Raw genomic sequence first — 72089 nt, forward strand, 5'->3', positions numbered from 1 at the left:
ACAAGGTGTTTCCTGAACCAAACAAAGAACAGCCTTTATTTCCATGTGAAAAGTGCCTGGTGGTTCAGTGGTTCACATTGTTGCCTTGCAACGCTGCTGTCCAACGTTTGAATTGAGATTTCGTGCTCTTCCCATATTCATGTTTTCCTCACACCTCATGACTTTACCCTTTAAACAATGCCAGTGATGATGGGAGATAACATTTTTAGAATACATAAGGATACACAGTAATTTTGTTAGATGACAAAATGATCGTAATAATTTCTGACATTTTTTTTAACTTTTCTTACCCTAGGTGGAGCTTAGATGTCAAATGTCAGTTGACAGGTGCAGAGAGTCAGCTGTGCAGGTAATGGGTTAATTGGTAATTAGTAGAGATGAGCAAGCGTACTCGTCCAAGCTTGATACTCGTTCGAGTATTAGGGTGTTCGAGATGCTCGTTACTCGAGACGAGTACCATGCGGTGTTCGAGTCCCTTTCATTTTCTTCCCTGAGAAATTTGCGCGCTTTTCTGGCCAATAGAAAGACAGGGAAGGCATTACAACTTCCTCCTGTGATGTTCCAGCCCTATACCACCCCCCTGCAGTGAGTGGCTGGCGAGATCAGGTGTCACCCGAGTATTAAAATCTGCCCGCCCACGGCTCGCCACAGATGCATTCTGACAGAGATCAGGGACAGTGCTGCTGATGCCGGAGCTGCTATAGGGAGAGCGTTAGGAGTTATTTTAGGCTTCAAGAACCCCAACGGTCCTTCTTAGGCCATAGTCAGAAATTGCAGATCGCACCTATCTGCGATCTGCGATTCTTGTTCTCTTATCTATATGCGCTCAATGGGGCCGGCGGCAGCAGCGCCGACCCCATAGAGAATATATAGAAGACAAATCATTCTTCTCTGCCACAGCTGTAACAGCTGTGGCAGAGAAGAACGATGTTTGCCCATTTAATTCAATGGAGCCGGCAATACAGCAGGTTCCACTGAAAGCAATTGGCTGCCGGCGTGCGCGGGAAGAATTGTCGGGAAGGGCTTAAATATAGAAGCCCTTCCCTGCAATTCATCCAGAAATGTGTTAAAATAAAAAATATATATATACTTACCTTGTCCCGGCAGACGGAGTTCAGCGCGGCCTGCAGTGGGTGTGAAGGGGGTGTGAGTCAGACCTGCCCCCTGATTGGCTCAGCCTGAGGCAAGGTAAGTATATATATTTTTTTTATTTTTGCACATTTCTGGATGAATTGCAGGGAAGGGCTTCTATATTTAAGCCCTTCCCGACAATTCATCCCGCGCACGCCGGCAGCCCATTGCTTTCAGTGGAACCGGCTATAAGCATGTAACCTAGGAGAAGTGGCAGCGGAGTGTCATGCAGGCAGTGATTGTGCTTTGTTGGAGGTAGTGTGGTGCTTAGCTAAGGTATGCATTGCTAATGAGGGTTTTTCAGAAGTAAAAATTGTTGGGAGGGGGGGCCCACTCTTGCCGCTATTGTGGCTTAATAGTGGGACCTGGGAACTTGAGATGCAGCCCAACATGTAGCCCCTCGCCTGCCCTATCCGTTGCTGTGTCGTTCCCATCACTTTCTTGAATTGCCCAGATTTTCACAAATGAAAACCTTAGCGAGCATCGGCGATATACAAAAATGCTCGGGTTGCCCATTGACTTCAATGGGGTTCGTTACTCGAAACGAACCCTCGAGCATCTTGATAATTTCGTCCCGAGTAACGAGCACCCGAGCATTTTGGTGCTCGCTCATCTCTAGTAATTAGCATATGGCTGACACATTTTTAGTATGGAGGAAAAGTGTTAAAAGGGTATTCTGAGCATTTACAATTGATGACATCCTCAGGATTGGTCCTCAGTAGTTGATCGGTTGGATCTGTTGCTCAGAAGAGCTGCAGATCAGCTGATCCTAAGGTACACTGCCAGTGAGGCTGGACATTGGCATTCGTGGCCTGAATTAGAAGTGTAATAGATGGCTTCACTATCATTGAAATCTGTGGGAGCGATGCCTTCTATTACACTTATGGTTCTTCATTGCAATCAGAGTTATAAGTCTAATAGAAAGCATGGGATAGAAGCCTTCTATTACATTTCCAGATCTCACCACTGATGTGGCTGTCTCAGTCTGTTTCATTCACAGCAGCTGGAAGGTCAGATAATACGTGGGGATCCCGAGTGGTGGACCACTGCCAATCAACTATTGCTGACCTATCCTAAGAAAAGGTCATTGATAGTAAATACCCAGAAAACCCCTTTGAGTCTATAACAGTCAGGAGATGGTGTAATGCAGAACTCACATAGAACTATAATATGGTTTATATTAGTGATCAGTGAACAAAACCAGTGGAATCTTTTTTCAGGTCAAACTTTGTTAAAAGTTCAGTTTAGCACAAACCCAAACCTCAAGTGTTTCATTTCAGCTGAAAAGAAGATAGTGGTTTTGGTGGCCCAATGTGGCTCAGTGGTCATCTGAATGGAATTTTTATGTTCTCTGGCTGGTTTTTTTTTCAGGAAATGTATGTGCTATATAAGATGTTTATTATTATAAAGAAACCCACACAAACACATTGGAGGACCAACATCACATCATCAACACACACTAGTTTTGGGGGGTTGGCAAAGCTCAGGTTCAATTTGAACTTATTTGTCCCGAACTGAACTTTTAGCCGAAATTTGGTGAACCAGACGAACTGAATTTTTCAAAGGTTCGCTCAACACTAGTTCAGATACTTAATCTCATTATGTACACTTTGTTAACAAACGTATTGGGACACCCACCAATCCTGAGCTATCAGGCAAAGGGCATATGCAAAGCAAAAGTGTGAGCATAGGTATAGAAGATAGTATCACACAGGCATATCCCAGTACATAAACCATCAGCATGCCATGGGGTGTAGAGCTGATAAACTTCCAATGGGGTATGGTGATGGGATGTCACCTGAGCAACCAATCAGTATGGGACATTGCATCGCTTTTGCACCTTCCAAAGTCCACTGTTGGCAATGTTATTCAGAAATGCAAAACACTTGGTGTGTGCAATGCAGCCATGTTCAGGAAGACCTTGTATACTGACAGAATGTGGGCAATAAAGCCTTGCACAAACTGTGAAGGCATCATGCACATTGTCTGCTGTAACACTTGCTCAGGACATCTTACAGGCAATTGGAACATCTGTTAGCATCAGAACCATTAGTAGGGAACTGCATGCAAAGGGTTAACGTGAACAAGCATCTGCACACAAGTCCAACAGTGAATGCACAGAGGTACCTGGGATGGTGCTTGAAGCGCCGTTCTTGGACTATAAATAAATGGATGCAAGTATTGTGGACAGCTGAATCACAGCACACCATTTTACACTTGGAAGTAGCGATTGCCTAGAAAGTGGTTTATATGTGACTGCATCATCCCAACAGTAAAATTTCAAGGATCTTCTGTTATGGTGTGGGGGTATTTCTGCTAGGAAGGACTAGGGCTTTTGGTTTTAGCAAAGTCCACCCTCAATGGGTACAGAGACATTCTGGACAGTGTAACATTACATACCCTGTAGCAATACTTTGGTACATCTCCGTGTCACTATCAACATGACCAAACATCATATCATACAGCAGAATAGAGAAAAGAAAAAATCTTGTGCTCATGGTAACCTCAGGAGAAAACACCTAGGCACGAGACCATAGAGAAAATGTAATGAAGTTCAGTGTCTCCTCAATACAAAGCAGACAACAAAACAATAGTAACGTGAAAAGTAGTGTTTTATTAAACCAGGAAGGTAGTGCAATGCGTTTCGGAGCTCCTGTGGCTCCTTTCTCAATCACAAAAAAAAACAACGAATGCTGCTCCTGTGTTATAGTGTTGAAGCTTGGTTGAGGAGCAAAACATCTGCAAACTTCATTGACCAGCCAAAAGTCTAGATCCCAATCCCATTAAGCATCTTTGAGATGAACTAGGATGCAGTATCCGTACACACCCAACATCCCCTGCATCACTATCTGAAGCTCTCCTCAAGGAATAGAGGCAAATCCCTCCTCATATCTAAGGAAATTTGGAGGAAAACATACCTAGGGGGGCAACTGCAGTCATTGAGGTCAAAGGCGGCCCAACACCGTATTGAAAAATCGGGAAAAAGTCAAATTTCAACACCTTCTATGTGTGTCCCAATACTGTGGTCAACATAGTGTATAATATACACATGCAGAAAATCAAATTAGTTTTTGACTCTATATAACGCCTTCTAGAGATGAGCAAATCTTTAATACCCCACCTAATTTGTGTTTTGCTAATAGTCAAATTTTATATATTTACCATATATAGATGAAACGTGGCCACAATCCTGGAATATGGGCCTGCCTCCATTGCCATATACATGTAAATAGGGATTTGAAATAGAAAATTTTGATAAGGTAAATATTCCAGGATTCACTCATTTCTAGATTGAACTTGTAATTAAATAACCAAAAAAAGAAAGCAAGAGAAAGGGTAAATTAATAAAGCAGAACTCTGGCAAAGTGCTAATGCATTTTGTAGTAACTAAAGTTGCAGGAGTGATGGCTAATAAAAGACAACTGTTTGGGGAAATAACATCAATTTACAGAAAGCAAATAATGATGAGAATGACATCAGGCAGTAGAGTGGCTTTTCAAACAAATTTTATCCCACGAGGCCATAAGGTGTTTGATGGTCTGACATCTAAGACTTGAATTTACTCCCCCGCTTCTTGTTACTCAGCTGTCCCTTCAAAACAAACATTTTGCTTTAATGAGATGTAGAATAAAGTAAAATTACATTCCCATAGTGTTCTGTTCTAGAAGTGTTTAGTAAGCAATCTTCCAAATTCCCAATCCAATACTCAGAAAAAAAGACAAACTTTTATTACACAGGGCAAAGCCTGCAACATGTGCAGGACTTGTGTCACTTCCAGTAGTTTAGCAATTGCATTTTCTATATTTGCGTATGCACATTTAGTTTCATCTGTAGGTAAGAGAACATAAGCTAATTTGTTCTATATTTAACACTGTAGCTGCTTTTGTGACATAAGCCTTAATGGGTTGACACAGTGAAGCTAGCATTATCTCACCCAACATGTGATTATACAATGGTGCTTACTGTTCTGCGGAAACAAGCTCTGAGTTAAGACTATTGACTTCATACAGGACTGTCCGGGATCTGACAAGAGAAGCTGATATGTATTGTTGTCCTATAGTAATACAATTGTGAGATGTGAGGACTGAGGAATCTTTGGGCATTGAGACAATGATATTTATGCAGGAACAAGTGGATGAGTATTAATTCAATAGTTTCTTGACAGAAACACATGCTAATTATGTGTGCAGAACTTGACAATGATAGAAATGTTCCAGCATTTGTGGCCACAGTTCCTCTTATATACATCCTAACTGTCTTGCCAGCTTCAGTACAGCTGATTGCTCAGATGAATTATTGCTGGGAAGATAGTGCTTATCACCAGTAACAGTTGTAAGCAATGGTGCAGGGACAGATGAATTGCAATAGTGCAGGACAGCCAGAGATTAGCATTATAGACAGCTCCCAAGTCCTAGTGCCTGCAGCGGATGATTAGGAATGGTGACACTTAGTAACAGTAGCATGTGCTCAGCACTAGGGACAGTGTCCATGCATAGTAGTAGTAGTAGCAGCAGGTGTTCAACACCAGGGACGATGACCATGCAGTAGTAGTAGTAGTAGTAGAAGCAGCAGCGGGTGTTCAGTAACAGGGACAGTGACCATGGAGTATTAATAGTAGCAGCAGGTGTTCAACACCAGGGACGATGACCATGCAGCAGTAGTAGTAGTAGTAGCAGCAGCAGCGGCTGTTCAGTAACAGGGACAGTGACCATGGAGTAGTAATAGTAGCAGCAGGTGTTCAGTAACAGGGACAGTGACCATGCAGCAGTAGTACGGTAGTAGTAGCAGCAGCAGCAGGTGTTCAGTAACAGGGACAGTGACCATGGAGTAGTAATAGTAGCAGCAGGTGTTCAGTAACAGGGACAGTGACCATGCAGCAGTAGTACGGTAGTAGTAGCAGCAGCAGCAGGTGTTCAGCACCAGGGACAGTGACCATGGAGTAGTAATAGTAGCAGCAGGTGTTCAGTAACAGGGACAGTGACCATGCAGCAGTAGTACGGTAGTAGTAGCAGCAGCAGCAGGTGTTCAGCACCAGGGACAGTGACCATGTTGTTGTAGTAGTAGCAGCAGCAGGTGTTCAGTACCACGGACAGTTACAACAGGAAGGGCAGCAGCTTTCATCTCCTCCTTCCACTAGTACAAGGCAGCAAGAACAGCTCTGATACAATGGAGCAGTGCAGCGGGGTGTGTGGCCTCACAAGGAAGTAGCTCCATTCAATCCCATACAAACACTCATCTGTTTCTCCGACGTCTACACCCACGTCTCCTGGAAAAGCTACAATCCTGACTGGGCAGAACACTCAAAGAAAATCATTTTTCTTGCCCAAGGCACACTGGCCTTTTAATGGATTTCATTGCCCTTCACAACCCTTTCCTCCTTATGGATTGATTACTGGCTCAGGGGTCTTGTTGGTGGGGGTGTGCAGGGAGGGGCGAGGGATTAGCCATCCTGAAGCTTTCTGCACGGCATTATAGATAGTGCCTTGTGCAGGTAACTATAAGGCTAGAATGGATGTGTCTGTATAAGGAATTAAGAATGGATGTAGCACGATGAGATGATAAGATCTAGATAGATAGATAGATAGATAGATAGATAGATAGATAGATAGATAGATAGATAGATAGATAGAAAGATGAGGAGGAGGTTGTGCACTGTGTACTTTTTCTGCACAACTCTGTACACTTTATAGTTGCATGGTGCACAGCTGTGTGTGTTTATAGTGCATAGTTGTGTGTGTGTATAGTGCAGAGCTGTGTGTGTGTATAGTACAAAGCTGTGCCTGTGTATAGTGCACAGCTGTGTGTGGTATATAGTGCAGAGCTGTCTGTTTCTATAGTGTAGAGTTGTGTGTGTCTATAGTGCAGAGCTGTGTGTGATTAATCATTACAGTGATAGTGCAGAGCTGTGTGTATTTGTAAAGCATTTAGAGCAGAGCCAGATGTGTTATGCATACAGTACAGAGATGTGTGTGAGTAATGCATACAGCCTAAGGTAGGGGTGTGTGTGCAGATCTGTGCTTATAAAGTGTATACTGCTGTGTATAACACAGAACAGAGATGTGTTTGAATAAAACTGTGATGCAGGCAGTACAAAGCTGTGTGTAACACTGGCAGTGCAGAACTGTGTGTGTAGGTGCAGTGTGGAGCTGTGTGTGACACTGGCAGTGCAAAGCTGTGTGTGTAGGTGCAGTGTAGAGCTGTGTGTGACACTGGCAGTGCAGAGCTGTGTGTGTAGGTGCAGAGCTGTGTGTGACACTGGCAGTGCAGAACTGTGTGTGACACTGGCAGTTCCGAACTGTGTGTGACACTGACAGTGCAGAACTGTGTGTGTAGGTGCAGTGTGGAGCTGTGTGCGACACTGGCAGTGCAGAGCTGTGTGTGACACTGGCAGTGCAAAGCTGTGTGTGTAGGTGCAGAGCTGTGTGTGTCTTTGGCAGTGCAGAGCTGTGTGTGTCACTGGCAGTGCAGAGCTGTGTGTAGCCCAGCTGTCCTTCCCTGGGGTGACGGAGCACACTCATCTATAACCTGCTGATGAGGACACGATCATATAATCAAGAACTCCATGGAAGTGTCGGCGGCGCAGCCTGCAGCCCGACTCTCCCCTCACACGTGACTGGTCACCTGCTCGTGACATCAGGAAAGCTCTTTAGCATCTCCCAGCCACATACTCCCGCACAGCCAATGAGCACGCAGTGGGCGTGGCTACGCAGAGATCACACCCTCCCTTTGGGTTTATTGAGAGTTATATGAAGAAAGCGAGCTCAGAGGGAAGGGAGAGAGGGAGGGCGGCCAGTGCGTGCGGGGACGGAGAGAGCCGCGGCGCCGGTGCAGCCCGCATCGTCTGGGAATTGGAGAAGTAGCTCCAGCAGCGCAGACGCTTCATCTGCCCAACTCTGCAAGTTGCGCCCTGCACAGATGGCAGTGCCACCCGCTGGACCGTACAAGTGTCTGCACTGATCCCGCTGGATATGGAAGCTTCTGCTGGCATGGAACCCACGATCGGGGCGGAGAGGAGGATCGCTCACCACGCTGACTGTTTGCTCGGAGTTGCCAGCTCACCAGCCGGGAGCAGCAACACCTTGTAGAGGAGCCTTCTGCTCTGCCATCCCCACACTGCTGCCGACTGTCTAGTGGGATGGATCCCTGGATGCTCCACGTCCGCTCGGGCAGGGGACCAGCGGCAAGTGTGAAGTTTAGCACGGCTGCCTGTGATTTGGTGCTGCTCGTGTCTTTTGCTGGTGTGCACTTCTAGAGCTGCCTGCATCCCTACCTGCCTGTCTCATCCTGCTGGAACTAATCAGCTGCCTCTGCAGATGCTTGCTCCCATGTAATCTGCTGTTAGCAGAGCATCTCACAGTCCTTGGACTTCACTTGCATTATTAACCAACAGTAGTGCTGTGTATTAGTGGAAAGTAAGAGCACCTTTAGCACCAGACTGCGTCTTTTCATCACAAGCAGCCTAAATGCCCTGATACTCCTCTATGGATTACCTGCATCTGGACTGAGACCCAATAATTGCTTGTAAGTTCTAAAAACCTTTTATTAGTAATAAGTGGCAGTAAAAGGCAGAGCTGAGATCCAAGAGCCCAGGTATTGTCTTGTAGATAGCAGGGATTGCCGAGTGCTTGCTGCAGAGCCTTCTTTCCTTCCTAGCCTTGGCTTCTCCAGCTTTCTATATCATAGCACTATAGGACCAAAGACATAAGGAATAGGTCTGATAAGGGAAATGACTCCAGAGTAGAGGCAATGAAGCACAAATTGTATTTGGCAGCTGACAGTGCAGTTACAAGGAATACTGGTAAGGACTTAGGATTTTATTGGCAACAGTTATACAGAGAGATGCATGATGTGAATTGTACATCAGACAGAAGGACCATCAAAAAAAATGTGTGGGAATAACAGATTTTGCTTAATGAAGAAAAAGTAGTGGATTGCATTCAGTGTGCATTGCCTTCAGGATGACAGTGTAGATGTATTAGAGCACGCTTTGTTTTGCAGATGCGAATAGTTCGACACTTCATGCATGAGTACTAATGTAATGCTTAGCATGAGAATGCATATATGTACTTAGATTTCCTTGAATGCTACAAATCTGATTGTTTGTGTGATTGTGTTGACAGCTGCTGGCTCCAATTAGAAATGAGATGTAAGGCATCTTGCAGTCCATGCACGCCTCCTCTTGCAAATCAGCACCATTCCTCAGTGACAACCCTTAAATCCTAAAATCCAAGAAAACAAAGGAAGCACATTATCATGGACCTAAGGGATTTTTACCTGTTGGCTGCTCTTATTGCCTGCTTAAGGCTGGATTCTGCAATTGCCCAAGAACTTATTTACACCATAAGAGAGGAACTGCCTGAAAATGTACCAATTGGAAACATACCAAAGGACCTGAATATTTCACATATCAATGCTGCCACTGGGACCAGCAACAGCCTTGTATACAGACTGGTTTCTAAAGCAGGTGACTCTCCTTTGGTCAAGGTGTCCAGCACTACTGGAGAGATTTTCACAACATCAACCAGGATAGACAGGGAAAAAATCTGTGCCGGATCAACTGCCGACGAGAACGAGTGTTTCTTTGAACTTGAAGTGGTCATTCTCCCCAATGACTTTTTCAGGCTTATCAAGATCAAAATAATAGTCACAGATACCAATGATAATGCTCCCATGTTCCCTTCAACTGTGATTAATATCTCTATTCCTGAGAATACTCTAATAAACAGTCGATTCCCAATTCCATCCGCAGTGGACCCCGACACAGGCTTCAATGGAGTGCAACACTATGGACTTTTAAATGGACAGAGCGTCTTTGGACTGGATATAGTTGAGACACCAGAGGGGGAGAAGTGGCCACAACTCATAGTGCAGCAGGTCCTTGACAGAGAGCAGAAAGATACCTATGTCATGAAAATTAAAGTTGAGGATGGTGGAAACCCTCAAAAATCTAGCACTGCTATCCTTCAAGTTACAGTAAGTGATGTGAATGACAACAAACCAGTGTTTAAAGAAAGTCAAATAGAGGTTCATATCCCTGAAAATGCTCCCATAGGGACCTCTGTAGTTCAGTTGCATGCAACAGATGCAGATATAGGTAGTAATGCTGAAATCAAATATATTTATGGTGCCCAAGTGACATCTGCTACCAAAAGACTTTTTGCTTTAAATAACACTACTGGATTAATTACAGTTCAGAGACCATTAGACAGGGAAGATACTGCAGTTCACAAGTTAACTGTCCTCGCTACAGATGGCAGCTCCACACCTGCAAGGGCAACAGTTACCATTAATGTAACTGATGTGAATGACAACCCACCTAATATTGATCTCAGGTATATCATAAGCCCTATCAATGGAACGGTGTATTTATCAGAGAAAGACCCAACCAACACAAAGATAGCTCTGATTACAGTGTCGGACAAAGACACAGATGTAAACAGCAAGGTCATCTGTTTTATCGAAAGAGAAGTACCCTTTCATTTAAAAGCTGTTTATGATAACCAGTATCTCCTAGAGACTTCTTCTTTGTTGGACTATGAGGGCACCAAAGAATACAGTTTTAAAATAGTTGCCGCTGACACTGGCAAACCAAGTCTCAACCAGACAGCCTTGGTGAGAGTGGAGTTAGAGGATGAGAATGACAATCCTCCAATTTTTACCCAGCCTGTAATTGAGCTATCAGTGTCTGAAAACAACCGCAGAGGTCTATACTTAACTACTATCAGTGCCACAGATGAAGACAGTGGGAAGAACGCAGACATTGTTTATCAGCTTGGCCCTAATGCTTCTTTCTTCGATCTGGACCGGAAGACAGGGGTTTTGACAGCCTCTAGAGTTTTTGATAGAGAGGAACAGGAACGTTTCATTTTCACCGTCACAGCCAGGGACAATGGTACTCCTCCACTGCAGAGCCAAGCAGCTGTCATTGTGACTGTACTAGATGAAAATGACAACAGTCCCAAGTTTACACACAACCACTTTCAATTTTTTGTATCTGAGAACCTACCAAAGTACAGTACAGTGGGTGTGATAACAGCAACAGATTCAGATGCAGGAGAAAACAAGGCTGTGACACTTTCAATACTTAATGACAATGAAAATTTTGTCCTGGATCCATATTCTGGCTTGATTAAGTCTAATGTGTCCTTTGACAGAGAGCAACAAAGTTCTTACACATTTGATGTCAAAGCCGTCGATGGAGGACAGACTTCACGTTCCTCCACGGCCAAAGTAACAATCAATATAATGGATGCTAATGATAATAGCCCTGTAGTTATCTACCCTCCATCCAATACATCATTCAAGCTGGTGCCTCTTTCAGCCATTCCAGGCTCAGTGGTTGCAGAGGTGTTTGCTGTTGATATTGACACTGGGATGAATGCTGAATTAAAATACACTATTGTCAGTGGAAACAACAAAGGTCTCTTTCGAATAGATCCAGTGACAGGCAACATCACCCTAGAAGAGAAGCCTTCAACAACAGATATAGGCCTACACCGACTCGTGGTCAACATAAGCGACTTAGGATATCCCAAACCTTTGCACACTCTGGTTCTTGTGTTTTTGTATGTCAACGAGACAGCTGGGAATGCTTCCTATATTTACGATTTGATTCGCAGGACTATGGAAACTCCTTTAGATCGAAATATTGGGGATAGCAGTCAACCCTACCAAAATGAGGATTATCTGACAATTATGATTGCCATAGTGGCAGGTGCCATGGTGGTAATTGTAGTCATCTTTGTGACAGTACTTGTTCGATGCCGGCATGCATCAAGGTTTAAAGCTGCCCAGAGGAGCAAGCAAGGGGCAGAGTGGATGTCACCAAATCAGGAAAGCAAGCAGAATAAGAAAAAGAAAAGGAAGAAAAGAAAATCTCCTAAAAGTTCTCTACTGAACTTTGTAACGATTGAGGAATCTAAACCTGATGATACTGTTCATGAACCTATCAACGGGACAATTAGTCTTCCAGCCGAGCTGGAAGAACAAGGGATGGGACGCTTTGATTGGGGTACAGCTCCTCCAACCACCTTCAAGCCTAACAGTCCTGACCTAGCTAAGCATTACAAATCTGCCTCTCCGCAGTCTGCTTTTCATCTTAAAGCAGATACTCCGGTGTCGGTGAAAAAGCATCATGTGATTCAGGAACTCCCTTTGGACAACACCTTTGTTGGGGGTTGTGACACCCTCTCCAAACGCTCTTCCACTAGTTCAGATCACTTCAGTGCCTCAGAGTGCAGCTCCCAGGGAGGCTTCAAGACAAAAGGTCCCTTACACACCAGACAGGTAAACGAGCACTTTTACTGGTCTATAAGTACTGCATACAAGTGCCCAATCAACCAGTATTAAAGTGCCAGTATGTCTTCATACGGTCTTCTTTGGCTTGCTCATGTTACCTAGAGGGAAAAAAAATCAACCCCTTTAACTCTTTTGATTTTATTTTGACTGAGTCTTGGCTGACTTTGAAGGACTCAGAGATCTGGAATATATATGCATATATATGTGTATGCATATATAATTATGTATATTCTTGATTGTACTGTATCATATATGTGCATGTTAAAGCTCACATACCACTGTAACATTTACACGACAACAAGAATAAAAAGTAAAAAAAAAAAAAAATCCCCGGACTTGCTAACTTCACAATACATATGTCACCTATGCTCCACTGTGCAGCCTTCAGAGGACTGGTTTTAAAAAAAAAAATTATTTCATGGACATGAATAATACGGTCTAAAAGAAAAAAAAAAAAGGGGTTAACTTTTTTTTTACTCTTGCTAGAAAATCTGTTGATATATTGTTGTATTTTACAAATCTAATTGTGAGAAGATGCATGACTGGGTGCAATTCACATCTTTCGTGTTTTTTATTTTTCTGATGTTTTTTTTTTATATATGTCAAGAAAGCTAATAGCATGATTGTGAACACATGCTCGTGGCTAAGGAAACATTCTGTGTGCATTTATACGTCTTGTGCCTTTGCTAGTTTTCTCTAGCTGCACAGTAGTTTTCATAAGCAATTTTATGGCCTACAAATACATCCGCAAATTTACAGAATTAATTAATTTGTCTGTAATTAATGTTTTTTTTCTTTTCTTCTAAACCATCTATATACATTCTTCTTACCGCTTGTCATAGTCCTTAAACTAGAATGTATTGTAGAGCACTCTAAAGAGCTTCTCTTGAATGTATGAGAACACAGGGTCATAGATATGAATTGCCCCCACGTTTCAAATATGTCATAGCGAAAAGTTTTCTTCAACTGTCCTAGAAGTGTGTAGGTTCTGGTATCACTAAGTATTTGCTGTATTATGCTTGTTCTTATAAAGCAAACTTACACTTTGAGGAAATGGATTTATTCAAATAATTAGAGCAAAAATTATGCAGAACAAAATCATTCCATTGTAAATATTTCTTCATCTAAGTAAAGGAAAAGCAATCTGTCAAAGCTCATTTTAGCTGTGAAATTTGCCATCTAAAGAGGGATTAGTGAGCAGGGAAACTCATATTTTACAAAATCCAGCATTAGCTTTCAGTCCAATAATTCCCTGCTAATAAAGATTTAAATGCAGAGCTGTCTAATTTATTTCATTGAGACTTGTCTGTTGCCTCTGAATTAGACTGACAGAACAGCCTGTAGATGGCAGTAAGGCTCTATGTGGTTTGTGCTGGCTCGGTGCCAAGCCTGCAGTATATTAGAGATGGGGGGAGGAATAGATCAGACTGACTCTACAGCCAAAGAAACCTTTTATTTAATGACAGTTGCACTGGAGCGACCAGTCCTTGAGTTTGTAAAGCAGATCCAGAATGGATAGGGTGTACTGCACCAACTTCCTAATCTTCATTTCATATCCCCAATAAGTAATGGAACTTCTGGCATTAGGCCTTAAGAATTGTGGCTGTTTGACATGCAGTAGTTGGTAGAGTTGAAAGGAAATAGCACAGTGTGGTTCACAGCTGTTTGAGTCACATGAGGTCTTGCAAGAGGAATACATATTATTGTGTGCATGTGCAATATAATATATATTCACACTTACATGATGTATAATTCTTGGTTTGAATCCGGAGGACTTTTACGCTGTGATTGTCCTTTTTTTTAAAAAAATTTTTTTTCAAAGTAATATTCTCCCAGTGGCAAACAGAACCACAATAGTACTGCTGGTGTGTACGCAAATAACTTTCAAGCATATTTTTCACTTCATAATTTATATCATCTCAACTGTGCACTTATGCATAGGCGCAGGTACTCACCTGCCACAACAAGAACGGCCTGAAATATTGATGATACTTTTTGTCTGCTGCACGATAAAATAGAGATGAAGTTTTTTTATTTTAAGCTGCTTTAGGATACATTTGGCATATTTTCATTTCTTACGTATGGAGGGTAGGAAGAGATCTGTTGGTTACTGTACAAAGGATTTATTTTCCTAGTTTAACATATCAGGCATGCTTTATTGGCAGCCAGTTTATTGTAGCTACAGGCTTTACAGTAAGCTCTTTCTTGCCATTCCCTAAGTCAGTTGTCAGCAATTGGGGAATTAATTCTCGTGCCCCTGGTGAATATTCTTGGGCATAAACAACAGCTGTTAAAGATATGAAATATCGACCCATTACTATAGTATATCTATGAGGGCAAATCATTCTATATTTTAGTTGTTCGTTTGGGTTAGTGACAAATAACTAGTTATGACTGGTGCTGCATAGACCATATCTTCTGGGCGTGTGAGATATATGTATGTTTGTATATTATCTAGAAGTATATAAAAATATATGGTTTCTTATTTGTACATATGTAGCAGAACTGAGTTTGTTACATAGTACAAGTCATGGTGTCTCATTTCCTGCCAAAAGACTGTAGATTCTGCTTCAGTGTTAATGCAATTAGGTATTCCTGTGCCCATAAGAGACTTGGCAAAATCAGCTCTGTTACATATGTATTTGAAATACATGTGGATTTCTGCTGTATTAAAACTGAAAAAAAAATTCTATATTTGTAATAAAATCCTCTTTTGAGGGAATATATAGCACAATTTATTAATGGGGGGAACTATAGACCTATCAGGTCCTTTAAATCTGTGCACTAGTTGAATATACCCGAGACAAGAGTCCAAGTAGTGTGGGCTGCACTTATTTAACCCACCCATGCTCCTGTTGCTACGATTGAGGGGGTGATTACTATGTCAAGACATGTAAAATAAAAATCGCCTGTGTGTTGTACAGCTGGATGTCTTGAACCGGATTAGCATAATCCCTTCTGGGATGTCAGGCCCTTGGCATTTAGAAGGTTAACAGTTACTGGTGATCTGAAAAATAGCAAGTTCTATGTTACTGTCAGTAATTGTTATTTGTTTGTAGTGTGAAGTGCCAGCAAGTTCACAGTTCACAAAGCTAAAATAAATTGCCTTTTTAATACTATAATTCTGTTTGTTAATGTAGGAAAATGTCATCTGCAGCAGCTCCGCACCATCCTGCTTTAAACATAGGTGACACATTGTAAATTGAATGATGAAAGTGGTTCATATAATAATTGATTTTCGCATGCAAAATAGTCTCGCTTATTATTTTAAAAAAATGTTGCCGTTTTTACTTCATTTTAAAGAATGTTTTTCTGAAGGTAAATGGAAGGTCACTTCGCAAACGCATTTCCATATATTTTACTGTAAATGTGAGTCACTGGATAGTTTCACAATATAAGATGGGGCCTTTTAACAATGGTGAAGGATAAGGCCGGCTGCACTCGACCGGGTCGGATTCTGCATGTGGGAGCCAAGAGTGGAATCCGGCCCTGTGCCCAGCTGGCATCCGCGTGTACCTGATTCTTCTTCTTTTTCTGTACTGTGGATGGTCCGCACGGCGAGACGTCGGACATGTGCAGTACAGTTTATTTTTCTAAAATCCCTGCTTTTCCTGGGTTGTCGCTAGGCAATGATGCAGGTACCTGCGAGCTTTCCGCAATGTCATTGTGGAAGGGCTGCAGGTTGGACGGCTTCCATTGACTTCAATGCAAGCCGTTCATGCAGAATCTGCACTGAAATAGAGCATGCCGCGATTATTTTTTTTTTCTCTTTTTCCATCCATGAGCGGAAAATCGCAATTCATTTCTGCCCATGTACAGGAAAAAACACACTTCCATAGCATGCTATAGGCGGTATTTGCTACGCAATTCGGAGGCGGATTCTGCAATCCAAATCTGGCCGTGTGCAGCTGGCCTAAAGGTACTGTTTGCTGTTTATGGGATAGATGGAGATACAAGTACAGAGCTTGGCTATCTTAGTCAGTCTCATAGACCGTAAAAGGAACGACACTGTGTATACGTGACCACCACTCCATTTTCACAGTGAACCTGTGATTGGTTGGACCCCCCCCCCCAACGATCATACACTTATCCTGCGGATAAGTGATAAATGTTGTTTATGGGCCAACCCCGTTGCCTTCTAGTAAAGGTCCCTTTTGCATAGGTCAGTTATCACCCAAATAATCACTTGCAACAGAGAATTTGGGCAGTAGTTGCCCCATGTAAACGTAGCCACTGTCAAGGCACTGAGCGATTTTCCGTTCACTAGTCAGTCGCTTTGGTTTTTCGCTCACCTGAAAACCAAGCGACTTTGGGCATGTGCAAATATACTGGCATTCATGAACCACTCCCTGTCTACAGTGAATGTGGGCAGCCGCTCTTTCTCCATTCTTGTTGTGACTATCGCTCCCGTGTGACAGCTGACGGGCACTTATGCAACTGGCAGTCATCCTGTGTAATGCACCTTTTAGACCCAACGAGAACCTCACCATTCTCATTTGCGAACGAGCTGATGACGTCATCACCAGTTCATCTGCGCTCGGACAGCCTGGTTAGACTGAAAATTGTGCAGTTCTCGTTCATTGCTTCACATTCCTATGTGAAGCACTAAACGATAAGTGTTTAAAATGAGGAGCGCACGAGCAGCACTGATTTTTGTTCCCGCTGAAACGACAAACGAGAATCTCGTGAATCGCATTCATTGTTGGCTCGCGGTTAAACCTAATAACTATCGTTCATATTCACTTGTTTGAACACTTATAATCATTCCATCTAAATGCAGCATAAACGTAGTTTTCCCTAATCTAATCATGTTATTGCAACTTTTCTCATCAGCAGTGGCAGTACTATAATGACACTCCAATAGGAGTTTTCTGGGGCTTTTAATAAACCGGCTAAAGGCAGGGAATGGGATACCATAAAATGGTAAACTATTTAGTACTGACCCGTTAATTGTTTCACAGCTCTATATAGCTACTCCAGTCCAGGAAGCTCTTGCTGCAGTCACATGCCGTCCATCACTCACATGACCGCTGCAGCCAATCACTAGCCTCAAAGATCATGTGCTGTACATAGCAGCATCTATGCTAAAACTAGTGGTCATGCTTTAGCGGTCATGCACATGATGAATGCCATGTGATCACTGCATTAGCTTTTAGGGCCACAGAGGCGGGGATCAGAGCAGCTACATTGATGCTGCTCGACAGTTAACAGGTTAGGACTGGATATATTCCCTATCCTTACTTGTTTGTTAAAAGTCACAGAAAATCTTTAATTTCCCTACCAGTATGATACAGGCATCTAGCAGCTGTCTACTGCTTATGGCATCCCGTCATCTGTCAAACAAACCTATAGCACAGGCCGGCACATATAGATTTACCCCATGTTTACTCTAGTACAATTTATGCAAATGTGTTGGACAACTGTCTGAAAAGATCACCTACAGTTTTTTTCTATGTTCTTCTATTCACTTTCCAGAACATTTGCGAAAACGGAACAGAAGGTCATAAGAGGAAAATTTAATCAAGCATGATCTATAGTGATCCATTTATTTCTAAATGTAATGGCAATGGATAGCAGCTTGGTGAAAACCTAATTTCACATATGTGCATTGACCTTGGACCATTGACTTTTGACAACCCTTATCCATTTGAAAGGTATCACGAAGATAAGCTAGTTCCCAGTCCATCTTGATATGAGTTGTTACTGCAGTGTGAACCAGCTGCCTCGTCTTTAATTTCCTCTGGAGCATTGCTGGAGGAGAAATGATGCATTGCCTATGTAGTATTAACCAATGAGCTGTCTGTGTAATGCTCTGAAGTGGCAGTTGCTCCGAAAGGAGAGTTGCTCTTTAAGAAGGGCAGTCCAGATGGAATATTCCTTGTGCCTCATCCATAGACTTTAAACAGACATATGAGAAGAGGTTGGCCAATGCACGCAACACCTTTTAGTGATCGCGTGCTTTGTGATTCTGTACAGGAATGCAGAAACTGATCTTGGCAGAATGGTATCAATTTGAAAATTGCTGTTTCGCAATGGATCCATCAACATTTCTTGGAAAATTATTTTCAAAAGTATAAATAACAATGCTTGTGTGCAATGGGCCTAAATAAAGAATACATACGTATGGCCTGCTTTTCGCTATAATTTATATAGTTACTAATATATAGGATATCAGTCATATCTAATTAACAACTTAAGTGGGTGATGGCTCAATACATAGGTAAGGGCACTATTACATGAGTACTGATAACACTTGAGATTAGGAGCTAATTGCTGGGCGCCACTTAATATACACCGATACCTTGAAACTGGCGCTAAATCATTAGCACTAGCGGCACCTACTAGGGTCCTAAGGCTGGTTTCCCATGGCCAAAAAGTTGGCCGATTTTTAGTATGCATATTATAGCTGCAACATCTATACCCCTCTGTTTCCACTGAATCAAACTTATATGACCACACAGCTCTATTGTCAAAGTTCAGTTCAGCCAAACTTCCAGGGGTCCAGATATTACAACCATAATACTCAATAGACCTGTGTAACTACTGTAAAAAATTCAAGTGAAACCTCTGAAAGCTAAAATTCTATGTGAAGACAATAATTGTCCATACTAGTGACATATTTCCAGTATAATAATAATTTGACATAAATTTTATACTTAAATGTAAAGGTGCATTGATTTTGATTGGCTTGAGAGCTGGTCTACAGTTAAAGGCTGACTGAATGGTTATGATAACTCAGAAACCAGCAAATCATTGCAGTTCCATCAAGAGTAATACTTATTACTACAATAACGACGCCAAAAAGAAATGGCGGTAACATTATATAATTGTTACAGCATATCTCAGTAGGGCCAAAGAGTTGTCAAACTTATGTAAGACTTATCCAAGTAAAATAATAGAATTTCATTAAGTGGCTTTACTTCTACAGTCTGTAAAGTGCTGACACATACTGTCCATGCAGTTGCTTTAAGTAGACTTTCTCAAAATTATTCTAAAATGGTTATTTCAACATTCCTAGTGTTATGTTGTAAATGGATATATTCTCTTAGCGCTCATGTCCATGACCGTGTCTTCAACGCTTATCATGGCCAAGTGATATGCGATGAATGGAGTCAATGGACCTTCATTGAACCGTGCACAATGGTGTGTGGACACATGCTCTATTTCCCTGTGTACGTACACACCGTGAGCCCTATACACTTGTATGGGCAGTGTTTCGATACAAATAATCACTCTGAACAGAAAGAAAAAAAAACACACTGCGCAGTGACATACGCAGCCCTATGCGGTCTCTGCCAGCAGAACGTATGGCTGCAAAATGTGTAAAGCGCAAATAAGACAGTATTGATATAACACGTTTTTTGTCATACATATGTTTTGTGCTCCTTTTATTATGAATATCATGGGTGATTAAGTGGACTTTATTAGTATGTTCACATTTGCAGATTTAATACAGATCTATTCCATACATCTGAAGGGTCATTTCAGTAGTATGGACATAGATTTCTGTACGTTCTATTAAATGAGTTGCAAAGTCACAGAAATGTGTGTACAGCAATTCTTCTTCATGTGAACTTCCCCTAAACCTTCTGACAGGTGCTATTGTAAATGTTACTGTATTGTACATTTTTGTGTAATAAGAGAAAAGCATATGTAACTACACAACGGTATACAATGGTGTACATTTTGCCTAAAAGTAAACTTTTATATTGGTAATAATCTCCTGAAAGTGTCTATTTATTATTTTTTTTTTTTTTTATGATGCCTACTAGAATAAAATAAAATCTTATAAAAAAAAAACAAGTATTTATAGACATTTGTATGACTGAATATCAGAAAACAAAAGTAAAAGACTTAAAGGGAATCTGTCACCTACTTTTAATCCTGTAAGCTAAACGTATGGGCTGAAAGTAGGTGACCCTGGGAGGATGTAGGTTTTATACTTGCCTTTCTACATTGTTCTCTCGGTGTCACCGCTGAAAGCCACCACTCAATGCACTAAGTGTCCGATGCACTAAGTAGTCCACCCATTCAAATTTTATAATGGACTTAGCAGCACTACTTAATGCATGGCAGCAGTGGCTTCCAGTGCCGACCCCAGGGTAAAGACAGGAGACGTAAGTAACACATCCCCAGACTCTGCAGGTGATCTATTTTCAACACATAAGCTTAGCTTATAGGGCAAAAAGTAGGTGACAGAGTCTCTAAAGAGAACCTGTCAACTGCTTTACAGCACCATAAACTAAGTCATGCTGCTGTTAAGAGAGTAGACATGGAGCCGGGTGATGTGTGATATTTTTTTCTTTTTTTTTTCGTCTTTGTTTTTTTTATACTTGCTCGGTCCATGCGCTATCATCCATCGAAGATCGCACGCCATATAGCAATGTGACCTTTCTCAGATTGCCACGTGTGCTCTCCTATAGACTTGTATGAGAGAAAGTGCACACGACAATCGGAGAAGAATCACATTGCCGTGCAGTATGTGATCTTCGGCGAGTGACCGTGCAGGAACCGGGCGAGTATAAAAAAAGAAAATGTCACCGGGCTCCCTGTCACCTTCCTTTTGCTTCTACATCCAATATGATCATCCTTGCCATACTGTGACTCTTAAAATGAATAGTTACCAAGTCAAAAAGTTGAGTCTACTGGAAACAGTGTGCATGCCCCAGTAACGTACCGAGCATGCCGTGTGAACCTTGGAAAGTTCAATCTACAATACATTTACGAAAATAAGAATAAATTCTCCGTAGAAATATGCTCAGCAGTTATTTCCTGCCTACTTGTTTTGCTTTAGTGATTTTAAATGAGAAATTTGAAGTGTAAGAAGTGTGGAGAGATCAAAATAGTACCGATAAATTGGGTGTGTTAAGACCACTTAATTTCTAACAAATAGCTAATGTGAAGAGGTCCTGGAGTGGAATGAAAATATAGCATCCAGTGGAGAATGCCATGATTGTTTTGGTCGCTTTTTTGTCAAATTTATATGGAATCCAAGGCTGGGTGCACATATATCAGTTTTGTCCGGGAACTTGTTTTATACCTAAGTTTGACACAACTGATGACATTTCTGTACACTTTTTGTGCACTTAGGCATTCATAGCAGAACAGTGAAAATAACGTGCATTTTCAGTCCAATGCAGGGAGGCATCTGACATCAACATTAATAAATAAATAAATCTTGTTATTTGTATAGCGCCGACTTATTCCGCAGCGCTTTCAAGTAATTTATTTATTACCCTACCCCCCAACAAGCTTGGTACTCCTTCTACCAACCTTGGAAGGATGGAAAGCTGAGTCAACCCTGAGCCGGCTACCATGCGGGTATTGTGAGCAAGAGCTTAGGACTGCTTTTCTGCTGCCCTAACACTTTGTGCCACACAAAGGTAAAGACTCCATCCACAGACTGCTATGGTCCTTTATTATTGCATCTCAGAAGTTGTATGGAACCAAAATTTGGCCACGTGAATAAGCTCTTAACTTGTACCTTGCGCCTATTTTGCTGCCGCGCAGCATTGATAAGGCTACACCTGTCTATTAAACTACATGTAATATAGAATAAGCACTAAGGAGCGCAGCCTGCTAGACACCCGTCTTCAGGTATCAGTGTACTATGCTTTTTACATTACCATGGAGTGAATTATTTATTTTAGCCATTACTAGCATTGTGCTTTTGGCCTATGGAATCGGTCATATTTTTCATGTACAATGAATATATTAAAATTTAAAACCGCACTTCTAAGGAATGAAATAAACCTGTGTGTTTAGTAGTCCAAAATAAGCAGAACTATGAGCTTTTAGATGTTCTTCTTGATTTGAACTACTCTACATAAGCTATAGTGCTAATAGAAAGAGGTCTAGCTACAGGAAATTTCAGTTTGCCTGGAGGTTTAATTTCGAACTTGATATAGTCTATAAAATGGGGCACTATATATATTCTACATGGCAGATGTGGCCCATTTACAGTATATAGTTTAAGAAATGCCTTCAGCTTCCTAATATTTTATGTAAACTGCTGAAAACCGGAAGTGTACATATACTGCGTCTCTCAGACCGATAGTCTGAGTTAGAAATATTACTGCATGTTCTATTTTTCTGCAGTTCTTTTTCAAGAATCACCCATTATTTTCTATGGAAGTGTCAATAAAAAAAAAAATCATTTTGCTTGCATGCCATGTGATTTGCATGCGATTTTCATGCTGGTTACTATGGGAACCACATGAATAAAAGAACTAGGAAGTGCAAAGCAGTGAAATATGCACACTTAAAATGCTCGTGAAAATTTCATAAACATCACATGGAAAATGGCCCGTTTTTCACTGGCCAGTCACACTTGTCCGTGTTACTGTGTTTCCCCCCAAAATAAGACCCTGCCGTATATTAATTTTTGTGCTAAAAGAGGCGCAGGCTCTTGTTTTTGGGGAATGTCTTACCATACTTACCTAGCAGGCACCATCCAGGTCCCTCCCACTGGTCTTTGCAGTTACGACAGGCTTCTTTGCAGTTCTCAGTGCCGACAGAAGATCACCGCAATGATTGGCTGAGCTGTGGCGCTCAAGAACCAATCAGAGTAAACACTTGCTGGAGGCGGGCTTTACAAACCCCGTTACAAGCAATTGATCTTCTGTCAGTGTTGAGAACTGCAAGGAAGCCTGCTGGAACTGTGCTGACAAGCGGGAGGGACCTGGATAGCTCCTGTTTGGTAAACATTACTTTTTTTTCATGTAGTGTAGCTAGGGCTTATTTTAGGGATAGGTCTAATTTTCAGGAAAACAATGTAATACTACCTAAGAAACCTTTATTCTTGAAAGAAGGGGAAAAATGGACAGCTAGAAAACCCTTGTTTGCAATGAACTATTATGAGACTATAGTAGAATTTTCTCCTTCAAGTTCCAATATTTGCTACCTTGTTCCTTCACTAGATACTATATTCAATAAGGGTATATTCACATGGGTGTATGCGAGTTTCACCTGATATACTTTAGTGTGTTGTGCGAGACCTGCAGGAAGTGGATATTCCATGTCCAATTCTGATGAGTCATATGGGCCAGAATAGGACATGCCACAGTAAATTTTACTCGGGCTGTTAGTCCAAGTGAAAAAAGCCCATATGAATAGTTTTTTTCAAATGACTGTGCTCTACTTCTGTCCAAATTCAAACCGATGTTTCCAGTCTGAAAATTGGACGGAAAAATAATTTGTGTGAATATGCCCTGAGGCCCAATAGTTTCTGAAATTGGAGAAAAAGTCAGATCCTGACATAATTAATGGCGTCCAGACTAAGGCTGCATTCCCACGAACGTATATCGGCTCGGTTTTCGCGCCGAGCCGATATACGTCGTCCTCATGTGCAGGGGGGAGGATGGAAGAGCAAGGAGCAGGAACTGAGCTCCCGCCCCCTCTCTGCCTCCTCTCCACCCCTCTGCACTATTTGCAATGGGGAGAGGCGGAATGGGGGAGGGGCTAATTCTTGAAACTTAGCCCCGCCCCGTCCTACCTCCTTTCATTGCAAATAGTGCAGAGGGTGGAGAGGAGGCAGAGAGGAGGCAGGAGCTCAGTTCCTGCTCCTGGCTCTTCCATCCTCACCCCTGCACATGAGGACGACGTATATCGGCTCGGCGTAAAAACCGAGCCAATATACGTTTGTAGGAATGCAGCCTAAGGGTGACTACCCACTACAGTTTTTTTTCACTGCAAAATTCGCAGCGTTTTTTTTTCTGCACGGGTCTATGGGACTTGTAATGTTAAAATCGCTATTGCGCAAAATTGCAATTTACCACGAAATCGTGATCTTGCGCAATCGCGATTTTAACATTACAAGTCCCATAGACCCCAGCAGAAAAAAAAAAAAAAGAGCTGCAAATTTCGCAGTGAAAAAAAAACTGTAGTGGGTAGTCACCCTAAAGGGGTTATCTCATCAAAACACTTTTTGCCTGTCCAAAGGATGGAATAAATGTATGATCACTGTGGGTCCAACCACTGAACCCTGATCAATTATGAATGATACCTATGCTAGACCACCACGCTATTCACTTCTCTGGGGCTGATGGACGTACAGGTAGTCAAGTATGTTGTTGCTCTTTTTCCACAGACAGTGAATGTAGAAGATTCGGTATAGGTTGTATTTTATTGATTTAAATCCCTACTTACTCTGGAATTATGAGTCCAGTACATGTTCCTACTCTAATTGACAGCTGTCCCTGTATAAGTGTACATCCAATGATGGCAGTCAATTACTAAAAAGGACCATTCAGTGGACTCGTAAATCCAGAGTAAGCAGGGATTTAAACCAATAACGTTATTCAGAATCTTTTCCCAAAAGAATATAGTATATATCCGTCTGCTCAGCTCATCCTGTACTATATAATGCTGCTGATAGGACAGCCTGTTCAACATGACAGGTCTTAAGATTTTGCAGAAGTCTGTTTATCTATTTTTCTAGCAATCCGTCCCTTTAAATAAATAAATAAATAATATATGCAGTATATCAATGAACCACTCACGCAGCTGAACTGCACTTGATATGTAATAAACACATTATGACATCCCGTATTACTATTGTTCCGTTATTCTGCACCGTACAATAATTGTACATAATATTCTGTTTGTTTTTTTAAGTACTTCTTACAATGAATCCTGTTGATGCCTATTATATTATTCCATGCTATATTTAGGACTGCATTCGCTAGTATTTCCCCATGTGAAAGCATGGAAAATGTGTGATAAATGTTCCATTTGCACCTTACTGTGATTTGTGAAGCACCAAGCTTTATCCCAAGTAAAGGTTCAAAAATCCTGGCTGTAGTCAGATTTATTCCTGTCTGTGAAATGTGCGGCTTCTGTTGTACTTTCTGTTCTAGACACTGTAATATTTTATCATTTTTACTTTTGTTTCTTGGGTCAAGATGGCAATCTAGATTTAGGGTTTATATTTTCAGACAAGTACTGGCGCTAGTGCTGAAGCATGTATTGGCCTGTCACTTTATATTTATTAATATCCAGGGAGGGAAGTTCAGGCCAAATAAAATGCTTTAGATATATATATTTCTTAACAACCACACTCAAAAAATCACTGGTTAAGCAAGTGCATGTGAACTCTGGAAATGCACTGTAATCTTTCAAGCATTTGATAGGATTTAGCTTGAAATTGGAGATTTCATCTGGCTCATTTTCATTGTTCTTTGCACAACCAGCGCATTCTAGGGATAATGAAATTTAGGAGTTGATTGCAAAAATGTACAAAGTCTCAAATACGTTCTCGTGGTCTAAGTGAAATAAAGCAGGATGCATGATATATATACATATATCTATATTTATATAGCTCTCTCCTATATATATATATATAATGTGGAAGAGATCTATATATGTATATATATCATGCACCCTGCTTAAATATATATATATATATATATATATAACTTCAGACATGTAAATTAACCTTAAAGGGGTTTTCTGATTAAACAAACATTGGTGGCATAGGGGTGGGGTGTATTTGAATGAAATCTAAAAAAAACCAAAACTTAATACTCACCCCTCCAGTGGTCTCTCACCACTGCTCTTGTCCTCCAGCCAGTCTGTTTACATGTGCTGCAGTCAATCAGAGGCCCTAAACTGGGACGTCATCAGTGATGCCCCACAAACAGGCCAGGGCCTCTACATTAAAGCACCTGCAACCTCTTTATGGCACATTACCGAGCCAGAAGAGCCAGCAACATCAGGGGTTATAGAACGGGGCACCTGAATGCTGAAATGGTGCTCTGCCACTACAGTGAGTAGTTTAAAACAAAACTGTTTGAGGCAGGGAGGTAATAGTGAAACTATAAATTAGTGGGAAAACCCCTTTAAACCTAAGCCACATCTAATGACAAGGACTTAGAATTCCTATTCCCTGCTATCGCTCTACCACTGGTATCATGCATTTGTAATATTATAGGATGGACAGCACACTCTAAAGACAGTAATTCTAGCTACATTGACAACCCTTTTACACAGGCCAATGATCAGGCACAAATGTTGGTAATGTTCACTCTTCCAATCATCAGCCCATCTGAATATGCCTGCCGACAAGCAAACAGATGCTCATTCTTCAGCTCAATAGATCTTTTGTGTGGGTATGAACATGCTCGCTCATTGGCAGCACATGTAAGCAGATGGATGTGCTGCCAACAAGGGCTATCTATATGAAGGCAAACTATCATATTACAATTGTTCATCCCCATACTGCCCATACTCTGCCTCATATAAACGGCAGTAACAAGCATCAATTAACATTCTACATTGTCAGTTGGTCATTAAACGTGCAGAGAAGTGACCCATGTAAAAGAGCCTTAAGTTCAAACTATTGGCAATTTGGTAAAGCAGAACTTTTGATTACCATTCCACTGAAGAAATAACCAGAAAAATAACATTACAGGTCCATCTTTCCATTTTCAGTGGAGTTCGAAAAATATGGATCTACAGTACATATTCTAGTCTACATTGGGACCTACGGGGAGAATATGAGTCCATAATATGGATATTTACTCTTCATATAGAAGTAAAGAGACTCTAAGAGGCAATTTCTTGGGACCCAAAATCTATAAAGAGCCCCCAAGTATTACACATCATTTGTAGTACTGCTATGGGGTGAAAGGAATATTGGGCTCCTCAGACTACATGGCTTCTTTGCAATGGCAAATACTACAGCCCTTAATTAACATCCTGTATACCCAATCGAGCACAATGAGGATTAATCATACTGTCTCTCTATTTTGTGAATGCTTCTAATACACTCATAGCAAATATTAAACTTTGTAAATCTATTTGCTCATATATAGAACTTATATATTCCGACTGGAAGTTGCACCTTTAGGGCTTATTCACACAAACAATAAACTCGCGTGAGTTTTGTGCGATGTGATGCACACAAAATCTGCACAAAAATGAAAATCCATTCTTAGAATACATCTATTCACATGAACAAATAAAAAAACATTGCAGCATGTTCTATTTTTGGGAAGAATCGCCCTTTGGTTCCTGTCGGACATTGGAAAAAAAACGCATCGTACTCGCATGCCATGCAATGTGCATGTGATGGGATTTTTTTCTTTTGCCATTGAAGTCTATGGGAAACATTTGCAATCCTTCCATGAGCCTAAAAATTGCGTGTGAAGTTTGCAATTGCATAGAAGTAGAAGTCATGCAATGCGATTTTTAATCAAAAAGTGCATTGCCATGAAATTCGCACATTGGCAAGCATGATATTGATATTTCACTTGCCCGTGTGAATGTAACCTAAGAAGGACATTCAATGATGTACACTGTATAGTAACAATAAGTTGTAATGTATTTTCCTAATTCTGATTAGTGTTTTCAAACATTAAATAAGGGAGATGGAACAATACCTCTGCAGCGCCACCTATTGCAAGGTAGCATTCCCGCACGTCAATGTTAGACTCTTTATACAAGCCTTGTAGCAATGACTGGGAATTGAAAGCCAAGCCGGAATCGATACACAGGGTGTTTACAGTAGCCAGAAACCTACTGCATATAATCCAGGGGAGCATGAATGGCCTTATAAGTCTCCTCACTCACTCACCTTCTGAAGGAAGTATACAACCCTAAAGTCCCTGTTAAATATGTGGATTTCCATGCATATTTCCTTTGATATCCAATGCAGATTTAGACCAGGTGAACATGCTCATATAATATATGTAATATATGTAATATACACGCCGAATAATAAAGTCTAACTAAGCTTCCTTCTACATCAACCAAATTGTCAGCTCAGTGTATCGAGCGGCACTCATTTAATATTCTTTTACACTGGACGAGAATCAGCTTGTGAGCACAAACAATCATACTTATGATCATTCTTCCCAATAGGCCGCCCATTCAAACAGCGAGATGTATAGCTGATTAGCAAGTACTTTTAGGCTTGCTGAGATCGCCTAACCAGTCAACGATTGAGCGTTTATTTGTTTGTTGGCTGATTGGTGTCTTTTTTACATGGTCCAATAATTGGCCTAACGAGTGTCCGAACCTCATAATAGGGCTGTGTAGAAGGACCATTCATAGATGCAAAAATATTACAAGACCCTTGGTAGTGCAGCCATACTGCCCACAGGTACCACTGCCTACTGGCGCAGTGTCCTTTATGCCTTCTTTTTACTTGATTATGTTAACACACATGTAGCAGCCCTTTTTGTCTCTTTACAATTTGGCGGTACCTGTTAGTTATGGCGTGCTAAGTTTTCTATTATGTTATTGCACTATTTGCAGTGAATAAATTAAAATAAGAAGTGAAGAGTACAGCACAATGAGATTTCAGACTGTAGCCTGTTTCTATGTGAAATACTATTTTATTGTCTATCGACACTTTATATTTGACATTCGAGGCTCTCCACTTTAGAAATAATGCATTACATTAATCAGCCTTTTTGTATGGTAACACTCTCTTTTACTGTAGCTTCCATACAAACAAATGTATTGGAGCTCCGTATCACAAGGAAGCTGAATACAATGTTAATGTGTTTCTTTTCACATTGCAAAATGCTCTATTGGATGCCATATCTTGGGGCATATTCACCCTCTGCAGCATTGTTTTCCCACAGAGGATGCTAAAGAGAGTATGGCTTGACATACAGTACGGAATATGGAGCAGATGTGCCTGCAGTATAATTCACAATGCTGTAGTCATTAGGGGCCAAAATTCTAAAGGTCATTTGAGTGAGAACCTAATAAGGAAAAACCACAATCCTCGTTGCTTGTAAGGTACCAGTGTGTAAATTACTTAAAAGACTGAATCATTGAGCGTTTAATCATACCTCAACTTTTGTAGATTACCATTTGCAAACCTGTTCTTACCTTGTTCAGAAGCTCTATCCAAACATTAGGCTGTGCTGCTGAATATTCAAAGCCGATCTTAGGTTGGATCACACCCCAAACGCTCTCCACACATTCAGTATCAGCTCCAAAAAGTTCTCGTTTTCTGATGCAGCTGTTATGGTTGTGCATAAAAAAAACATAATTAAAATTGGATTTTTTTCCCCTTAAAACTACATACACATTGAGAAATTTTACGTGTATTGGTCTGCAGCAGTCGGTCAAAGTGGCATTTGGTTGGCTGAATTTTGAGAAACTACTTTTATAATAGTTGTGTTGAGCTATCTAAATTGTTCTTGTTTGTTCTTTGTGTTTTGCAAAGAAGTAAAAGTTTGTAAATTTATCAATAAATCTAATTTGCTATTGGCTTTGAATAATTTTGATTGTAACTGGATAGTGTCATGGCTTGCTGGTAGTGAATGAGGATGAGGACCAGGGTGATATTTCGGCATAAGCCCCAGCTCACGTGATCCTCACGCGACACATGCTCATTGTCATTTTGTCACTAGATGCCCACAGGGACACTTCTTAGCTGGTTTATGGACTGATGAGTTGGCTGGGAGGCGGGCAACCCGGCCAGCTAATTGCTCTTAGTTTGTGTAGATTTATTCATCTCTTCCTGACAGAGGGGCGTTTTCAACATCTGCATTCCTCGGTTTTATTGTCTTTCAAATGTAATTTATCCTTTGCCACAATCCCCTGTCACCATCTAGGGAAAATCAGGGTCACCTCAGATTCCTGACATGGGGTCACCCTTATCAGGGTGTGAGTACTCCACTGTTAGGTAGGGTTTTCTCTTATCAGAGTTTTCAGGGTTAGTTTCCCATCTTCCCTTTTACTATGTCCAGATTGGACGTACGAAATAGATAGATAGTTATTGCAGTGTTCAAAAAATAGCACTGAGTTCCGAAAAGCAAATAAAGATCTATCTTTTAGGCTGCATTCACACGAACGTATATCTGCTCGGTTTTCACGCCAAGTTGATATACGTCGTCCTCATCTGCAGGGGGGAGAGGATGGAAGAGCCAGGAGCAGGAACTGAGCTCCCGATCCCCTCTCTACCTCCTCTCCACCCCTCTGCACTATTTGCAATGGGGAGAGGCGGGCGGGGGCGGGACTAATTCGTGGGACTTAGCCATACCCCATCCCGCCTCCTTTCATTGCAAATAGTGCAGAGGGGCGGAGAGGAGGCAGAGAGGGGGCGGGAGCTCAGTTCCTGCTCCTGGCTCTTCCATCCTCTCCCCTGCAGATGAGGACGACGTATATCGGCTCGGCGCAAAAACCGAGCCGATATACGTTAGTGTGAATGCAGCCTTATTTCCATAAATGCAAATGCGCTTGATATACTGTACATTCAATTCCAATTTATTAGCAATATCAAACGTTATCCAGTTTATGTTAATCCTTTTTTATCAAAGTCTGTCCTTCATCAGAACAATATCTGGAACGACCCATTTTCACCAGTATTTCGGAAGGAAATGCACTGTAGCCAACATACGCGACATTCGCCACCTCCCTACCTTAAATAAGGGCAAAAATTAACACCAGTTCCACAGAATTAATGGCTTCACTGATTTAACCCCTCACTGCTATTATTTTGAAAACTCCCCTTTCAATTAATGATTCAATTACTCAGAATGAGCGGCATTCACGTCATAATTGCTGGGTCTGTTTTTACTATTACTCTACTACTCTTACAAGTAAATTACTAGCTATGTAGAAATATCACTTCTAATAAAAACAGTGATTTATCAGGTTAATGTTGTTGGACTGACGCTTTTTTGAGCACTTCTGCAGACACACATAAACCGGCAAATATACCTACACATTCATGCGTACATAGCAGATAGCTTCTCCAGTAAGCATTTACCAGACTGACTCATTCATTCCTTCCAAGTATGGGCTGTGAGCAGAGTTAGGCCTCATGTCCACAGGGTTAAAAACGCAGCGTTTTTCCCGCACGCGAATCCGCGCCCCATAGGGATGCATTGGACACCCGCAGGTAATTAAATACCTGCAGATGTCATTTTTCCCGGACATGCTCCATTTTAGTGCGGGTCTCCCGCGGGGACGGCTCCCGCAGGCTTCTATTGATCCGCAGAACACCCATATCATAATTAAAACTCACCTGTCCTGGACGCTGCAGGTCTCCCTTCCGTCCCGGCCGGATCTTCTTTTTTGGTCCCGGCGGATGTGCCCAGCGCATGCGCGCGGCACGTTGCCAGCGTGCTGAGCACATCTGTCGGGCTGAAAAAAGAAGATCCGGCCGGGAAGGAAGGAAGAAATGCAGCGCCCAGAGAGGTGAGTTTATTCTTATTTTTTTTGGCCTCATGTCCGCGGGCAGCAGGGACCCGCTACGGATTCTCCATGAAGAATCCGCAGCGGGCCTGATTTTCCTCGTAGACATGAGGCCTTACTGTCTCTTGCTGCATGTTTGGATGAAACAGAGAATGTGGAAACAGAGGGAAATTGTTCCTAACTAGAGATGAGCGAGCACCAAAATGCTCGAGTGCTCGTTACTCGAGTCGAACTTTCAGTGATGCTCCAGAGTTCGTTTTGAGTAACGAACCCCATTGAAGTCAATGGGCGACTCGAGCATTTTTGTATATCGCCGATGCTCGCTAAGGTTTTCATTGGTGAAAATCTGCAAAACCCAAGAAAGTGCTGGAAACGACACAGAAACGGATAGGGCAGGCGAGGGGCAACATGCAGGGCTGTATTTCAGGTTCCCAGGTCTCACTATTCAGCCACAATAGCGGCAAGAGTGAGACCCCCCCCCCCCCCCCGCACTGTCAGCATAAAGATGTAACAGCTGTGGCAGAGAAGAACGATGTTAGCCCATTGAATTCAATGGAGCCGGCAATACAGCCGGCTCCATTGAAAGCAATGGGCTGCCGGCGAGCGCAGGATGAATTTTCGGGAAGGGCTTAAAAATATAAGCCCTTCCGTGAAATTCATCCAGAAATGTGTAAAAAAAAAAAATATATATATATATATATATATATATATATATATACTCACCCGGTCCCGGCAGACGGAATTCAGCCGCGGCCGGTGGCAGTTCTCCTGAACTGCTCTGAGTAGTATTCAGCAGCCGGGGATTTAAAATCCCCGCCTGCTGAATGAGCTGCCTCTGAATTCATGAATGGGTGAGTGAGTGCTGCCTCTGATTGGCTCAGCGCAGGGACCAATTAGGGGCAGCTCTCAGCTGTCATTCATGAATGGGTGGGAGTGAGAGCTGCCTCTGATTGGTCAGGCTGTGACCAATCAGAGGCAGCTCATTCAGCAGGCGGGGATTTTAAATCCCCGGCTGCTGAATACTACTCAGAGCAGTTCAGGAGAACTGCTGCCAGCCGCGGCTGAACTCCGTCTGCCGGGACCGGGTGAGTATATATATATTTTTTGTTTTTACACATTTCTGGATGAATTGCAGGGAAGGGCTTATATTTTTAAGCCCTTCCCGAAAATTCATGCCGCGCTCGCCGGCAGCCCATTGCTTTCAATGGAGCCGTCTGTATTGCCGGCTCCATTGAATTCAATGGTCAGTGCGAGTACGAGCATCTCAAGCACCCTAATACTCGAACGAGCATCAAGCTCGGATGAGTATGCTCGCTCATCTCTATTCCTAACCCATTGAAATGGAGCAGGTTCTGAGAATTTTGCATGAAGCAAGGGGGAAATCATAAACAGAACTGTTCTGTAACCAAATAGTGCCGCCTTTAGGCAGTTGCACAAGTCACACACCCTTAAGGCTGGCTCTCAGATGCCTTGTTAAAGGCAATAGAAGTATTGCCTGCATAAAATAGGTTTTGGATCTACTTGATGCCTTGCCAACATTACATACTGGTTCTATCCGTGTGATAGCTACTATATTACAATTGTCAGTTAAATAGACCACATAGATTATCTTATTTCCAACAATGGCATCAGCAACGAGCATTGGTTCAACTAGTCCGTATGTCTTTGGCCAATGAAAATCTGTTTGAAAGTTTCTTGAAATGCGTAAAGGGGCTGTTCAAAAAAATCCATTTTTCAAACCCTGGACAATGCCTTTACAATTTATTTGAGATTAATTTTGGGGCCTAAAATATAATTCTAAACAATTAATAAACCATTAAATATTTGTGTTTCCTGCTGTCAGCCTGCTGTGGCCCACATTTCTGCTTGTGTATCTTGACATCACATGATAGCTGTTGCTCATTGTTCAGCCCACCTTAGTGTCATTATATCGGTAGTGTCTATCAGGCTGACATGATATACAGTAACACTGTCACCATACTAAAGGGGTTGTTTAGTTGTAAACTATTGATGACCTTTTCATAAGATAGGCCATCAATAGTAGATCAGCAGTGGTCTGCCGCCTAAGACCCCCATTTATCAGCTGTTCAATGGGCCCATGTGCCTCAACGCTGAGCTGATTTCTGCAGGAAGTAGACAGCTCTGTTCCTATTGGAGTGCACTGGCTTGGTACTACAGCTAACATTCCCAATGAGGTGAATGTGAAATTTGTGTGCAATACCAAGCCTGTCCACTGCAGTGGAAATGGAGCTGTCAGCTTCCTGCAGAAATCTGCTCAGTGCACAGACACACCAGCTTGGTGCACTGCTGATGAGAGGAGCTTCTGGGTAGTGGATTTTTACCGATCTTCTATTGGTGACTTATCCTGTGGATAGGTCATTGATAGTTTACAACTGGACAACCCCTTTAATCAAGTCTCAACCAGTGGCATGCAGGAGATCAACAATGGGGGAACGGAAACTAACCAGAAAAGCCAGTCTCACACGACCGTATTTGGATTGCGGAACCCGCGATCGTCACCCACGCAGACGATCCGCGGTATTCCACATCCATTAACAAGAATAGAGCATTGGCATGTCCGCTCACATGAATGGACAGCATTTCCGATTTTCGCTCACAGAAATAAAATTGGAGCATGCTGTATTCTTGTGTGCATTCCACACAGACAGCTTCCATTGACGTCAATAAAAGCCACCGAACCCACAGCCCTTCTGCAATTGACATTGCTGAAAGGTCTTGGATTTAGCGTCATCGCCTAACGACAGCGTGGGTGAAAAAAAAAAGATTTTTAAAAAATCTGTACTGCGCCTGATGCCAGCGAGCCATCAGGGCCTTCCACATACAGATTTTAATATTTCCAAATAGACGCCAGCACTGTGGGCTTCTGCATGCGAAATCCGACCCGTTCATGTGAGACCAGCCTCAGGTTACAATTCCTATAAAAACGCTTGTAATGATTATCCTCAGGGGAAAAAAAAAATTTAATCTGTGAAGCCTTTAATAGAAATCCCACTAGATTAGAAAAATAGAATATAGTAAGTAGGAAATATATGGTAACCTCTTTAGCCCAAAATACCAATAGGATGTAAATGCGAATGCTTTACCACCTTCTAGAAAGAACTGATACAAAGTAAAGCAATGGCAGACAGTACAAAAAAAGAGAGGTGCCATGAAAAGTGCAGAACCACTTATGGTTGTAGCTAGGCAGCCCCTGACTCTGTTTACTATGTGCTATTAATAGGAGCTGGATAATTACCAGAACATTATTTCCCCCTTGTTAAAGACATTTTGCGCACTCGCTGCAGTGCCTGACATTGTGCTTTTAGCAATTCAGAAGGAAAATGCTATTGTCTGTCTAGCAGAGCCGCTCTGTTAGAAACCCACAAGTCCTATTTAATGGTAGCATTTTCTGCATCATGTTCATCCATCATAGTTTTGGCTTTAACATTTTTCACTATAATGTGAATTGGATGTGAAAATGCTTCTCTCCTTTTGTTTCTTTAACTAGTGATGCATGTCAGCAGCTTGCATGCAGGATCACATTTAAAGTGATTGAGGCAGATCGCTCAAATAGAAACAACATAATACTGGCAAAGTGAAATGCATGGATTTAAATCATTCATCGGAGCCCCGTGCTGTATTTATTTATTTAAGGACCGCATTCTCAGAATAGATTAATATTATTTGTCTCTAGCGACTTACATATTTTCTAGATGTGATTTGAAAGGATGTTACCAAGAACAAATTTTCCAGACTTATTTATAATTTTATTTTGCCTAAATGTTGTAAAATGTAAATGAGTGCAGAGTAATGCAAAATCATCCTGTACATCAGGCTGTAAAATCCAGCGCTCGTGTGTGTGACTTGGATATAAATGGAATTTCTTTTCATCGTTATGACTCACAGATTTTCTTTTTTTTTTCCTCTGGTTTAAAGAAGCCTGCACAAAGCTTTCTTGTACGTTTATAGAAAATGAATATGTAGCAAGTCATTGAATGGGTTAGATTGCGATGAAGATTAGGTGGCGTTTTTTTTATTGTTAAGGGGGTTGTCCAACTTCATAACCCCTTTGTCTATCCAATCAGGACCCCAAAGCTACAGTATTAACAGAAAGAAGCTCTTGCTGTAGTGAAACTGTCCTTTCTTGTATGGAATAGGAGTATTTAACCCTTTCCAATCCAATTTGTATTCTGGTTTTCCTAGGGGGCTTACTCTTTTTCTGCCGTTATACAACAGCACTATATGCTGGCTAAAGCCAGTACTGCATGAGGTGACACATTGGATAGGCTCCGACAGCAGAGAGGCTAGTAATATAGAGTAAGAGAACCCTGACGGACGTCTTCCCACGCCGGAGCTGTACAGCCTTAAATCATAATGTCTTCAGACGTCAGACAGTGGATTGGAAAGGGTTGATGCTATATATCCTAATAGCAACCATGGTAGGGCAATTGAGCAGCCAACAGCACCCGTTGCAGGTTATCAGCTGTTCACCAGCTGAGGTCTGGGATGAGACAGTCCTATTTAATATCTAGTTTATTGATATTTCTCTTATCTGTTAGTTTTTTTTTCCGTATATTAGTAATTATGGCAGACTTTATCACATACTGCATTACTGATCTCCTAAGATAACCTACATTCCAAGCAATAAAAGTAAATTAAAGTGAAGGGAAGTCAAAGAATGATATTTTATGTCTCCATATGTAGAGCACAGCAGATTGCAGATCTCCCAGTACAGCATTGTTATAATCCAAGTTAAAAGGCTGTTCCTTATGTCATCCGTCATGTTAGGTTAAATGATTCTCTATGTACTACAGTTCTATCAAATTGTAAGCCTTTGCTTCACACATATGAGTATATACTGCACATATCCTGTGCATTTAGCATGTATATAGTCATCCACAGCTTTAGGCCTGGACTCATATGAACTGTTTCCGAATGCAAAACCAGCCAGCAATCCTGCGTATCTGAATTTTCTTGTATTGCGGATGAACACGACAGTTCGCCATCGTTCATACGCAGTGCGGTTTCTTTTTTGAATGTTTGTATTTCCTACGCCAACAGCCATGAAGCAGGTACCCGCGGCCAATACGCAATATTAATGTATGTAGCAGGCTTGGAAGACAGCCAACAGCCATCCGCAACAGCTGTGATCAGAGAGAACTCTGATCCTGGCTGTTAAACCTTTAAATGCTGCTGTCAGTTTTGCCATGACTGTTTGCCTATTAAAGACTTGCCAGGCGCATCAATTACCCTTGGTCATGAAAGATTAATCTGACATTTTATGCCTTATGATAACACAACTACCATGTACTACAACGCTGTAAATCAAGGTATCACGATGCTCTGGTCATGTTAACAATTGCTACATGTGTACACAACTTGACATAATGACTAGCAAGAGACATGTTATCTGTAATGCCTTTTTGTAAACCTGCATTGCTTGTATTACCCAAGTGTCCATGTTCATGTCGATGTAGACAGGGAAGAGACAGAGTTTACTTATAGCAACCTAAAGAGAAGCCCTAGCAGATAAATGAAATCTTTCTCCTACAGAAACCACATTATAACAATGCTTCTTCTAAAATAGTCTACCGGACCATTTGATTGGGTGGAGAATCTCCCCATTGTCAGAGCCATTTTGCACTGAACAATAATCATTCAGATTCTCGCTGAATCATGTGAAGCAGAACGATAATTATTCAGTCTAAACGCTGCCGGCGACTGAACAACAAATTATAATTTGTTTGCTTAGTGTTCAGTTTAGGCAGACATAAAAACTGAATGATGAGCTGCCATGTAAAGAGCCCATCATTCATCTGTGAGCAACTGCCTGTTTACTGTGAATAGGGGCGAGCAACTGGAAGACAACTCCGACCCGCTCTGCCTCAGTTCACTAAATGATTGTCGCTCCTGTTTGAAAGCCCAGGAGCGATAATCACTGGGACGACTTTTGGATGCCTGAGCTCCCGACATTCATTCCGTCTTAAAGGGCCCCAACAAGCATTGATCGATAAAGCATTTTGATTGCTATTTGTCCACTGCCGTTCACATACAGCAGATGTGCTTTTTGGGGACAAGCAATTGTTAACAGGATTATTTTTCTTCATAGAGTTTTCATTGGTTGGCTGTACATCTCTCCATTAAAATGCAGTCCTGAGTCACAGGAAAAAGGACCGGAGAGGCTGCCGACTACGCCTATGTAGCAGCATGCATGTCCTGTATGTGACCTATTTTCAAGATAGGTCATCAGTAACAGATTGAAGGCAGTCCAATAGCCAGCACTCCTGCCCGTCAGTAGATGTGAATTGGCTAAAGCCAGTCATGATTGAAAAGTCTGTCTATAGTACAGTGGCCGAGTATGGTACTGCAGCTCTCTCAGATTCATTTCAGTGAGAGAGCTGCCGTACCATTCCAGGCCATTACACAATCTATAGAGTTGTGAGTCTTCTGATTGACTTTTGCCCCTTTACATCAGCTGATTAGGGCAGTGACAAATGTCATTCCTATTCCTCACTTTTGATATCTTTTCAATTTCTGTTCATCATCTACAGGAAACAGAAATAGCCTGGAGGAAATTTAGTTTATTGTATTATTCGGAGAACTAGATATAGACTGTAATGCCATTAGATATAATTACAGGGTGAGACCAAAAAACGCTGAAGTCACTGGCCATAAAGCCTTTTGGCTTATCATGATAATTTTGACCTAATATATTGATAGGTACTGTATGTGGTGTTTTTGAGTATCCTCCATGCTGAGATATACAAGCTGAATATAGAACTTGCATGAGTTTTTGTGTAGATTTATGTGTCCTATTTGTAGTGCATCTGTTTGACTCTGAGCTCAGGATTTCTAAAATCTCAATCGCTATGTTGTCAGTGTAAACAGATGGAGAAGTCCCTTCATCCTAAACTATATTTAGTCCTTCAAAAAGGCTGAATACAAAATAGGAAATTCTTATTTAGTGAAGTTTGTTTGAAATGTATCAATAACCTCAGTGACAGGATTTCATCTATACTACTGCCAAAACTTGTCTTTGCTGTAATGCAATACAAAGGGTTACTTGCATGTAAGCAGGAATATAGCTAGGGAATGGCAGAACACTTGCAAGAGGCTCAACTAGGTAGGGATGTGGATGAATAACTTGCCTTACTCCTCCCTCTCCTGCCTGTTCTGCTTTAAGCTGAAGCTTCCTGCCGCCTGCTGTAACTTGCTCCATGCCTGCTGCTGTAATTTGCTTCATGCCGGCTGCTGTAACTTGCTCCATGCCGGCTGCTGTAACTTGCTCCATGTCGGCTGCTGTAAAATGCTCCATGCCGGCTGCTGTAACTTGCTCCATGCCGGCTGCTGTAACTTGCTCCATGCCGGCTGCTGTAACTTGCTTCATGCCGGCTGCTGTAACTTAATAAAGGCAACAGCACTGTCGGGATGGACAGGAGACTTATTGGGAGTACATAGAGCAGCTGACGATTGATACAGGCCTAGTCTACTGCTCACCACAGCTTCCTCACCACAGATGGGACATGCTATGTATGTGTGTTATAGCGGTACTATTTATGTGTGCAATATGTCATCACTATTTATGTAGTAATGTCAATCTACATTGTAACTGTAACCCTCTCTCTGTGGATGGAATTCACTGCGACAACCATGGCTCTTATAAGCTGTTAGACTATTTCTCACTGAAAAAGGCCCGAAAATAAAATATAATCTTTATTAATTTAAAGGATAAAAAACCCCTCTAGATTCCGGGGGTAATTGAGACCCGAAACAGACACAAAGAGACAAACACACAAAAAACCTATATATCCTGGTGTGAACGAGGCCCTCTAACATAACGCGCACGTTTCCACCAGTGGATAATAACCACAAGCTAATTATTTAGTGACCACCTTTCTGGCCCCCTTTCACAGGAAACGGCCACCGCTTTCACTAATTCATTTTACGCCCTCACAGTATTACCTACCTCTAAAACCAATGAGGTCGGTATGAATTGATGTATCTAAGCCATTTGCTTAAATTCCCATAGGTTTTTTGTGTGTTTGTCTCTTTGTGTCTGTTTCGGGTCTCTCTCTCATGTGGATGGGAACCCATTAAACATTTTATTTTGGTATAACTTTTTAAAAGTTGAGCTGATGGGAGTATTCTTCTGCACCACACTAAATCTTCACTTGGTGTAGCCCAGCTACAGCTCTGAAATAAGTATCTAAACAATCGTAGGTCTAATTGTAATAATTCAGATAAAAACACATTGTGTCAGACTTTCTATTGTATTTATATGAATTTTCTGCCAAGAGGGACTGTTTGTCATATTTATGTAAACCCTATGCCACTTTATTCAACACATGTAAATGTGCAAAAAAAAGTAAGTACCGTATATACCGGCGTATAAGGCGACGGGGCGTATAAGACGACCCCCCAACTGTCACCTTATACGCCGGTATTCAGTGGAGAAAAAAAAAAAAAATTTATTACTCACCTCCCACGGCGTTCTGTCGCGCTCCGGCAGGATGTCGCTCGCTCCGGCAGGCTGTCGCTCGCTCCTCGTCCCGCCGCAGCATAGCTTTCTGAATGTGGGGCTTGAAATCCCCGCTTCCAGAAAGCTAATACACACGCCGGCAGCCATGACATCATTGAATGGCTGTGATTGGCTAAAGCACACGTGGCTTCAGCCAATCACACTATTCAATGACATCATTGAATGGGTGTGATTGCTAACACGTGCGCCTTCAGCCAATCACAGCCATTCAATGATGTCATTGAATAGTGTGATTGGCTGAAGCCACGTGTGCTTTAGCCAATCACAGCCATTCAATGCTGTCATGGCTGCCGGCGTGTGTATTAGCTTTCTGGAAGCGGGGATTTCAAGCCCCGCATTCAGAAAGCTATGCTGCGCCGGGGACGAGGAGCGAGCGACAGCCTGCCGGAGCGAGCGACATCCTGCCGGAGCGCGACAGAACGCCGTGGGAGGTGAGTAATAAAATTTTTTTTTTTTACACTTTTTTTTTTTTGTATTACCGGCGCATAAGACGACCCCCGACTGCAGAGCAGATTTTTCGGGGTTCAAAAGTCGTCTTATACGCCGGTATATACGGTACTTCTTAAAATGGTTTTCTGGGAAAAACTGTATGTGACCTATTTTCAAGATAGGTCATCAGCAACAGATTAAAGGCAGTCCAGTAGCCAGCACTCCTGCTCGTCAGTAGATGTGAATTGGCTAAAGCCAGTCAGATGATTCAAAAGTGTGTCTATAGTACAGTGGCCCAGTATGGTACTGCAGCTCTTTCAGATTCATTTCAGTGAGAGAACTGTGGTACCATTCCAGGCCATGGATAGAGTTGTGAGTCTTCTGACTGACTGTTGCCCGTTTACATCAGTTGTTTGGTGAGGTGTCATGACTTAGATCCTTACTGATCTGCTATTGGTGAGATATCCTCCTGATATAGGTGATCAATGGCTCTCTACAAGAAAACTCCTTCAATAATCATGTTACTTCAATTTGTGAAGACTTTTTACCACATTTGTCTTTTAAAAAAGTGGCTAATTATAATTCCTATAAAACATTTATCAACAGGACATGCATCCTGTCAGTGAATTTGGCCCATAATGTACTCTGAAAGAGATGGGCAAATCATTCATGAAGTGTACTAGTATAAAAGGGGTTGTCCAGTTACTGATAGCCTATTCTCAGGATAGGTCATCAATAGGAAATTGGTGGTGGTCTACCAGCAGGCAACCCTGTCACTCAGCTGTTCATCAAGTTGGTACACTTATTCACTGAGCTGATTTCTGCAGGAAGCAGACAGCTCCATTCCCACTGCTGTGGCCAAGCTTGGTATTACAGGCAATTCGCTTCAGTGGGAACTTGGCCTGCAACAGAAAGCCTGACCATTTCAGTGGGAATGGAGAGTTATTTGCTTCCTGCAGAAATCAGCTGGGTTCACAAGAACAGCACCCTGTTGAATAGCTGATCAGTGGGGTTTCCAGGTGCTGGCCCCCAGCCAATCTACTTTTGATGTCTTATGCTGAGGGTTGGCCATCAATACTTTACAACTGGAACACCTTTAATAAATATCTCCCACATTATGTAAAAAATTCTAAGCTGAGCATTATAAATGAGAGCAGATTAACAATGAACTTTTCAGGTTTATGTCATATAGTAATTGAATTGACTAGGATGTCATATCTTTTGCTTTAGAAACATGTAATCTCCTTTATGCTTCAAGGGTATATAAAACTTTGAGATGGTATTGTCATTACCATTCCACTCTAGCAGTCTGAATTATTAACTAAATTAATGGGCTAACAGCATAATTTCAGTTTATACGGTTTTGCTATCATCCTTTTCAAAGTGGTTAGTTACTATGATCAAAATTCATGATTGAAGATTTTGAAAGAGCGGTTATGTATTAGGATATTCTGAGAGCTGTCCTGATTTGTCTAGTGCCAGTTAACTGTGTAAATATTCTTTTGGCATAAAGTCTTGTGAGGACACAGCCACACTGTATTGCAAGGGAATATCGAGCAATAATTCTACACTGATGTCATTTTACGGTATATCAATGTTCTTGACATGCTAGGCAATCAGTGTTAGAAGCACATATAAAGTTTATTAAAATAAGTATTTAATGTGTCCACATTCGACAATACTATTATAGTATTTGCAATATGATCTTGATCCCCAAGAACAAATTCCGTTGTGACAATTACAAAAATGATACTAACTTTAATTGGTAGACCAAATGATAAAGTCAGCTATGCTGTTTAGTTCTGTATCTTACTACTGCATGCTAGGTAGCTGTTACAATACAATAGTTCTCACAGTATAACATAGTGTTGATATATTGATATTACTATTGTGACATTACCAGCCGTGTTGGAGGAATTGGGAGAGGAACGGCGTTCCAACATCAGCCCCTGGCCCACGTGACCCTCACACCAGCACATGCTCACTGTTATTTCCGTGGTGGACACCAACAGGGAAACTTCTCTGCTGGAATGTCAATTGGTTAGCTGGGAGGTGTATATCCCAGCTGTAGTTTGTAAATGTTCATTCCGGCATTTCCTCTCCAAGGATGTCAGTTATACTTTCATTCTGAAGGTGTTTCTGGTCAAGTTGGTAGCCCCTGGTTCAGTCCTGTATATCAGTTAAGTTTGTCTGGTATAATATTTTATCAGGGGTGTTGTTCTGTCTCTTCTCCTTAGCATTTGTGGTTCATTTTCCTGTGTAGCACCTAACCTTTGCCATATTCTCTGTCACCATCTAGAAAGACTCAGGGTAGTCCTCGGTCCCTGCCGTGGGGTTGCCCTTATCAGGGCAAGCGCACTGCTTTGGAGTTTCCACACTTTTACGGTCCTTTAAATACTATTGTGTGTTATAGATGTTTGTACTTGGAGTGTATATCTGTTCTTTGAGGACACAATAATTATGTCTGACTCGGATATAAAAATGATCAAATATTATAAGACATGATCCAAAAGTGGTAACGACCATTTAGTGCACATAAAATTCATAAAAAGTTATTTTATGCACATAAAAGGTCCTTTATTTTTTATAAAATGTATTCTTTCAATAGTATTTTCCCTATTTTGCTGAATTATCAATGAAGATAACACTAATGCTTAGAGCAAGTGTGCTCCAATGTCCCCATGATAACTACTACTGCCTTGTAATCAAATAGTTTAGTCTTCTTATAGGATCATTGTATAGATCTAAATCACATATCAACCATCCCCATCAAACATAATAGCTGCTATTCGTGATACTATAAAGCATAATGTGTAATAATGATGCTGGATGAGAATTGTTTCGAGCATTAGGCCGATAAATACAAGTATTGTTATTTTTCTTTGACATAGTCTGTGTACAGTTTAAATGGCCTTTACATATTATGTCTTGTAGTGCCCTATTAATGATGGTTTATAGGCAGATATTAAGTTTGATGATGTCATCTTTTGATTCACCTATGACCTTAGCTTTTGGAGCATCTCTTTACATACATCAGAATAAAGTCAGCAGGTGCTCTAAACATCCTATAGAATAGGCCGAGTACAAAAAGACACATAAACTTACTTAAATATATTATTTATCCAGCAAAGCTGTAAGCAGTAGAAAGAAACCGCTCAATACATGTTTATATAGTGAAAACGAAAATTCAAGATAAAACACAAAGGATTTGATTTTATTGAGATAAATTTACCACAAGGATTTAGCTTCAAAAATGTGATTAAAGTCTGTGGGGAGACCTGAGATAAGAATCTAAAGAAAGATTTATTTCATTCAGTGATGCAGACAAAATGAAAAATAGCGTTTTGCAGTGTTTACACATGTACACGAAACATTCACATATATTTTAGGCTGCTAGAAAACACTCAGTTACATAAGATAAATGGTCTGATTGTCATTTTTTCACTAATGGATGTTTGTTTCACTGTTCTTTAAAAAATGGAAAATCAATGTATTAAATATTTCCAGACTCCCATAAGTCTCACTCTCTAGTTATAAAAGTATTACATTTATTGTATTTATTCCGAATTTTGGAGGATATAGAAACAAGGTGAAAATCAAATCTTGTATACAGAGAGTGATCTTCCTCTTGGGCAATAAAGGTCATTGACCTCTTACCATCCTGTTTAGCCTTGATACATATTTATAGTTGATACAATACAATTGAGAGGGGCTTGAATTTTATGGATTTATGTTTAAAGCCTTCTAGCTCTGAGCAAGACTTAACATTTTAGCCTTTGGTCATTTCCATGCTCTGTTCTATCTAACCCGAGCACTATGCAAATGATAAGACTTACAAATTCCAAACCCTGCAAAATGGTACAACTGTTATTAGTCTTGGAAACCTCCTTCAAATATTTTTTAACTAATTCCATTCCATAGTCACCGCTTAGAATGAACATTGGCTTCCTGTATGGGAACATTTTCAAAATCATCAATTTTGTCATTCTGGAGACTTCCATCTTCCACTAAACCACAGTCTAGTCTACGCTTCAGCTGTGGCCAAGTAAAGGACAGCTGGTAATCTTTAAATTGGTTACATTCAAGTAAATTAAACTTTGAGTAAATGTCACTGACCAGTCATTGCATTGTCATTGTTTATCTTATATTTAACTTTAAGGAGTGTCTTATCTACTTAAGGTCCTGTGGGCTCTCTTTGACCATGATCTCTCTGGAACTGCCTTAATGCATAAATATTCATATTAGCATATCTCCAAGTTCAGGACTTGAATGCTTGGGATCATTGGCACTTTTGTTTGAAAGGAAACTGTTCAACTACTAGTAGTGTTGCAGCTGAAGAGTTTTATAGAACAGGAAGGACCTGAGAAACTAATTAAATGACAAAAAACATAAAAAACCTATTTATCCATGTGCATCCTGCTTTGACTTTCTGCATTATGTTTAAAGGTATACATCCATCTCAGCCAATTGTGGCTAAGATGGGAATAGTCATCTAAATGGTCCAGCCACCGGTGGTCAGGATTGTGGAAACAGCCTAACTGTCTATTCTGTATTGACGCCAATGGAAATCACTGAAAGTTATGGAATCAGTGTAGCGCAGCAAGTTATACTTCGTAGCTCGCTGTGCTAAGCGGTTTGTGCAACTCCCGATCACTTCTATGGGAGCTATGGAAACATCATAAGACAGCCAGTTCAGCTGTTTCTGTAATACTGACCATCTGAGGCAGTGGAGGTGAGCCCACACAGGTCTGGGTAGGGGTTGCTTTGTCCTAGAGGTGGGACGCACATCTATATGACATTATGACATGTTTCATGGTTATGCCATAAATGTCTGAGATGGGAATACTCCTTTAACCCCTTTAGTGGCACGGCCGGAAAATCTCCGGGGCTTGCTGCACTGACCATGCAGTTAAACCCCAGAATATTTCCGTGGACAGCTCTAGTGCTGAAATGCTGACCAGGACACACAGTTATTGTGGCACTGTTCACTGTTGCCACTTTAAATTACCTCAGAAAAATCTCCAGGGCTTGCTGCACTGACCATGCAGTTAAACCCAGAATATTTCCGTGGACAGCTCTAGTGCTGAAATGCTGACCAGGACACACAGTTATTGTGGCACTGTTCACTGTTGCCACTTTAAATTACCTCAGAAAAATCTCCGGGGCTTGCTGCGCTGACATGCTAATAATAAACCTGCCACTGAAGGGGTTAAGAATTACTCACGGTAGGCTACAAGGAAAAGATGCAGATTATCTTGATGAGTATCAAAATTTTGAATTTTTTTAACACTTTTTTTTTCAATTATCTTTTTTTTTAACTCCGCTACAGTTTTACTGTTCATAGAATAGACAAGTGTTCATCAGGTTATTTGCCTTTCCATGCCGAAATACAAGAGTAATTATTTTAAAGCTTTTTAGGTAAATGTCACAAAACATTCACAGTATTTAAACTTTCTTATTAAACAAAACCACCCAGATGCTAAACACACATTTAGGATAATAGGAAATGTAGAACATTACCCAGGTCTTTAACAGAGTTGGTTTAAGTGTAAACATTGATCTTGGTAATAATGTTTTCGTTGTATACAAAATGATTTTAATGAACTGTTTAAAAAACATAGAAGTACAATTTTTTTAAAACATTTGATTTCAATATTTAACATTGCAAATGTCACAACTCTTCACCCTGAATATAATGAAAGGGCTGTGTAGTTAAGAGGCATAACATAAATGAGACGACATCATGCAGAGATAGCATTAGTAACAGAATACAGTGGCAGAAATTACTACACTTAAAAAGTACTTAGATCTCAGATGCAAATATGTTTTCACTACATTAAGATATGCAAATTTAAGTTGTTAACCTTTTTTATTATTTTCTTTGAAAGTTAGTTAACAAAAGTATTATGAGAAGTTTCAGTGTTAAATACCATGTAGCCCTAAAAATAGTCCCCATTGGCCTGAGATGTTTTAAATTAAGATATATATGTACATATATATATATATATATATATATATATATATATATATATATATATATATATATATATGCTATTACATACTATATAGTCCATAGCTAGTATCGTAGAAATATCTGTTGTTTCGGTTAGTAATCTTCATTTGACCTGCATTTGACCATTGAAGAAGTGAGAGAATACAGTAGGACTATACTTTGTACAGTATTGTCTTCTGTGGTGTTAGTAAGCCTCTAACTCTTGTACACAATTGAATTGTTTTACTGCTAAAAAAAATATTCCTTGATTATTCTTAATTGAATTATTTTACAAGCTTCAGGACATCCAAGCTCCTCCTCTGCAGCACATACAGCCACATAAATAATTCCACAATAAATTGTCATCTATAATATAAAAATAGCAGCAATTTATACTGATAAAAAGTTTACAGCAGCTACAAAATTACACTTAAGCCAAAGCATCCCTTAAACCACAAGCAGTAAAGCAATAGATGCACTGAAGTCAAAATGTGCTCCCAAAACAGAAAGGTCACAAAAGGCTTGTAAATAATGCGGCTAAAGGGTTTTCAGTAATAAAACCGTTATATGATTTTATACTCGTACATAGATCCTTCTTTGTAATAGAACCTTTATTTTACAGGTTCTACTACTCTTCTCTGTGTTTTATTTAGTACAAATATGTTTATACTGCTTGTGGAAAGAACAATTTGATGAAGTTCAGGATATGTGTTTACTAGAGATGAGCGAGCACCAAAATGCTCGGGTGCTCGTTACTCGGGACGAAATTTTCGCGATGCTCGAGGGTTCGTTTCGAGTAACGAACCCCATTGAAGTTAATGGGCGACCCGAGCATTTTTGTATATCGCCGATGCTCGCTAAGGTTTTCATTTGTGAAAATCTTGGCAATTCAAGAAAGTGATGGGAACGACACAGCAACGGATAGGGCAGGCGAGGGGCTACATGTTGGGCTGCATCTCAAGTTCCCAGGTCCCACTATTAAGCCACAATAGCGGCAAGAGTGCCCCCCCCCCGCACTGTCAGCATAAAGATCGTTCCCCTCTGCCATAGCTGTAACAGCTGTGGCAGAGAAGAACGATGTTAGCCCATTGAATTCAATGGAGCCGGCAATACAGCAGGTTCCACTGAAAGCAATGGGCTGCCGGCGTGTGCGGGATGAATTGTCGGGAAGGGCTTAAATATATAAGCCCTTCCCTGCAATTCATCCAGAAATGTGTAAAAATAAAAATATATACCGTATATACCGGCGTATAAGGCAATGGGGCGTATAAGACGACTCCCCAACTGTCACCTTATACGCCGGGAATACAGCGGAGCAAAGAATAAAAATCATTACTCACTTCCCCTGGCGTTCTGCGGTGCTGCTGCAGGCTGTCGTCCTCCTGGTCCCCGGCAGAGCATTGCTTTCTGGACGCAGGGCTTGAAATCCCCGCCTCCAGAAAACACACGTGCCTTCAGCCAATCACAGCCATTCAATGCGCACAAATTTCTCAGGGAAGAAAATGAAAGTGACTCGAACATCGCGTGGTACTCGTCTCGAGTAACGAGCATCTCGAACACCCTAATACTCGAACAAGTATCAAGCTCGGACGAGTATGCTCGCTCATCTCTAGTGTTTACATATTAAATTCATTATTTTACCTATCGAAAAAAACAATAAATAAATACAACTGGAGTTACGGCCCATGGCTTGACTCTCCCGGGATCATTTTTTGTCCGCATTGAAGTAACGCTTTGTTTAATGACGTTAAGTATTTTTAGACTATGGCTCACGCACTTTGCAGAACCCTATTTTGGAGGCAGTATGGCAGAAAATGTACAATAGTGGTGTTGCGGCATGCTGGCTGCAATTGGGAAGTGAAGCCGTTAACTCCAGGCCCGTGTGACCATGCCTTGGGCACACATGCCCTGTCATTCGGCACTGGGTACCAATGAGTGCCTTCTTCTTGCCAAAGGCCCCTTTGGTGTTGTCTGTTGAAAATCCCTCATTGAGCTAAATGTATAATGTGGCCTTCTTATCAACATCTCCTTTGATGTATGGACTGATTGACTGATAGGTAGGTGTTTCCTCTAGCCGGCCAATCAGCCATAATAGAAATGTATTTATTCTGGGCCCACCTCTACATAGGGGGCCGGTTATAGTCTTGTCCAAGGTTTTTGGTGAAGCAGCAGACTCTTGTCAGCTAATTACCTGTGGTTATTCATTTTGTGTGGGGCTTACTCATTTCTACCAAGTACTGTGTTGTATACATAGCTATTTCTATCTGCAATAAACATCTTCTCCACCATCTAAGGATAGACTAGGCACCATTGGTTCCTCTTGTGAGGCTGCCCCAACAGTTGCGATGACCTTGCCTCTAGGCAGGGACTGCAAGACCTAAGATTGTGTTCCCTTTTCCATATTTCTGTTATCATTACTAGATTGACGCGATGTTCACTTCTCAAACATAAAATGGCTGCATTCACATTTGCGATGTTTTCCTGCATGGTACTGTGTTGTGATACCATGCAGGGAAAAAATTGCAGCATCTCCTTTCTTTTTGCGATATCGCCCATTGTTTTCAATGGGGCTGATGGCAGCAGAGCTGTGCCCATTGAAATGGGAGAACATTGACTTGTATGCGAGTCTGTTTTCACATGAAAACGCCTCGCATCCGGGGGTTTGCACATAGATTGCAAGGGTCTTATCGGGATGTGATTCACGGCCCAATATCGCCCTCACCAGTGTGAAGGAGTCCTGACTCTCCCTAGCGGTGCTGTTGGATGAAGCACAACAACACCACTAGACTTAACATAGAAACCTTGACCTTCCTGACAGATCACTCAATGTATCAAACTCACATTTTATGATCTTACGGTGGTGCTAAGGATGTCACAAATCTAATGACACCAAAATCATCCACCAAAGGTCACGCAAAGGGGTCAAAAAGTGGTGCAAGAAAAAGCCTGAAGATTTTTTATATAAGATTTGCCCTAGTTTGCGTTCCCTGCATATTGGTGATGTAATATACGTCTGTATGGGTCCATTAAGGACATTATTTATGTTTTGGTCTGTTGTGTTGGTGACATCCATGAGGGGCGCCGTACCTGTGCCTTGCATGCTCCATGGTGTGCTTCACTAGAAGCATGCTTCAGATTATTGTACAATATATCATGATTTATTTTCTGTTGGATTAAATCCTTCATGTACCTTGAAACTGAAAGCATACAATGGTTAAATAGGGCACCATATACCTCCGGGGGAATCCTATTCCAGCTCTATAGTAAATCAAAGCTGGAATACACCTGTGCATATAGGGGGCAGAAATAAAAGTTTGAATTAAAACACACCACATATATAAAACTCTAGTGCTGAATTCACACATAATGGTAGTAGAGCGGCACTATAATCAATGCCAACATTTTTAAACTTTTTCTATGGAAGACCATAAACACAGTATCACAGTTTGCTGCCATAACTGTGCTTTTTATGTACATTTTTGAACACGGTTTTCCCATTGAAATCAATGCAGGGAAAATGCAGCAAAAATGAAAGGAAAAGGATGTTTCACTGAAAAAGTTTCATGCCCTAAATAGCAGTGAGTTCTTAAGCGTATTTTATAAATCGGTCTTTTCAAAATCCTGTTCCCTACAATGTAAATGTCTTCTGCTTTGGCTGTTCTGTGTGAAAATCTACAGCACAAAAAATGTACTGTATTGCTGAAAACAGCGATATTAATAGTCGCCGCTGCTACATTGCTCCATATTAGACTTATTCCGTTTCTAATCAGGAAGGAATTTTTTCTCTCTAACTGAAAACAAATTGTCATTTACTTTATGTCTTGCTTTGAATCAGAACACTATGTTGAAAAAAGGTGAAACTTGAAGCACTTGTGTTTGTTTAAACCCTATGTGTGCAGATATGGTAGTGCTTACTGTCAGTTAGGGCGGTTCTGGAGATACCATCCCAAGCGTGGATGCACATACTGGAAGAAAAAGTGCTGCAGGTCAGCTAGGCGGAAAGTGGGCGGAGTCCATTATAGTCATTGGGGTCCACATGGCGCCCAGAGACAAAACTGTTCAGCTGCGGGGATTCCCCTTTCCTGTTCCCCAAGCAGAGCAGGAAAGCAGAATCTCCAGCGTAAGTGTTAAAAGGTATCATATCTACAAGTTACTTGGTTTCTCTCACTGAGAACACTTTACTCTATTGGCTAATACGGTACCAAACCTATTTTTCATGTTAAAGCACTCTAACTCAGCTTGTATAACAATTCTGTCTACCTGAGAAATCTTTATGGGTGTATGCAATTTTGGTCCATGAAAAATACACTGTTTTCATGGCATGCATATGTCCATATTTGATGCACATTTATTGGGTCTCTGCTGCGCTATTGGCCCTGTAAAAAAAATGGAAGTCAAACAGAACGCATCAAAACAGAAACATTTTAGGTTTTTTCTATCATTAATTTCCATGGAAAAAAAAAACTGATCCATTTAAATTCAGTTTAACTTTAGTTTTCTCTGTTCCAAATATGGAACAGAGAAGCAAGAGGCCCTAACTGAGCCCAAACACGGATGTGAAGGGGGGCTAATACAGATCCCATATATGTTCATATGCATAAGGCCTGACTCTTCTGTTTGGAAGAACTGCCAGCCTGGGCTAAATAATATGGGAAGGTACAGACAGCAAATATGCAAACACTTATTTGTCAGATCAGAATTTGTATGTAGCATTAAAAATCAGCAGCTGTCAGCAGCCCACCATTTGCTGCCGAACAATCGCATTAGTGATCATTTAGGATCATGGAGTACAGCTGATTGCTCCATGTTAACAAAGTTGAATGAGTGCCAAACAACTTGCAAAAATGTTGTTCAGCGCCTGTTCCTTGCATACGATGTACCAGTGTTAAGGCTCACTCACACGGGCATATTGGGACTGCGGAATACACGCCTGAAAAACAAAACCCAGCATGTCATATTTTGGTGCATAATACGTGCTATTTGGTTTTACAATACATAGTAAATATGCAATGTACTTGCGTATTTATCTGTGTACAATCCTGAAACATCTGCACATAATATGCAGCTCCCACACACCTGTGTGACTGAGAGATAGGGGTGCCTGTACACATTGCTGATACACATCGCAAACGCATGGGCATTGGTTGCTGGACTACTCCTGGACTTGTCAATTCAAACAATGAAAAGTCCATGTGCTGTCCCGCAATAAGAGAAGATCCACAGTGTAAATACAGGCACCCCAAGGGACCTTGTACATGTATGGAACATTTCTGCAAGACGCATCAAAAGACGCCGAAAATCCTGCACCAAAATCCACATGTTTACATGCAAATTACAGAGCAGAAATCGGCAGCGGCAGATTAAGCTGCATTTTTAAATGCGTCTTGCAGAAATATTTTGCACATGTGAAACATCCCTTAGGGTGATTTCACATGAGCAGAATTACTCTGCAGAATGAAAGGCGCAACTTCATTTGCAGCTGCTGAATTCTACTTCAATAACCACAATTTTATATATTGATTTAGGTGCAGCTCTTTTCTTGACCCTTAATTCTACGGCCAAAAAAAGATAGGACCGGTCCTATCTTTCCCGCACATAGTAAATACTACATGCTGGAAAGATCGGGCAGCACCTATATTCTCCGCTCTGGTGTGGAGATTGAAAAGCCGTGGATGGGGAAGTAATTCCCCTGGTTCAGGTGCAACTATGCTCCGTGCCGGTGAGCATAGTTGAGCCTACGCTCATATGGAACTGCCTTTTCAGGGCTTAGTCACACGGGCGCTGATGCGCCCGTGTGACTAAGCCCTTACTGCAGGAAGAAGACGGCCGTACTTCAAGACGGACGGCTCCCCGCAGCGCTGAAGAAAGAACACATGACCGGCAATGAAGCCGGTCACATGTTCTTTCTCCCAGCGCTGCAGAGAGACGTCCGTCTTGAAGTACGGCCGTCTTCTTCCTGCAGTAACACGGGTGCCGATGCACCGTGTGACTAAGCCCTCAGTGTTTTCTTGCGGAATAATTACGCACATGTGAAAGCACCCTAAGAGGACCTAAGGACACTTTTATATGGCCGGATTTTGGTGCAGATATTACTATAACTTATGGTACAGAATGTTGAAAAATTCCGCCCGTATGAAAGGACTCTTAATCAAAGTAGCCCTGAGGTTAAAATATAATATTATTTGTTCCTTGCCGGTGAAGTAGCAGGACTATTTGTACCACGTGACTCCCATTGATAAGAAATAGCTGCTCCAGTCTCATTTAATGGCCATTGTAATGTAATATATTTAACTCTGTGAAGTTCAGTTTTCTCAGTAGGCTGTCAATGTACACCGCGCCAAGCTGGGCTGTCTGAATGCTTTTCTGCAATGGCCTTAAAATAGAATACCCTTTGACAAGCAATATGCAGTTACTTTTACTGTACAACAGCTTCTCAAGAAAACAGCTATGTTGTGTTGATAATTAGCCATTTCTAATTTTACCTACAATACGGTCTCAGAAATGACTGTTATTACACCTTGCGGAGACTTATAATTAAGGGAGCAATCTTTTTTTTTTTCCTTGTAATTTTCTTTGTCATATGAAATGTTCTTTCTATAAACGATATTCTGTTATTCAGCTTTTAATATTTCTTTTACAGGGAAAGTGAATTTTCTTAACATTTTGCGTAATCATACATTTGTGTTGTTGTTGTGGGCAGACTTTATTAAATATAGGAGAGGAATGTCTGTTGCTAAAATTATATGCTGCAAAATAATATGTGGGGTAAACAGTATTCATTTAAATTACTTCTAGTCAGAAATTACTTTTTGTTGCATGTTTTTGGCCAATGAGAATATATGGAGTGTAACAGCGGATAAACTAGTTTACATCTTACAATGTTAATGGAAATTTCATTTAGATTGCAAAATAAATGTAGTGGGAATGTAAGAGTCTTAGTGCATTTCTAGGAGTCATGCTCATTCAAAACCGTGAAAATTATATATTTGTACAAAATTGGAAAAGTTAGCCAAAACTCAGTTCTGGTCCTGTAATTTATGTTATTTTAATTGCAAAACATACACATTGAACATATATTTAATAAAAAGTGCTTTTCAAGTGCAAATTCTTTAAGCACACTATAATGATTGGTCAGAAGCGCTAATCTTTTCCAATTCAGTATCGACCCTCGTCCGACATTTAAAATTTCCCTGCATAGCTCCTATGTCAGACACATGTTTCTAACATTATGCAGGACAGCTCTCCAATATCACGTATGGAGCTCTGTCCTGTATACTGTAACATACATATGCAGAACAGCCTGTGACATGCGAGAGCTGTCCTGCATACAGTAAAATATATATGCAGAACAGCCTCCTACATGGAAGAACTGTCCTGCTTACTTGCAGAATAGCCTCCACTGTCGGAGCTCTTGATCTGCATACTGTAGCATACATATGCTGAACAGCCTCTGACATTAGAGAGCTGTCCTGCATACTGTTAGAAACATGTGTTAGCCCTTCTCCAATATCAGAGCTGTGACGGGAAATCTTAATGTCAGACGAGGGCAACACTGGATTGGAAATTGCTAATTTTCAAAAAATTGCTAATAAAGTCACCATGACAGATCATTTTTATGTGTTTCTGTTGAGTAATTCCAAGGAATCCACAAAATGCTTTCCTACTCAAAATAAATTGGGGAGTGTGCGGGTGGCAGCGAAATTGGTTTGGGAGGGTTAACGTCTGGGGGCCCAAGTAGCTATATAACTGGAAAAAGTTTGTTCTAAAGCTGAATTAAATGTCTTATGATTACATATATACAGTACTGTGCAAAACTTTTAGACAAATGTGCAAAAAATGCTGCAAAGTAAGAATTTTTTAAAAAATAGAAGGTGTCTGATTCCAAATTTATTCTGCAACAGGACAACAACCCCAATCATACAGCCCATGTCATTAAGAACTATCTTCAGCATAACGAACTATGAATCCTAGAAGTGATGATATGGCCCCCATAAAGCCCTGATGTCAACATCATCGAGTCTATCTGGGATTACATGAAGAGACAGAAGGATTTGAGCAAGCCTACATCCACAGAAGATCTGGTTAGTACTCCAAGATGTTTCGAACAACATCCCTGCCAAGTACCTTCAAAAACTGTGTACCTAGAAGAATTGATGCTGTTTTGAAAGCAAAGTGTGGTCACACCAAATATTGATTCTATTTAGATTTCAGTTTTGTTCATTTACTTTGCATTTTGTTAATTCACAAAAATAAACTATTAACACTTCTAGTTTTAAAAACATTCTTATGTTGCAACATTTTTTCTCACTGGCCAAAAACTTTTGCACAATACTGTATATAAAAATGTAAGGTTATACGTATTCCTAATATTGATGTTTTCAATTATTTAATTTTATTTTATGGTATTACCAATCTTTATTAGGCCTCAGTCACATGGGCGCATCGGCACCCGTACACCGGCGCCGATGCGCCCGTGTGACTGCAGGAAGGAGACGGACGTACCTGAAGACGGACGTCTCTCTGCAGCGCCAGAGGAAAGAACACATGACCAGCAATGAAGCCGGTCACATGTTCTTTCCTCCAGCACTGCAGAGAAACGGCCGTCTGCAGGTACGTCCGTCTGCTGGTGTCAGTCACACGGGCGCATCAGCGCCGGTGTACTGGTGCCGATGCGCCCATGTGACTGAGGCCTTAAGGCGTAATCCCGAGTTATAAAGTGATGGCACATTGCTAGGGTATTCACTGTGCAGTAGAGCCCTGGCCACCCAACTTGGATGAGAGGGACGAGCTGCAATTCTCTGCACAGCGAAGTCGGTGGGAATTCTGCATGTTCATTCTCATGCCAATTGTAAAGTAACAGCTTACCCTAGTGTTACACCACAACTTTCTAAGATGGGAATACCCCTTTAACTAAATTATAGACTACAGATATATATAATTACATCTCAGGGGTTTGTGCCCTGTTCTTTTGCTAGAAATTCCACAAATATATTAACATATACATCCGGTGGGTATTTACAAGTATGACTGTTATAAAGTGATACTTGATACTCTTGGATTTGCATTCGTCAATATTGCTTGTATCACGTGATCCATACGGTTGATATTCCTTGAACTGTTGATATTCCTTTGACTATTAGGCACAGTGATGTGTTGTATTGCAATGTCTGAGATGCTAAATTAATTATCAGTAGAGTTGAGAATTCCCTTGCTGAAAGATAGGAGAGAAGATATAAAAGAAAACATCTAGTAAGAAAAAGGTTAATATATGTATTTTATACATCAATTGTTCACAATACACATGCATATAAAACGCTACCGTGCTGAATAAAGTTATGCTAATACACAATTGCTGCTTTCTTTTGATGGCACGATTCTTTTGAGATTTAGGCAAGAAACAATGCAGAGAAAAAAATGATGTTGACATGTCAGTAAAGTAGATGGTTGATTCCAGTAGTTATGGGTCCTTTTACAGGGGACGGAGCTGTCGGGTAAACGGCGTTCAACACTCTTTGCAGTGATGCTCGGTCCTGTGCTGTTACACAACTCAAAGAGTGACATGGAGACAGAGCGGCCAGGCAGCGCAGGAATCTGAACGATAATCGTCCCGTGTAAAAGGGCCATACGTGCAATAAGATTTTGGATTCTTATTGGGTATCAATATAGTTAGTAATATTTGTTCTAACTGTGATGTCTGTGATTCTACAGCATGCTTAGGAAATGTCAGGGACTTCATTCATGTATTTCAACATGATGCTAAAGCAAAGTCTGTGTGACTAGTTTGGCTCCTCTACAGGTATGCAGCTCATTTGGTGGAAACATTTGAATTTTTCCAAGAGAAGATACAAACTCCTAATGGGCAGAACTTGCACGGGAAAAGAACCCATATTTATTTACACAAGTGATTTTTCTCTTGGACCGATGGTCTGAGTTTGAAAAATCACTGCATGTCCTATTTTTGTGCGATTCTTTTTTAAGAATTGTCAATTATTTTCTATGAGAGCATAAGATAATGGATTACACTCACATGCCATGCAATGTGCATGGGAGTGTGATGCATTTTATTGGATGTTACTATGGGGATCACATTAGGAAAAAAAAAAAAAACAGGAAGTACAGAGCAGTGGATTTCAATGCATTAGTTCAGATGAGCGATTTTCCGGTGCATAAAATCAGCAGGTTGGAAAAGATAGTGCATACGAGCGCTTTCTGACCGGACGCTTTTACATGCGGCCAGAAAAGATAGGACTTGTCCTATCTTGCCGAAATATTCCGGCTGTTTCCATTGACTCCTATGGGACCCTATGAGAGCCAGCAGGAAAGGGAAGGGGGAGAGAGTTTAGCAGCAGCTTGCATTGCTAAAGTCCCTCCACCTTCCTTTGGTGGTAGTACCCATAGGCTTCTATAAGAGCTTCTATTGCCGCCATCAGCCGTCAAGGAGAGGGGGAGAGACCTTAGAAGCATGTGAACTGACAAGAAAATGGGAGATTTAGCCGTGACTTGGTCGTGGCTTTCTCCCGTTCATGTGATTTTTGGCCGTGATGCGGGCAGCTGAAAATCTCAACACCCATGTGAAAGAGGCCTCAATTGGATTAGAATCCAGGACTCGAGTACTGCAATCAAGACAACATATTCTAGAGACCACTGCCTACCCTTTGGACTGGGATTGTTCATTGTAAACCATTCTTCTGTATGTGCAACTACGCTTTCTCAAGCCTCATCATTGTAGAATATACACACATTTATTATTTATACATACTGTATGTGTATGTGTGTATATATATATATATATATATATATATATATATATATATATATATATATATATATAAATGTGTGTATATAAATATATATTAGCTCATTTTCCTTTGCTTGAATGATTGTATTGTTTAATGTTAGAGTCAAACAAATGTGTATTATCTGAGTTGCTATCATATTGTACAATATCATGAGGTTTCTGTAAAACTTTTGTAGTCAATATGAAGAGCACAGGAGTACTATGAGAGAAACTATAGCAACTTTGAATTAGCAGCTAATATAATTAAGTCGGTGCATATTACCAGGGCACCATAATTAAATCAGTGGATATAGATAAGAATATTGTGTAAGTTATTAAAACCAGATGCTAGGACTACAAGGATCTGCAGGAATAGGTGTAAGACGTTAAGAGGTAAGAATAGCAACACGGAAAGTCAGGAAAGTAATATCCAGACTTACACATCTTATCAGTGAAATAATTAGCAAGAAAATTATCTAATTGGAATAAAACCTCCTGCTGAAAAATACAGTGATCATTTTGCAAACCCGGAACCATACTAAAATGTGTACCAATTAGCAGGCACCGGTTTGTCCTTTGGTTTACTTCTCGGTTGAGGGCAACATTCGATGCACATGGTTGGAAATTTTCCAAATGTATATGTGTAACGTGCTGATAGGTTATCATTGGCCAGATGTATTTCAAGAGGCTGTCCTTTTGGCGTACATTTGGCTGGTAAATGTTAGTATTAGAGATGAGCGAGCGTACTTGCTAAGGACAATTGCTCGATCGAGCATTGTCCTTAGCGAGTATCTTCCCGCTCGGGAGAAAAGGTTCAGCTGCCGGCGCGGGTGACAGGTGAGTTGTGGCCATGAGCAGGGGGGAGCGGGGGTGGAGAGAGAGATCTCCCCTCCGTTTCTCCCCGCTCTCCCCCGCCGCTCCCCGCCTGCCGCCGGCAGCCGGATCTTTGCTCCAGAGCGGGCAGGTACTCGCTAAGGGCAATGCTTGATCGAGCAATTGCCCTTAGCGAGTATACTCGTTCATCTCTAGTTAGTATATATTTTCCTTAACTGGACTGCAACAAGCCATTGAATATTATTCTTAATACAAGTATGTGCAAAAAAACAAATGCTATACGAATGTTCAGAATTAGCGGTGGCCGTTTTTGGTTACACGGGAACATCTGTGACATGCATTCCGTGTATCTGTTCAAAGGACGCTGCAATGCCTGAACATGATGTGCATCTATACGGACCATCTGTGACCACATTCTATGTAAAAACAAAGTAGTACAAAATGACAAAACCCTATTTTTAACGAGCCTTTTATTTATACTATTGCAGGCCTGCTAAGCAGGAGCTTGAATCTGAATTATTTTCCATTACTTGCATTACAGAAGCCAATATGCAGTGCACTATACTTGTTAAATCAGAATTAGGTCACTTTCAGACAGCAGTATTTTGGTTAGTATTTTGCATCAGTATTTGTAAGCCAAAACCAGGAGTGAAACCTACAGAGAGAAAAACTAGAATGGAAAGATTTGTACCTCTTAGGTGTTTCCGATGCCCTCTTGGTTTTAGATCACAAATACGCATGTAGATACTGACCAAACTACTACCAGACATTAAAATCGCCACTTGATCACTGTACCATGGCTCCTCTCTTAGGCCACTCTCACACATGCGGCCGGCAAAACGCCGCAATTTCGATTGCAGCATTTTGACGTAATTTAATTTTTTTCTTTCAGACGTGGGTTCCTGCCTCCAACAGCGGGATTTAGTGCACACCATTGTGATGGGTGATGAGGTGCGCTAAATGCGGTAGAATAGAGCAGACAAAATCGTGGCATTAGAAAATGCCGCGATTAAGCACATGTCTGTAAGGCCCCATTGATATAAATGGGAGTGTTATACCGTGATTAATGTGGCGTTCAAAACACTGCTGTAATCAAGGTAAAAAGCACGTGTGAGAGCGGCCTTAAGGGCTCAGTCACACGGGCGTTTGTATGTGCGTATGAGTGGCGATCCACGCGTATTTGCGTGCATAAAAACATCTGCACCGCAGACATCCACATCTGTCAAAAAAAGAACATAAGGGTAGCAATAGAGCTGGTCATGCCGATTTTCGTCCGCATTCGGTGCGGGCGTTTTTCCGTGCGAAAATACGTGCGGATCGCCGCCTGTGTGACAGAGCCCTGACCATGACTAGTTCCATTACCACCCATATGTTCTTTTTTTGACGGGTGATGACGTCTGCGGAGCGGCCGTTTTTCCGCGCGGAAATACGCGCGGATTGACGCTGACACGCACCTTCAAACACCCGTGTGACCGAGCCCTTAAACTGATTGTAACCTGGTATAATAAAGAAAGAAGTTATTATGGGATTTTGGATGCACCAGACTTTCTTCATTTGCCTGTTCGTCAAACTCAATACCCGACAGCTGTCTTATGCGCTCCACCTATACCCCGGATAAAGTACTATTGTAAATCTCAGCGCGGTGAACTTTTTCTCGAGACTTCTATTAAAACTGCCACAACTGATGTCATTGCCCTTTTGCCAGTAAAGACATCACTGGCCACCGAATAGCAGTACATACCTTTTATGATATTTCCCTGCATATTAATCAGCAGAAAGGTGGTTTATGTATAAATATTTAATTATATTGCTTTGTTACATTTTTAATCTTTATTGAAAATACAAAAACAAAAAGTTAGCAATTTGATGTAAAAATATTTTCTGCTGCATAAAAATGTGATATTTGTCAACGTTGAAAATAAAAGAAATGAAAATAATTAAATGACTAAGTAGCTAATAAATAAGCAGAAGGATCGTCTCCCTGCAGAGGAAAATACTATTCTGTAGTTTGGAAGTTAATTTACATTCCAGGCTGACTAGCTGTGCTGCCGCTGAGAATGTAGCATTCTATTTAGAACATCAATAGGCAAATTCCTCATGTATAGCAAGATTCATCCATTGTTTATTAGTGAGAGCTAGAGGTCAAGTGCATAGGTAAAATGCGAAATAAATATTTCAGATACAAGGCTACTCTACAGCCTTGGTTTTCTAAAAATCCACAATTACTTTGGCACATAAATATTTAAATTGTCACTTTATCATTGTGAACAAGAAATGCGGGTGGGTCATTCAATTCCCCATCTTTTGTGCACCATAAATGCTTTTTCTTTATTTTAGTGTAAACATTTGCATCACCCATGACAGCACTGAATATCAGGGGCATCCAGCATGTGTAGTGCTTACATTCTGCTTGAAATGCAATCTCTTATTACAGAAATTGCAGCAGTAACCACCAACTCTAAATATTTCATCGATAAATAATGGCCCAATTTACAGAGTTTCCATCCATAATTTAACATTCTTCCTCTGGCTTTACAATTAGGGAATTATCGTGCATCAAATGTTCTTTAAGATGTATGGATGCTGTTAGTGTTTGGATTATGATCCTACACTAAAACAAAACTACACGTATTTGCAAAGCATTTAGGTGGAAATTAAAATCAAATGTTTGGTATATGATTATATTGTATGATCACAAAGATGTTGAAAATTTGTATTTGGCTCGAGAATTGGCTGTCTGTTTCCGAAATTTGCTATTTTCTCATTGTCACACTAAATTATTATATAATACGCCCGATCTTAAATAGGTTCTTCCCCTACTGGCATTTTGGTTTGGGGTGTTATGTTCTGTGGGAAAGCTTGAAACCTTCGATATACTTAAAGGGGTTGTCCCGAGGCAGCAAGTGGGTCTATACACTTCTGTATGGCCATAATAATGCACTTTGTAATGTACATTGTGCATTAATTATGAGCCATACAGAAGTTATAAAAAGTTTTATACTTACCTGCTCCGTTGCTGGCGTCCTCGTCTCCATGGTGCCGACTAATTTTCGCCCTCCGATGGCCAAATTAGCCGCGCTTGCGCAGTCCGGGTCTTCTTCTTTTCTGAATGGGGCTCCGTGTAGCTCCGCCCCGTCACGTGCCGATTCCAGCCAATCAGGAGGCTGGAATCGGCAATGGACCGCACAGAAGCCCTGCGGTCCATGGAGACAGAGGATCCCGGCGGCCATCTTCAGCAGGTGAGTATGAAGACGCCGGACCGCCGGGATTCAGGTAAGCGCTGTGCGGGTTGTTTTTTTAACCCCTGCAGCGGGGTTGTCTCGCGCCGAACGGGGGGGGGGTTTAAAAAAAAAAAAAACCCGTTTCGGCGCGGGACAACCCCTTTAAGCCTCAAATGGATGTATCTGAATGCCTATGTAGTTGACTCTCTTGAGAATAAATATATAGTGACTTAGCAGAGCGTGAATCTAGCCTAGGCAATTGGGTCTCCAATATGAAGAAGACATTCTTTTACCCCTGCATACCAAAGATATCAATGATGCAGAGGTTCAGAGTTTTTGCTGTATTTAAGGGCTATGTAAACTTTTACACTCTTTTCTTAATCAATGGGTTTTTGGAAATCAAGACTTTTTGAAATTGGTTTCCATTAAAAATTTTGGATTATTTGATTTCTGTACTTGTATCATTTTTCAAGGCACCACAGACTAAAACACTAAAATCTTAGCGAATTCTGTCAGTCGAAGTAAATTGACATCTCCTCTCCTAGCCTGCAACCCTGATGTGAACGTGCCTTCACTGCCTCTCTGCGTAGCTATTACAGAGGACTATATGAAAGTGTCGGGGAATGTTGGAGGAAATCAGAAGGACAAAGAACCAAGAAAACTACTATCACAGAGGGCTGTGGTTCACTCCAGCTGAATTTTCTGTTCTTATTAGCAGTTAGAGGAAAGGGACCAGCAGCTACTGGAGAGAGGATGAAACAGCTGCGTAGTATTGAGTGGGCATAGTTATACTAAGCAGCCTATGAAAGTGGAGAGGGGAGGGGGAGCTGAGCTAATCAGTGCTGCAAATGCCCCCTGAGCTAGAAACTTGAATGTAGGATAGCCTGTAAACCAAGTATGAGGCTTTCTAAATGCATGAGAAGGAAAACTCAAATAAGAAATAATATTTTTTTTCTGCAGGCACTTAGTAAAATATGTCTGTATTGATTTTCCATGCACAAAGGTTTCCATAGCTTTTAATGCAGTTTACTTTAGCCACATTATTTGAAGTACCAATAGTAAAAAGTCCATTAAATTTATCAATTTTTACTCTTTTTATGTAAAATGTACTTAGCACAATCTGTAACTAAATATAAATACAGTGTGTAGAACATGTAACAATGCTTCAATTCTTGTCTTGGGACTTATTGAAAAGACTTCAGAAATCTTTATAACACTCACTATTGTTAATTTATGGTTTAATTTGGGGGTTTGAGTATAAATTAATCTGCTGTTGGAAGTCAATAAAACATTTTCCATTTTACTCAAGGCTATATTTGTTTCTGCTTTAAGTATTGAAACTTAAGGGCTTAGTAGTTTAACTTGCAATGATTCCAGCAGCAATTTGAGTTCCAGTGTAATATTAAATCTCTATTTCATGGATTAGCTTTCATCATGTCTTTAATAAATACTCAAGCACGTTGATCTAATGCAATAGCTTCTAAAACAGTACAGACACAGCTAACATTTGAACCCCAAGGTCATCACTCTGCAAGTTCTGCCAAGATTATTCAGACTCAGACCTTTTCCCAATTATATTTGCAAGAAATCCAGAATGTCTATGCTCAAAATATTAAATTCCTTTGAATTCATTTTTTAGTAGATGGGGAAGGTATTTCAGTTGCTTAATATGTATTAGATGTGCCCATCTTGCACAAATGCATCAATGCATTTTTTGCACTTGACAGAAGTCCAACCTTTAAAGAGAATTTATCATAAAAAATGCCTATCTTTAAAAGGACAGAATCACATAAGAATGATGAGTTCATAAAGAATAAGAAATTATTTACTTTCATGTAACATTTAAGTTTATCTCACATGGATGACTTCATGTCCTATAAACTTTTTCCTTATTTTGTGTTAGCAGCTATGAATTAACAATAAATCAGTCTGATTCTTGGGTTATTTATATACTCACATACAATACAATTCCTATTAAATAATGCAGCAATGGTGGTCACCCAGCTGAGTGATGCCCTATATTCAGAAATCTTGCTTACTTCCCCATAGTTCATATCCCTGACATACCCAAATTAGCAGGCTGTTAGCGATCATTTGTAATAAATTTTTTACATCATGTGGTTTCTAAGTGGGAGTGCATTTTATTCATGAAGGAGTTTCAGGGCACTTGAGTATAATGGTTTCTTACCTGAAAATCATGGGAGTCCTGTACTGCAATGTTTGCTGTATTATTCAAGAATGATGTGAATTACATCAATTGCTAGTTTGGGTCTATGTTTATAAATTTTGAACTTTGTGTGGCGCAGAGTGTTAAGGCAGCAGATATGCAGTCCTAAGCTCTTGCTCACAACTTGAAGGTTGTGGGTTCAATCCCAGCATGGGTCAGGTAGCCGGCGCAAAGTTAACTTAGCCTTCCGTAGTCAGTAAAATGAGTACCCAGCTTGCTGAGGGGTAAAGATGACTTGGGAAGGCAATGGCAAACCAGTCTGCCAGAAAAACATCATGATGTGACGTCACCCTAGGGGGCTTTACCTTACCTTTATAAATTTTAGGGTGCTTCCTATTTGATTATATAACAACTATAGAGATCATGGGCGGAATTTATTAAGACTGGCATGTAAGCTGAAGCTCACTGTAGGAAAATGCAACAAGTGTATTAAGAGGTCCAAGCCACTTAAATACATTTGGCTATCAGTGTGCAATGAAGTGTAATCCAAATCACAAATTTACTCAATAAATTACACCAGCTTCTTAGATAAATTATTGTAAGTCTGCCATGCCACATCTGCCCCACCTCTCCAGCTAAGTTCAGCTTATTTTTACAAGAAGTGGCAAGAGTGTTGAAAACAGGGCTGAAAACTTGCATATTTGTGCAGGTACAGCTTGAGCAAAGTTATGCAGTGGCACATGACCCTTCATAAATCCCCCACCCCCTCCCAATTGGTGTTTGTAATACAAGTGTGATTTCAATTAGGATACAATAGAGATGGTTGAGGGAGTAATAATAAACTGCTGCAGAATAGAATATGCCCATCCCTGTATTACTGACAAGCCTGGGGCATTTAATATCTAAAAGCTTTTAGATCAAAATTGCAAGCGCATATATCCCAAAAGTAAAGAAATAAAACCTCCTCAAAGGAATAGTTTATCTTTTGTGAGATCAAACACGAAGGACAATTTTCTTGTGTTACATGCAGATTTTGCCATGACTTTAGATGTGCTGCAGATTTCATTTATTACCTTGCAGGTATTTGCAACACACAATATGCTGCACACTTGAAATTTTCGGGGAGGTTTTATTTCTACACATCGGGATAAGCTTTTGTAAAACTTCATCAACTTGCATTGTACTTGCCTTTGATGTAACTTTCTTCTGTAGATTCCAAAACAAAAACGTTGATCAAATATGCTATATCTGGACATTGCCTAAAACTCTATCTTGTAGTGCAATTATTGATACACTGTATAGCAAGGTTATATAATTAGCTACTAGTCATTCACTAGTAGTCTGGGATTGGATTAGTTGTCTTTCTAAAGACTGCTTTGTCTCCACTCGCTACTTGTGTTTACTAACGCAGTCTATGGATTTTAGAACACTTCTTTCTCATTTTAGGAAAATTAAGATTAATAGTTTGTGGCTTTATTCTTAAAGGGGCTGTCTGATCAGAAAAAAAAACTTCTCAAAATGCTTTGGAGGCAATCAATTGATCACCACTAGTTCCATTTTTATCACTCAGTTGGTTTTGCCTGGGAAAGTTGTTGTCAGCCCAACATTTACCTTGAAGCAGCACTGATGGTTGTCTTAGTGGTTGTCTTCATGAGATAACAATTTTAAAAATGCAATCTTTTCATGTTTTTGTATTTTTCCATTAAAAGAGATGTTATATGACATACAGGGGTTTTCTCCAAATTAGACAAAGCAAGCAGCCGCTGTAAACAGTGGTTCTCCATCAAGAAACTCATTGATTTCAAAGCATGCTGTTTATTGTAGACTTTCACTCTAGAAGTAATAAGGACTGATCAGCAGCTTCCTTCAATGGTAACACTGGGATTCCTATGGGGTGCTTTTACATGAGAGGAATTTTTTTGCAAGATGCGGAGAAATCTGCACCAAACTTTGTAGAAGCAATTTCTGCCTATGTGCAGATTTGGATGCAGAATTGAAAATGGATTAAAGGGAATGCCGTACTGGGTTCATGCTGCCTGAATCAGCTTCTCCTCACCCACAGCGTATTGACTGACAGCTCTTTCCCTATACGCAGAAGGAGAGAGAGCTGTCAGTCTTCCTGCTGCTGGCATTCCGCATCAAAATTCAAAGTGTGTGTAATCTGAAACACTGCAGTGTTTCATAATAACACATACACAGGGGTAATAGACATACCAAACCACAAGCAGCATGAACCTGGTAACAGGTTCCCTTAATTATATCAGCAATTTTGTGTCAAAATCTGCATGCAAACATGCGGATTTTCAAGTGGAATTCTGCAGTAGTAGATCAAGCTGCGTCTTGTGGTGCGAATTGTTGAAATATTCCGCTTAGCACTCTAGCAGTGGCGCTATGTGTTATTAGTCAAAAGAACATGTGAAGAGTAGGCTGGTGGTCCAAGCTGGACTACAGTTTAAGGGTGCATTCGCACGAGCATGTGCAGTAGATAGGTGCGCACAAAACTGCGCACCCACGTACGTGCACAAACGTGTGAATGTAGGTCCATGCCCATTGCCTTCAATGGGGCCGCGGCTGCTTCCGGTGGCCCTATTGAAAGCAATGGGATGCCGGCAATCCCTGCAGTGATTTTCGAGGAAGGGCTTTAAATATAGGCCTTTCCCTGAAAATCAACCCTAAAAAAAAAAAAATATATATATATATATACTCACCTCTCCGCTGCTGCTGTGTAAATATTCCCCATGGCGAGTCCCCTTATCACTGAACACTGTGACAGCACTGTCACAGTGATCAGTGCCAAGGGGACTCCCTGTGGGTAGAAAATAATCCCCTTGCCAGCAGCCCATTGCTTTCAGTGGGATTGCAGAAGTGCAGAACATCGTGATCCTCTGCCACAGCTGTGGCAGGGGATTCTTTACTCCTTGCGGGAAGTCCCCATGGCACTGATCACTGTGACAGTGCAATGAGAAGGGGACTCCACACTGGGGAATATTGACATGCACCACAGACCTATGGTGCATGCATGTTCTATGTTTTACAGGTATGTTTGCATGCCTGTAAAACACGGACATGTGAACATACCATGGGGAATCAATTGTTCTAATAGGCGTGTGTTTTTGTGCGCAAAATTGTATGCACATAAACACGCTCATGTGAATCCACCTTAAACTGCAATTGCAAAAAAACTAATTTATCAAAAAAACCTTGTTCATGTTACTGCAAAAGTCTGAAGCAACGCTATTGTTCCTTAATTTGGTAGTTAGCAAAACACACCTACCAAATCTTTCACATTTTGCTTCTCTCCATCATATATACTTCATACCTCTTGCCAGACATTCTGTAAACACATAGGTAATTTCAGACAATGTAAGTCTAATACATCGTAATATACCAATAATTGTGACATTTAAGTAGTATTTCCCAGACCCCATATGCAGTAATAAAGTATTCAATCTTCTAACATACCGTCATTTATTAGATGTCGTATATCACTATGCGGCTTGAAACACCAAAATACAATCTATATCGCGCAGTGTTGTTTTGTGATAAATATAATAACTTGCATTGTTTGTTCTTTTTTTTGTGAGGAAGTTTCATTAATGTTTGTTGCTCATTTGGGATTAGTAACAAATTGTAGAAACTTCAAGGATGAATAAGTACTAAAAATAATAATTTACCAATAAAAATAAAGAAAAATATGTAAATAAGGCAGAGTAAAATAATCACATTGCATACAATACTGTAAGCTGGGAAAATCACATGACCCAGTCCACCAGACAAATACTGTGTATATTGTTTGTGAAAGAGCAATTTAATATGTGTTCTAGAAATACAAAGCAAGAAATAATTTGCTTGTGAAGGATTAAATTGAAGCTGCTGGAGGATCAGATAAATCCACAGTGCGTATGGGAGCACTGAAAAAGAAGGAGACGTATATTCACAGTGTAGTGAATGTAAAATTATTTTTAGGAAGCTATGTCACACGGGCTACAGTTTACAAAGCAGCAGTGGGGACTTACATCGGGGGTGCAGTGTGGGACTGGGGTTCCTTGGGCGGACTAGAGGAAATAATTCTGAACATGCATATCCATTTTAAACCTTGTTGCTATCATTGCACAATTTACACATATCACTATGGTCTAATAGGTTAACTTATTTGTAATTGAACCATAAGAAGTGGACCTCTGTGGCAAGTGATTGGCTTCAAAGTCAGCTCCAATTGGGTGTCTTCTTCTAGACTGTTGCGTTGTGAGCTCATTGGAGGAACCTGTGGCATTCTGGTTGTTTCCTTTTTGAGTGCAGTATTATGTGGAAATATTATACAACAAGAGTTGGCAATTCCAGTGTTTAAAGAGATAATCCACTATCTGGGAATGTGAACAAACTTTGTTGGGGATATAACTACTGTCAGTGAGTTTAAAGAAGTTTTCCGGTTCCTCGACAATATTGCTGCTATACTATAGCTCCAACTGTCTTAAAATAAAAAAGAGCAGTACTTACCCTTCCTCTGCCTCGAGGGATCCAGCACTGTTGTCCCGCTATTGTGGAGGATAATGTTAGCAGAAGTCACCTGACCACAGTAACTAATCAGATTCTGCAGCGTCACTAACTGTTCTATTGGCCTTAGCACTCCCATACTGGGCGCCAAAATGCCAGGAGTTCAGAATGGTGGTGCTGCAGAGGATGGGTAAGTGGGGCTTTTTTTGTTATTTTAAGAAAGTTGAAAATATAGTGGCAATGTTGTTCAGCAACCAGACAACTCCTTTAACGTGTAGTATGATATTAGAAAAAAGGAATACCTAGTCACTCTTGACCTTTGGCTGTATGTAAGATGTTGGCTCCGAAGTGAAAGGAAACAATGGTACTATTGTGGAGGTGCTCAGATAATTGTCCCCCCCCCCACTTAGATAATCACAGTGAATTATAAGTAGGATTGTATCTCAGCTCATTCCCTTGAATAGGACTGACCTGCACTATCCAACACAGCCAATGGGCAAGAATGGCACAGTTTCTAGTAAAATACAGAAACAACATTTTTTGTGGCCTAGGATGTTGTTTTTATGTTCTCTTTATTTATTCTTCCTGCTCTTCTTCTCCTCTTTAGCTGAACTGATATATGTGGTGGCTCAGTTGTTAGCACTGCTACTTTGCAGTGCTGGAATTCTAAGTTCCAATCTGACCAAGAGCAACATCTGGATGTATTTTTTACATTCTCTGTGTGTTTATTCTTGTTGTTCTTCCCCCTCCTCTGGAGCAGAGCAGACAAGTGTGGTGGCTCAGTTGTTAGCACTGGTGCTTTGCAGTGCTGGAGCTGTAGGTTTCAGTGGGCAACATCTGGATGGAGTTTTTCAGAGTCCATAAAGATGTTATCCTGATGGGATTTGAAAGGCAAGAATGCTTGAAACTTAGCCATATACCTTACCACCATGGATTACTATGGCAGTCAGAATCAACTGACTCCCATGGAAATTTACGATAATTTTCTGAAATCATATCCGGCACCTCTGACCTTAATATTTCGCTATTCACTCAACACTAGTAATGGTAGCCTTAAGAGTACTAATTTGAGTCATCTGCATTTAATACAGAAAGCTGTTTTTAATTTTTGTATGTCAGCAGATAGTGCTGTTATTGAACTTTCATTAGAACATTACAAATTGAAAATATGGCTTTTTTCTTGTCACCACTGTGTATTTTACTGTGCCTTTCAGTTTTTTAAACCTAATACACGCAGCAAGGGTTTATGGCTCTAATTAAACACTGTTGTTCAGCATGTCACTTAACACAGATACTTGTGCAGCTAATTAGTCAGTCGTTCAGTGTTGTAAGAGGTCACTTGGTAACCACAAATAGGCTGTATAAAAAGATTTTTTTTATATTATTATTATTTTCAAGTGGGAATAATTACAGGTTGCAAGTGCTTGTTTTTGTTTATTCCTAATTAGAATTGAAAATTATTTTCTTTATTGGGACATGGAGGTTTTAGTAAGTTTGAAAAAACATATCTGGGAATTAGGTGTATTAATATGAGGACAGCAACAACATGTAATAAGAATGTTACAAATGCTTTTTTGTTATGTTATCTGTAAATTAGTTTAAATACATACGTTGACTTGGGAAAGTAGCAGGTTGCGGCCTTTCCAAGGGGTGTGGATTATATAAAATGTCAGGGTGACATATATAATATCAAAACACAGATTAGACGACTCAATTAATTTGTACTTCAGACCCCTTAAGTATGCTCAGATTCCTTATATTAATAGCATCCCCCAAACAGACCCCCTATATGTTTATCAGACCTCTAACTTAATTTAGACCCCAGATCAGACTCCCTTAAATACATTCGGACTCTGGACCAGACCCTCTAAATAAAGTTAGAGCCCAGAGCTGCTACTGTATATTAATTTTACACCCAACTCCTGGCTTTATTCAGACCTCAGATCAGGCAAAAAAAATAATATTCAACCCCAGCTCAAACAATACACTTACCTTCCTTGTTGAGAGCTCGTTTTCAGCTCTTGTCAATGCTATATTGGATCCTGACATTGTCCAGCATCAGAAGGTTGTATGTATCTCTACACAAGGGGGCATATTTACTATTCAAAACACAACAGTTTTCTGCTAAATACGCTAGAAAACTCTCTTTGCACCACATTTACTATTTGTTTTTTAGACACTTTTGGACATTTTTTCCAACATTTCCAAAAAAAAGGGTCATGGCCTAAATAGCCAAATGTCCCAAATTGCCTTAAAATCAGATTTACTATTCAGCAGAGCTACTATGATAAATCTGGTACATTTTAGGACTATCTATCTAGTCTAAGTTTGCAGGCAGTATTAGTAAATCTGCCCATTATATTTTGACGTGGATGGAGTGAAGACCCACTGCAGCAGCGCTGAAAGCTGAACAAGAGCCAAGAGCGTGGAGCTAAGGATCCAGCCCAATATTTTTTGGATTAGGCCAATAGATAATGACTGTTTTTTGAGGCTCTTATGCAATATTTTTAGCACCTTTCTCCAGCAGTAGGATGAAAACTTTGTATCACGGGTGACTGGGTGAGGAAGGCTTAAATAGGGTGTCACTCTATAAATTTGGGTGACTTCGCATTTCTGAATATGTACGGTGTGTTTGTTGGATCCGTCATAAATGTTTGATAGTCGGGGTCCTACCTGTGATATTGGTTTCATAACGAAGTCATAGGCAGCTATGATGATGTATATGAAATACAATAACTCCTCATACCTAAGAGACGCATTTTAGTATCTGTTGGCAAAGCAGTACACTCTTAGGTCAATAAATACAAGAGATATATAATATTAATTACAGCACCACGGACAGTAGACTATTGATGGTTTACCATATAGTAATAGAACATTTCTCCCTACATCAACAGAGTTAAACAAATTGAAAAGATTAAAAACGGCAAAAATCCTAACACTATATTACAGAGAAAGATGTTTTTTTAATAATTGTTGATTATAAACCCAATATTAATGTTATAGGTGGAGCTTTACTGGTTGATTTTTGTCATTATCATTTAAACCTTTTGGGCAACATGTGAATATTTCTCCCCATGCCAAGAATAAAACAGGTTTAATACTTACAATAACTGCACTTTTTACAAACTTTTGACATATCAAAGTGGCAGGCTAAAAAGTTTTGATCAGTGGGGGTCTGGCTGCTCTCATTGATCCTTGAAATTATGGGGCTACAGTGCTCACTTCAGTGCTGTACCCCTTTAGCTGTTTTTGCTGTCTGTTGACTCCTTTCTTCAGCTGAATGCGGACACAAAGAAGTCTATAGAAGAGGACTCTGTGTCCATTGTCTGCTGCCCAGAGGAGCCAGCAAGCAACAAAGGTAGATTAAGGGGCAGCACTCATGTTAATGCTGCAGTCCCCTTGTTTCAGCAATCAGTGGTGTCTCAGCAATCAGACCTCCACTGATCAATACTTTTGACAGGTTGCCCTGACCAATGTATTGCGTATGGACAGTGTATCATAAGCAGCCCATACAAGCATATAGGGCTTATACTGCATACATACATAGAGAAATAGAGCATGCTGCGATTTATTTCTCTTGTGTAACGATACGCAGCATCCAGACGGCAGTGTGCATGGAACAATGAGAGTCCATTGACTTTCATTGACTCCATGTACACGGTGGTTGACCTGAGTCCTAAGTCATCCGCATTACAAGAAGGAATGTAGACATGTTTTGTAAATATATTAGCATATTGCTATAACATGTCATGCAGTGAAACACAAAAAGTATTTGTAACTCAGGAAATTATATATCAGTCATTCAGTAAGGAATCTCAAATATTTTGTACCCCCTGTTAGTAGCCAATACACAGTGCTGCCTGCCAACTATCTGTATTTGTCTATCTATGCGTTTCTGATATATGTCTGATACTTAGGCCGAAGTATCATTTTCTGAAAATGCTACACCATTTAGACTGCTTCATTTTTTATAATTCTAACATAAAAATGATTGATTTTCCAAACTGCTGTATGTCTCAAGGTCAATTGACTCGACTTTGGAATGG

General features: G+C 40.7%; 1 protein-coding gene across 1 annotated transcript; it reads left to right on the forward strand.

The window, feature by feature from the left end:
• The first annotated feature begins 7937 nt into the window (after positions 1-7937).
• On the forward strand, positions 7938-54852 carry LOC136580619 (protocadherin-9). Its single transcript, XM_066581321.1, has 3 exons — positions 7938-8652; positions 9252-12417; positions 54449-54852. The coding sequence occupies exons 2-3, from the start codon at positions 9385-9387 to the stop codon at positions 54509-54511; spliced, it is 3096 nt and encodes a 1031-aa protein (XP_066437418.1). The 5' UTR covers positions 7938-8652; positions 9252-9384; the 3' UTR covers positions 54512-54852.
• The last annotated feature ends 17237 nt before the right edge of the window (positions 54853-72089 follow it).

The sequence above is a fragment of the Eleutherodactylus coqui genome, chromosome 1 (genome assembly GCF_035609145.1).
Source record: "Eleutherodactylus coqui strain aEleCoq1 chromosome 1, aEleCoq1.hap1, whole genome shotgun sequence".
NCBI classification, from domain to species: Eukaryota; Metazoa; Chordata; class Amphibia; order Anura; family Eleutherodactylidae; genus Eleutherodactylus; species Eleutherodactylus coqui.

What these genes read in the sequence shown, in the direction of transcription:
- LOC136580619 (XM_066581321.1), top strand. Translation starts at nt 9,385, where the DNA reads ATGGACCTAAGGGATTTTTACCTGTTGGCTGCTCTTATTGCCTGCTTA. An exon ending in GTCCCTTACACACCAGACAG is followed by an intron (nt 12,418 to 54,448) that starts GTAAACGAGCAC and finishes ATTCTGCAACAG; the next exon opens with GACAACAACCCCAATCATAC.